General features: G+C 38.0%; 5 protein-coding genes, 1 long non-coding RNA gene and 1 pseudogene across 7 annotated transcripts in view; 3 read left to right on the plus strand and 4 right to left on the minus strand.

Moving 5' to 3' along the window:
* The first annotated feature begins 8,270 nt into the window (after positions 1-8,270).
* Positions 8,271-12,300, plus strand: LOC129378323 (uncharacterized). 2 transcript variants are annotated; one of them, XR_008608042.1, is made up of 6 exons: positions 8,271-8,439; positions 10,195-10,275; positions 10,437-10,672; positions 10,762-10,986; positions 11,064-11,130; positions 12,230-12,300. It is a non-coding gene; the product is annotated as an uncharacterized LOC129378323 (long non-coding RNA). The 2 variants fall into 2 exon arrangements; XR_008608043.1 differs by lacking the exon at positions 8,271-8,439 and adding an exon at positions 8,661-8,840.
* Positions 12,301-13,155: 855 nt separating this feature from the next.
* LOC129378316 (protein mono-ADP-ribosyltransferase PARP15-like) lies at positions 13,156-16,699 on the plus strand. Its single transcript, XM_055058625.1, has 7 exons — positions 13,156-13,282; positions 13,385-13,443; positions 13,880-13,959; positions 14,061-14,280; positions 14,371-14,525; positions 14,601-14,778; positions 14,911-16,699. The coding sequence occupies exons 1-7, from the start codon at positions 13,182-13,184 to the stop codon at positions 15,189-15,191; spliced, it is 1,074 nt and encodes a 357-aa protein (XP_054914600.1). The 5' UTR covers positions 13,156-13,181; the 3' UTR covers positions 15,192-16,699.
* Positions 16,700-17,140: 441 nt separating this feature from the next.
* LOC129378327 (protein mono-ADP-ribosyltransferase PARP14-like) lies at positions 17,141-27,311 on the plus strand (annotated as a pseudogene).
* Positions 27,312-27,570: 259 nt separating this feature from the next.
* LOC129378326 (complement C1q-like protein 2) lies at positions 27,571-29,571 on the minus strand. The gene is made up of 3 exons (XM_055058630.1): positions 29,174-29,571; positions 28,545-28,673; positions 27,571-27,851 (listed from the first exon to the last, which is right to left on the minus strand). Exons 1-3 carry the CDS (start codon positions 29,190-29,192, stop codon positions 27,571-27,573), a joined length of 429 nt encoding a protein of 142 aa, XP_054914605.1. The 5' UTR covers positions 29,193-29,571.
* Positions 29,572-31,443: 1,872 nt separating this feature from the next.
* Positions 31,444-39,264, minus strand: LOC129378281 (macrophage mannose receptor 1-like). Its single transcript, XM_055058588.1, has 8 exons — positions 39,203-39,264; positions 38,922-38,996; positions 38,499-38,750; positions 37,492-37,641; positions 36,989-37,203; positions 32,530-32,841; positions 31,971-32,187; positions 31,444-31,475 (listed from the first exon to the last, which is right to left on the minus strand). Exons 2-8 carry the CDS (start codon positions 38,953-38,955, stop codon positions 31,444-31,446), a joined length of 1,212 nt encoding a protein of 403 aa, XP_054914563.1. The 5' UTR covers positions 38,956-38,996; positions 39,203-39,264.
* Positions 39,265-42,565: 3,301 nt separating this feature from the next.
* On the minus strand, positions 42,566-51,447 carry LOC129378282 (C-type mannose receptor 2-like). Its single transcript, XM_055058589.1, has 10 exons — positions 51,356-51,447; positions 50,809-50,883; positions 50,254-50,640; positions 49,693-50,040; positions 49,079-49,422; positions 46,615-46,667; positions 44,602-44,726; positions 44,028-44,414; positions 43,597-43,944; positions 42,566-42,675 (listed from the first exon to the last, which is right to left on the minus strand). Exons 2-10 carry the CDS (start codon positions 50,840-50,842, stop codon positions 42,647-42,649), a joined length of 2,055 nt encoding a protein of 684 aa, XP_054914564.1. The 5' UTR covers positions 50,843-50,883; positions 51,356-51,447; the 3' UTR covers positions 42,566-42,646.
* Positions 51,448-53,330: 1,883 nt separating this feature from the next.
* LOC129378381 (lymphocyte antigen 75-like) overlaps positions 53,331-57,388 on the minus strand; it is a 4,095-nt gene continuing 37 nt past the window's right edge. Inside the window, exons 1-5 of the mRNA XM_055058730.1 lie at positions 55,637-57,388; positions 55,365-55,439; positions 54,869-55,249; positions 54,428-54,775; positions 53,331-54,149 (exon numbers count right to left, since the gene is read on the minus strand). The exon at positions 55,637-57,388 is cut by the window's right edge and continues 37 nt beyond it. Coding sequence (XP_054914705.1) covers positions 53,806-54,149; positions 54,428-54,775; positions 54,869-55,249; positions 55,365-55,398 — 1,107 coding nt within the window. The 5' untranslated portion in view covers positions 55,399-55,439; positions 55,637-57,388 and the 3' untranslated portion in view covers positions 53,331-53,805. The remainder of the gene's footprint in view (positions 54,150-54,427; positions 54,776-54,868; positions 55,250-55,364; positions 55,440-55,636) is intronic.

Consider the following 57,388-nt stretch of genomic DNA (forward strand, 5'->3'; position numbering starts at 1 on the left):
GACCCCTAAACCTGAGGGGTCAGGTTTTCCTCCCAGGACGCATTGGAGGGTTTATGTTTCTCCACTGGGGGAGGAAAGTCTGGGCGTCTCTGTTTTTGGATGGACGAAATGGTTGAAAACTTAAGAGAATATAAAAGTTTCATATCAGTCAATAATCAATAATTACTGCATGTTTTTCTTTGTTTTAATATTCTAAAGACTGAAAGACTGGCAAGATGACCTTTCCTGGTTTATCCTTCATTCGTTTTTTATTATAATGTATTTTATGAGGCATGTTACTCAACCGGGTGTTGCTAAATAACCAGTGAGTTAGTTGAGTGATAAAATCCTTTCCTCTGCCGACATTTCCCAGAATTCTTTGGGGTTCTGGATCTAATATTCTATCAGATGATTATTTATTGATATTGACTTTGTATGTTGCAATATATAGTGTTAATGATTTATTGTCCAGCTCTTATGAAAGGAAATTAAATCTATTAGATAAAGTTCTGTTGGATAAACTAAATCTTTAATCATACAATCAAATTTTAAAATCTTCTGTGCAGCAAAAACTCAAAAATATGATCAGTGGGATGTCAGTTTGGTGAATAACAAGATTAGTGGCAGAACAGAATCACACTGACCTTTAGACCAGATGAACTTTGTTTGACTAAAAATTGTAAAACTTTCTGGGTTTCTTCTTCCAGCTCTACATGCAAATCCTGCTGTGTGTTTCTGTCCCGTAATGATGAAGAAGTTCTCTACAGTCCCATTGATGTCACCATTCAGTGAATCATATCTGTAGTAACTCTGTAGTCGATCAGGAACAGCTTTATACCAGTAGAACCTCCATCCTGCAGACCACTGTTCAACTTCACAGCTCAGAGTCACTGAGGCTCCAGGACTCAACCATGATGGAGACACAGTCAGGAATGAATCTGGTGCTGTTGGACAAAGAAACAGTTTGTTGGTTTATATTTCATAGTAAAAACTTGTTGGAGTCACATTGTTAGCATAGAAAGACAGTGACATCTCCAAACAAGTAAAGGATGCATTTAAAATGAAACAATCAGCTTTTTTAAAATTGAAACATGCATGTTACTAATAAAAAAAACACACTAAAAGTTGTGCAATTTTATCAAGCTGATTATTAACCAGAACTCACAAGTAAAGCTACACATCATTAATTAAGATGGGAAACATGGCATCAACCTTTAATGTCAGAAAATTTAAATTAACCTACAGTTGAGAGTGATGTTGACTGCATTGCTGAACTGTCCTGATCCAGACTCACACCAGTACACTGCTCTGTGGTACTGGGGACTGATGAGGGTACATGAGGACCCAGTCATTGTTCTCCAGTAATAGCAGTGTGATAAATCTGGTTTGTAGTTTGATTGTTTAAATCTCCTCACTCTCCAGTTAGAAGAGTTTCCTTTGCAGTCCAATTGGATTTTCTCATTAGTGAAAAGTTTCTCCCTGCCAGGACTGACTGTGAGAGACGCTGCTGGATGAGAATCTGGAGAAAAAAAAACACAGATAAAAATAATCAAGAGGAAATCAACTTGAAATAAAACCTTTTCTATGTTTTTGAAGAGTTTTTTGTCTTCAGATTTCAACAAGTGCAGTTCTGGATGATCGGAGATGTATTTATGAAAGTTTAAAGGTCAAAAGTTCAATCAACCAAATCTGGTGTCAATCAACTCGTGCATGTTTGGGCTGATAAAATTTTTATTTGTGAAGCTAACATTATAAAGATAGGTTGTTAGGTACTAAGCTATGAGCTTGAGTAATTTAATTTTAACATGGATGAAATTGATTTGGAAGTAGGTCTTATTTAGAATGAACTGCTACAACTAGGCCTGTCGCGATAATCGATCAATCAATTAATCGGACGATAAGTTAAAACTATCGACCTCATTTTAATTATCGACTATATCGTGTCATCTCTTACTGTTGATGACACTAAATGAAAAAAGGCTCCACTCCGGTGCTCTCCAATGACCCTCCCTTCCTTATTTCCTTAGCGTAATGCCCAGCGCACGCTGCACCATCTTAAGTCGCATTGTCCACCCATTATCAAAACCTGAGAGACATTAGCGACAGAAATCCTCGGTATAACGGTTCGATCAAACTGAGTGGTGACCAACAATGGACACAAAATAAGTCCAGTTCACTAATTTTGAAACTATGCATTAATCAATTCCTTACTACAATCTACCTGCAATGCATGTGACTAGTGTCAGTCTGACTGAATGAAAATCATTATAACCTATTTATGTCACGTTAACGAAGTACAGCTGAAAAGTTACCGGGTTTTCTGGTAGAAATTTCGCTTCAACTCCTCCCCTAGTTATTTATATTTTATTTGCACAAAATGTTGAATAAACATTCATGTTGTTTCCGATGTCTGCTGGACTTCGGGTTGCACCTTGTCAGCTGTTCGGGATTCCCTCCTTGTTTCCCTCAGAAAGCACGAGGAGAATCCGCGCTTTCTGATTGGCTACCAGTCACATTCAACAGGCTGCGTTCAGCTCCCAGTCTGGATAAATCCTTAATTTAGATCGGAGCAGCTACAACGATCTACCGTAACACACAACACAAGTGACAATCTTTAAACAAATAACGTTCTAAGATTGTCATTTGGGGTGAAAAATCCTATAATATGAACTATTGCATCAGGCAATCAGATGTCTTCTCTATTTAAATCTAATGATTACTGAAGGGCAATATACTATACAGACTTCATAATCTGCACTCTTTTGGTTGAATGTAGTATTTATTTTCACTTTGGCTTTATGTTTCAAGTACAGTTATTATTAATGGAGACTAAGAATCTATTTTATTTTTGGCTGTTTTATTTATTTTGTGTATCAGTCCCAGTGTTAAGTGTCTTTTGAAAGTAAATTGTATCTATCCTTGGCAGGAAATCACATGTATCATTACTTAATTTCTATTAAATCAGTGTAAAAAGGTCTTCAAATAATATTATCGTTTATGACAATAATTTTTGGAGACAATCGCTCAGCAAAATCTGTCATCATGACAGGCTTAGGTACAACGCCTCACAAAACTAACTTGGTGACCCGTGTTTTAGTTTCTGATCACTAGAGGGTGCTATTAGACAAACTGTACTGTTGAAATACAAAAAGTCCGACTAGAACAAAACATGTGCTATAAATCTAGTCAGCTGTTTCCAGCTCAGCTTCATGATTGACAATCATCATTGACATTTATTTTCACTATTTCAAATCAGTTCACAAACTAGCATATAATGTTTATAAAGGTAGGGGGGCCGGTTGACCTTTTGACCGTTAACCTTTTATTAATATTTTCAAAGCAAAAATGGCACAAACAAAAATGTTTGCCGCACAAATCAGCACAAACGCATTTGAGTTGAGGCAACTTCACTCAGGTTGGAAGTTTCCAACTTTGTGTCATTAAAATGCCTGAGCAGAAGACAGAATTCAGTCAAATGATGATGTCAGCTAATATTCACAGCTCTAGTCAATAGCAATGAGAAAAGATTTTTGTTTTACCTGTAGACTTTCCACAGAAGAGGAGTAAACTGGGAACTAAAACAAAGTTTACAATTTTGTTAGTCATTAAGTAAAACAAAAACACATGTAATGAATTTTCTTCTATTTTACATACTTCAGGAGAAACAACTTTGTGTATTCAATACATTTCATAAAGAAAAGCAGAACCATTTTGATCTTATTGATTCTGATGGAGACATTGATGACCCACTTTAAGCCAGTTCTTTTGTTGGATCTTAAAGGTTTAAACATTGGGCATCTTATTGCAGAGAGGAGGATCTTGTTCCAGATGTTACAACTAAAAATGAAAGAACTGAAAACCCAAACATGAAACGTCTAAAGCAGGGGTCGGCAACTCCAGGCCTCGAGAGCCTGTCTCCTGCAACTTTTAGATGTGTTTTCTACTTCAACACACCTGAGTCAAATAATGGGGCAATTAGCAGAACTCTGGAGAACTTGACTGCATTTAGGAGGCGATTCAGCTATTTGAATCAGCTGTGTTGGACCAGGGAGACATCTAAAAGTTGCAGGAGACCGGCTGGCGAGGCCTGGAGTTGCCTACCCCTGATCTAATGAAAACCTCACAGTCTCCTCTAGCCATAGTGTTTCTGTCAGAAACACAATTAAATTTTGCAAATTTAATTGTGAAATTCATATTCCTGCAAATGATTTTAATGCTCTTTTAAATTGTCAACATGTGGTTTGATTAGTTAGTGATCAGTTTTTATAGCAATGCTCTATATATGAGGACACAAATCCTGAATGCTGTTGAATCCTTATGCCTGACAGAGCAACATCAGGTTCTTTATCTAAGGTGGGCAAAGACTCCAGATAAATAAAGATTTTTGCTATAAATTCAAAGATTTAATGTATCAATTCTCAACCAATCATAAAGAAAAATGCCACACTTGTCATGATGCAGAGATTCTGTCACTGTCCCATTGCTGGGGCTTCAAACCAGGATCTGACCTGCAGTCCTTATTCTGCATGCTACACTCTGTCTAATGGGCGTCACCCTTTAAGCTCTGATCTCCAGCAGTTGTGTTAACAAACAGCAGCTCTCAGTGATGTGTGTGCAGGATAAGAAACAACTTCCTCTATGACTATTAATCTACATTTTAGTTCAAAGTTTAAACCTACAGCAGTTAAACATAAGGAAACACATTAAACAAAAACAGTGATACAAGATCTATAATCTATAATCAATATTTATGATTTGAAATTGAATTTTTTTTCTGCACAAAATAAGTGGTATAAGTGTTTCTTCCTGTGCATAAAAAATATGCTTCATAATACATCGCAGGTTCAACTGTCTAATCAGACGCTTATGAAGAAATTCAACATGTTACAAGGGTATTAAATACAAATTGTTTGCAAGAGTGAAGACTGAAGAAAACTAAACAACCTACTAACATGAAATCTTTAACTTATCTGCACTATTCAAAGAGAAAATGTGATATACTTACAAAGTAAGCACAGCAAAGTGTTGGTCATGTTTAAATCCAGTGATAAAATTGTATTTCTTGGTTTGTGACGATTGACAAGTGTTGTCTTTACAGAGTGTCTGCGCTTACTGGTCGCTTCTTCAGAGGAAACTGAACATTTCTCTATTAGAATAGTTTAAAAAAAAAACGTCCTGTCTTGGAACTTCCTGTCAAGCCATAAGTTGTTGCTTCAATCTAATCCACACATATATATTGAAAGCGGAAGCCACAACTTCTGACTACAACTACTAATTACAACTTAAGTTGGTGAGAAATTTTTATAGAGAATTTGTTTATTAATTTAGAAAAATACAATTTAAAAAGTGTTACATGACGAATGAAGCTTTATTGTGATGATATTAGGTCACGGGTGCAGTATTATGTAAAATACATGTTTGAGCTCTACCTTATTTTATTCTGTCATCAAAAACATTCCTAGTGACTGAGTTATGCTCATCATGCTGAAGTATTGCTTCCTGGGCTACTTCTTTGTTGTCCAGGAAGTAGATTGTTCCTGGACTGAAGAATCTTGTTGATTGAAGAATCAACAAGAAAGAGCAACAATAATTGTCAATCAGGTTCAGTCCTAGGATTCCAACTCCAGGAAGTTGTTTAGCATTAAATTATTAAATTAAGATTTAAGATTTGTATACATAAAGAAGGATTAAGTTGTAAAAAAAAAATTAAGAAACAAAGCAAAACTAATTCTGAAGTATCTGAATAGATGTAAGAACTTTGATAAGCAAATGCAGGATGTTTCACAGAGGAGCCATTGCTTTTCTTCACGCTGTGATTCAGCGTGAACAAAATCTTGCTTACAGCACAGTCAAAGTTTTGTCCCCTTCCCCTGGATTTTCTACTGAAATTGTGAACAATAACTTTGATTTTCTGTTCTGTTTTAGAATTGGAGTCTGCCTTGAGCTTTAGCAATGGCAGTAGAGGGAAGTGAATGAAGCCACTCAGTCCATGTTAGCCTCGTTTCCAAATATTGAATTAACATTCCCAGATGCGTCCTTTAGATTGCCGCTTCTCTCTCGTTATCCCCACAAAGGGTCAACCTTTGAAATACGAGGCCAACTGTGTGAAATGATGTCAACTTCTGGTAAAGCCGGGGTCATGCTGGAAAATGATGTCATTTAAGTGAAGATCAAAATCATCATGTTTGTTTGTGTCACTTTACAACACGTAGTCAAGTATTTCTCAGCTAAAATCCTTCTGCTTCTAGTCGTAAAAATGAGTTTCAGTTGTTTGTGTCCATTCCCTAAGAAAGAATACAACCTGATTCATATCTGAAAACTCTCTCGAGCTCTGCTTCGTTTATGTTCCTTCCGCTTGCAGCTTCCTGTGTTATCAAACATCTGACAGCGATCATCTCCCTACACTAAGTTATTCTGCCTCTTAACTGCAAAAGTAAAAGTTTCATAAAAAATAGCTTCATCACGTAAGCTCAGGATTGTTGTTTTTTGTCATAAATGTGTTGGCATCATTTCAGTGATTCTATATGAGCTCAGAGAGGACTTCACCAATACAATGTTTGGACATTGTGAGTATTTGAAAATGTGCAGAAAAAAGCTAAATATGAATGGGTAAATTAGCAAATAATTCCCTTGACTGATTAAATGCTGGTGAAACGGTGTTTAACCCTAGCCTATAACTAAACTAGTTAATGTAACTTTGATAATCATACAGTCAACCTACGTCTCTCTCTGAAAAGCTGAGTTGCAAATTGATGACCCTCTTTCTCTCTTCTTTGTTTTTTGAAAACCTAATTTTATTATTTTTTTATAGGCAGCATAATTATTATCGTAGTTATTTTTTTTCTTCTATTGAGTTCTGCTAAACACACCGTTGACCTCACTACGCTAAAGCAGGAACAGGCTATTTCATGCACACATTGGGGTTGGTTAAATATGGATGTTTGCTTTGTGGTCTGGCAGAGGAAACATAAAAACAAAAATAAAAATAAAAACTGCCAGAAAGCCTATTTATTTATTTGCAGGGTCTTTGGACAGCTTGGTTCTGGTTTCAAAGGCAAAATTGCTACCCATAAAAAAATGTGCTTAAACACAGTGCAGTCTGGTTTTTACATGCAGATGAATATATAAAGATACATTTCCAAGCACAAGTTTGTCTGATAACATTCCATTCTGTTTCAAAGAAAAACAACTCTCGATTTTAAATATTCAAACTATACATGCATGATACATTGATATAAAGGTTATGTGCAGTGAAATTATTTTGACTGAGAAAAGTTTTCACGAGAAAGAATAAGCCATTGACAAAAACATATCCGATGTAAGTTTCAGCTGCCTGTCTACCCTAGGTTTTTTTTTTTTTAACCTTTGTAGATGTTTTAGTTCATACATCATGCTGAAACATGTATTTATGTCTGTGATTAATAAATATAGAGTTGAGTTTTTCTCTGTTTCTCTGTCTATCTTGGTCTCTCTGCTCTCTCAGCATGGTTTCTCTGTCCAGTGGAGGAGAGCTGCAGCTTTTCAGTGTTTCAATATTCTTCATCCAACAGAGACAAACTGCTGGAGGAAAATAATTCATCTCTTATCCAGACTCCCTGGTTTCTGACACATTAAAGACTAGATTTAGCAACCTACCTGGTTTGATTACAGATGCTTGATTTGATTATAGTTTAATAAAACACACTTGATGAGATTATATTAAGAGTTCTAATTACAGTAGTATATTTTATGTTCTCAGGTCAGTGTTGTTTCATGGACTGGTTAATACTTCGAGACCTTTCTTCTATTATGACGGTGAGAAAATGGAATTAGTTCAGCACACTGTACTTTTTGGATGCTGTCTAGAACTACCAAAGCCCAGGACCCAAGGCGGAGTGCAGAAAGGCGACTCCCGCAGGTAAAATTAATAAAACAGCAATATAAACTGCACAGAAATAAATGTATTTATTTAACAGAACCAAAATCCCTAGAAGATATAAAAAAAACATAATAATAATAATAATAGCAGTTCAAAGTTTCCTTAGAGTCTTTTGAGGGTATTTATTAATTTCTTCATTTATTGATATTGAGGCGCTATAATTACCATCCAAACAGTTGTAACAAGTCATCATTAAGACATCACTAAACCATGCCATTACATTGCAATTATGATAACGATATCTATTATAGTTTCATTGCCGTTTTGCAAACAGGTGTGGCTTGCATGCTTCACCTGACCAACAGGCGGCGCAAACGAGCAAACTCGACCTGAACATTTCCGGCTCTGGACGTCACAACTCCACTGCTGTCTTGATTCATGTAAATGTAAGTCTTCTTCCGTCTGAACCGCGGTTCAGAAAGAGGCTCAATGCTTCCTCGTTTGATGTAGTTGAACGACAAGGGTTTCCGGTGGAGAGTCATACAGTTGGGGAGGGGTGGAAAGTTTCACTGCTTTGCTTTTAAGGAGAGAGAGAGAGAGAGGTAAGAAACAAAAATAAATCCCCTAAAGTTTCTTATCCTGTCGTGGAATCATTACTGGCTGTCACGGTTTTTTTTGTTCGTTTGTTGTTGTTTTTTACTTGACTTGCCTCTTTTATTATTTTTGTTTTTTTATTTTTATTTTTGCTAACTGTCTGTTGTTATGTTTGTGGTCATCAATGTCTTAAAGTCAGGCGCTCTGCCAGGTTTCACTTGCGCTTTCTCGCTGAGCTCACATGCGGAGGAAGTTTACTGCCGTCACATAACCCGCATTCCAGAGACCCGAACCTGTCAGAACACGAAAAGAAGCCGAGAAAAGCCGAGTGTCGGTGTGTAAATGTGTCCTTCAAGAACAGTGTGTAAAGTGCAAACCAAAGTATCTGATGTCTCTTCAAATCTTTAAGGTGGGAAATGTGATTGATGAAACATTAAATGTGATTAATGAATAAATAAATTGTATTTATCCCATCTACAATAACAAAATAATAGATGACAACATAAAAATGAAATACACACGATGTAAAATAGTCATACAATTCTCGCTTTATGTTTTGTTTTTTGCTTTTTTTTTCCATATAGAATGAGATTTCATAATAGATAAGTGAACTATGTTTGGATTTTCAGAAATGTTGGAAAACATGCAACTGCTTTTCCAGAGAACTTCATAAAGAGATGGACAGGGGAAACTTTGTATTTGTATTTCCGGTGATTGAAAAATTGGCAAGGAAAAAAACAGCTCAACTGTACACACTAATAGCAATCTCCTCAGACAAGTTTCCATAGCGGGATAGCCGTTGTTGCACTAGATAATATCAAGGTGTTGGCCTTTTTGAGAAAGTTCATAGTAATCGCATCAGGACGTCTGGTTTGCTTTTTTGATAATGCGTTATGAAAGCAGAAGCAGGCAAGAAAACCAACCCCCCCAAAAAATCCCAGAATCTGTCACGTTTTTCGAAAAGCAGGATGTGGTGGTGCTTCTGCCAGCAGAAAATGCACAGCGTCTATGTGTTTTAAGGAAAAAAATATTACAGGAGCTCGTTGAAGCATAGAGCGTTCTCTTTTGGCAAGCAACTTTGTGTGTCAAATAATTTTTTCTTGTTCCACTGCCAAATATCTCAGAAACATATCTCTACTTTCCTAAAATATAATAATTTAAAATGCATTTCTACCAACACAAATCAAGCAGTTTTAAATGCTCCAAGGCTGAATCTAAGAGTCACTACTAGAAAACATGTTGGCCTTGAAAAATATCATAAAATAAAAAAACTCAGTAATGAAAAATACTGGGGTGTGCGTGGCTCTTTGAGACTTTTCTTTAGGATGATTTTGCACAGAATGGATAATGATTGTGGAAGATGTTCTGTGAATCATTACCTATTTATACATTGGTGTATGGATTCAGTGGGCCGGGTTGATGGTGGTGATGATGATGGAGTTTGAGTCATTCCGACCACTCGCCGCACCTTTACACTACGTCACATTCCCCCAGCTTGCCTTGGTACACAGTAAACTTGGAATTTAGTACCTGGACCTGAGGCACATTGATGTAGCTGGAAAGATGGAGTCAAACTGACAACTTTTTGACTGCAGATTACTCTTGGCTTCACAGCTACTCGGCTCGGAGCTCGGAGACTATTGTACTTGTCGTAGGAGTCGGGGTAGATGACGTGAGCAAAGTTATACTGATGGGCTGAGAGGAGCAAGTAAGCATGTGACGGGCATCCTCAGGCAATAACTACCAAGTGTTTGGCGTTTCAGATGTATTTTCCGGGTCACCAACCCACTCCTGGAACTGGTTACCAAGTGGAGGTGGTTCAAGGAGCCATTGAGGATCAGCAGGTAAGTAACTGTGCATCCCATGTCAGAATTGCATCAATAAACCCCTGGATACTTTATTGAGGATGGTTAAGAAGTTGAAGTGGATTGTGTTAAACTCTAGATTAAACACACACATATTTACTGGTGTTTAGCGTGTTGAAATGTATTTTTTCCTCCTCTAGGATGATGCCATCGTATGTCCTATGATTGGCCATGATCTCTCTCTATTCGCATTGGAAAGACTTTGAGCAATATAATCGGAGAACAGCTGGAAGAAAAGTTTAACAAGGAAACAGGAAAGGCAACTCTGCCAAGTGAAACAGTTGTAGTTGAGGGCCTACCTGGCCTTAAATGTAAAGCAGTCGTCTTCCTCAACCTACTCTGCTGGGATAATAACGAACATGGAACTGCAGTCCAGGTGACGAACTTGTGTGAAAATTCTGCTCCAAATTTTGCCATTCCCGTGTCTTTTTCAAAACCACAACACGCATTGCTTTTGCTTTCCAGGCGCTACGACAGGGAATCAAACGGATTCTGGCTACCTGTGAAATCAGATGCTACCGTTCAGTAGCTCTGCCGGTTCTTGGGACTGGCGCTCTCTTACGCTTTCCACACAAAACTGCTTCCACAATCCTTCTGGAGGAGATTGGTGTATATGGACAAAACCGGACCAAGAAGTCACCCTTCCTAGTTCGAATCATTATTTACCCAAAGGACAAAGAATCGAGCCAGGTTCGAGAAATTTACCACTTTAGTTTTAAAATTGAAAGTTTGACACATTTTTAAAACACTTTTTATTTCTTTTACAGGCTTTTAAGTGCTCCCAGGGTGTGTTGCTTGAAAACGGATACATAAGCCATGTTGATTTAGCTGAAGGTTATATAACTTTTTTCATAATTCTGTGAATTGTATCTAAATGATTGTCACATATTATTATTATCTCCTCTGCATTTGATCAGCGTTCTGACTCACTGGCCTCTGGCCAGATGTTTAATATTTGAACTTCTTTTTCACTTCAAGCAGCTTCCTAATGCTAAGCTAAGCTACCTAATGTATGCAGTGCAACTGTTTTGGTTGAGGTTTTATTTTTGCGACTTCCGCAAAAATATACTTTGTGGGATACATACTGAAGTGGCAACCTTTCAGAAGTTACGGCGATAAATCATTACCCTTCAACTTGTTACCTCATGTTTCCACTGGTAACTTTTGGCCTTCTGCCTTTTTTTTGGTCCTTTAGTGTTGAACCCCTGGCTTGCAATCCAATTCGACAACAAGAAATATTAAATGAGGACTTTACTTTAAAATATATAGTTTACAAGAAAGTATTCAGTGTATCAGTTTAAATTTTACAGATGACCAAAATCATTAAAGGTAGCAAAATCTATAAAGATTGTCATGAAAGCAGGACTTTTTACCCTTTTATGAAACCTCATAAAAAATGAGCAATAACCACTTCGCCATAGTCATATTATATACAAACCTATTCAGTAACTTATAATATGATTGGCTTGTTGCTTGATTCTTTGTTTACAGTGAATGAAAACACAGCATTTAAGATTCGATTATTACATCAATGTCAATGTCAAATTTATTATATATCACTTTAAAACAAGTATAAAACTGCACCAAAGTGCTGCACAGGAACAACAGTAGCACAAATAGACCAATAAAAGACATTTAAGGGTCATGAAAACTATCTTAATTGTACTTCCACACATTGTATGTTGGTACAATGGCAATAAAAGGTAATCACATCTATAATAACCGCCTAAAACTTTTGATGGGACTGAACATTTTAGATTTGTGTCCACTTACACTTCAGAACTCGACCTTTGAACATATTGTTGGAATTTACAGACGTTATATTCTTAGAACAGGAAAGCACACTGAAGCAGTTTGATTTATAGAATATGAGACGAAAATGAAAAACATAAGGAAGAAAAAACATGTTTTGTTTTTGTTGCCACCTCTTCAGGTTCCTTTTACCAGTGTGTGTCTGTCACTGATGACGAGGTCACAGCCATGATCGGCAAAGTCAAACTTCAGATCGTCGCGGTGACATCGTAAACGCAGGAACTGATGTTATTGTCACAACTTTACTAATCTATGGTTTGGTAATATTTGAGTGTTTCCTCTTTAATAAACATAGAAAAGAACAAATGGGTTTTACTGATTTTCTGATATAGCATTTCAGTTGGCTTTCATTTTTACTGATATGTGTATATTATACATTTCAAAGGTGTCTCCAAAGCCATTCTGCAAGCAGCAGGCCATGCTGTCCACGCTGAGTTGGTCCAAGGTAAACCTCATTGACAAATAATAATAATAATAATGTTTTTATGTTCATTAGCCATCCATCATTGAATCACTTTAGACCAAATCAAAAGTGAGTAAAAGTAGTCTTTGGGTCAACTTTCATATTAATTTCTAATACTCCGGATGCCCTCAAATGAAAGCTATTATCTAACTGCAATTGGAATGTGCTTTTGTTTGCTTTTAGTGGGCACTCCAGAAGACCTCATTTGCTCAACATCAGCTGGACAGCTTAAATGCAAACAAATTATCCATGCCAGTTCAAGGGAAGCACCCAGAGGATCCGCAGCACTTGCAAAAAAAATCCTGCAGCTCTGTGAGAGCAATAATTATGGCTCAGTGGCCTTCCCAGCCATTAATACAGGTCTGTACAAACTTTTAGGTGTGTTTTTAAATACCTACTTGCTTACAACAGGTAATCTGTTCGGTGATAAGAAGGAAAACATAAAAATTTTAGTGTTACAATTCATAATAAGTTTGGAATTGGTGCTTAGAAAATGTAGGCATGCTAACCATGTAAACAGAAACACAGCTGATAATAACATGTCAACTTAAAGCAATTGTTCACCCTTACAGGACAGGCCGGTATGCTCTATAGTGAATCTTGTAAAGCAATGCTGGACGGCATGGCTGCGGCTATCAAGGAGATGAATCCAGATATTGTATCTCTGATCCGTATCGTCATCCTGGAAAAACTGGTCTTTCAGGCTTTCAGGTCAGATGGTGAACTCAGAGCAGCCAAACTTTGTTTTTTTTTTCTTTTTCTTTAGGTCGTGATCCACTGTTTTAATATTGTAATGTTGTAATGTTCCAACAGATCAGAGCTGGATAATCGCTGTCAGCAGGATGACGTTCAGAACTGGTTCAGCTTTCTAGGTTTTATTTACGTTTCCTTTAGTGAACCATTTTGACAACCCACTCACATAAATAATACAGCAAACTTAGTCAGAATGAGTTAGTTTTTTTTTGTATTGCATCATTTGTATCAAAAGGTAGTTCTTCTTCATCTGCCTTTTAGATAAGGGGAAGTTACTATTTGTGGGCACAGTTACCACATTAAGAACATGAATTATGGGCCATTCATGCTACATATAAAAGTCCAGTTCAAACAAACATTCGAGAGGCAGTTCTACAAATCACACTTCTTCAGGTCACTTTGTCATTGTTGATGCCTTGTGATCTTTTGGGACAACATGGATCGAAGCAAGTAGCGTAACTATACACATAACAGCAGGACCTGTTATCTGTACTTAACCAGGTTGCACCTGTGAGGAAAGAACAGTTCTTTAAAGACGTATATTTCCTGTTTTAGGCTTCTCTAAACAACCAAGAAAGAAAATACTGGACATGTATTTAGGAAGCTCATCGTCTACATCACCTCGAGACCAAACGGTAATGCTGCCAACACCTGGACCAGTGGAGTCCAAGAAATCTACTGTGGCTTTGATGTCGTCAATATCATGAAATATTTTGGGGGGGGGGGGGTCTTGCAGGATGAGCTTCCAGAGGGAGCAAAGTGGGCGATTGAAGATGAAAGTGGAGAATTGCTGGAACTCTGCCTGCTTGACAAGGAAGCAGACACAAAGAAAGAATTGTCTTTGGATATGTCGACAAAGGATGGGAAACGCTTCACAGTAAACCTAAAAACCAGAGAAGCAACAGAGTGTTTGACAGGCAAATCGTACAAAATGAAAAACATGGCAACCGAGTCTGGTATGCTGCATGTTATAGTTATTTATGTTCCCATTACTCAATATCTAACTGAACAAAACAGCATTTAAAATCTCTAAATTATTTGATTAGACGGTGTGTCTTCTCCTTTGTCGCTGGAGTTACCGCCACACTGGGAACCTATGATTGGGCAGCACTTTAAAAAGGTAGAGTTAGACCCTAAATCGCCTGAGTATCAGGAAGTGGCCAACAATTTCCATAAAACTACTTCCTACAACATTCACAAGGTAAGTTTGCTTACACAGAAACATCATCAAATTATCCCAGCAAAAACAAAATGTGACTAATTCTTTGGAACGCAGATTGAGCGAGTGCAGAACGTCTACCTGTGGCACGCCTTCAGCATCTGCCGGCGCCGTATACTTTCCAAGAACGGCGAAGCAGACCTGGGTGAAAGGTTTCTCTACCACGGCACATCTGCAAAATCATGCAAAACCATCGAAAGAGACCGATTCGACAGGAATTACGCAGGACAGCATGGTAAGCCTTGATTAAAAAAAAAAAAAAAACGTTCCTAGAATATAACGACTAATGCAAAACGACAAACACAATAAATCCAAAAATGTTCATCATTGCGTTAAGTGGATTTGTTTTCATGTGACTTTCTTACAGCTGCAGCATACGGAAAGGGGGTGTACTTCGCTGTCCATGCAAATTACTCAGCTACCAGCTTTTCCTTAGCAGACGAGTCGGGCCTAAAGCGACTGTACTATGCGCGTGTTATTACTGGCCGCTACACAGTTGGTAATTCCACCATGAAAGCCCCCCCTCCTCGAGGTGCAGACCCTACCGACTGCTTCGACAGCTTGGTAAACCATCAGGTGCAGCCTGTCATCTTTGTTATCTTCCACGACGACCAGGCCTACCCAGAATACCTCATCACCTTCAGCTGAGCAAAACCAAGGACACTCGGAAACGTTCACACCTTGCAATTCACAATCACTGGATACTCATTGTGATATTCCTCTTCTCTGTGCCTGCGATTTGATTTTAAAATCCCACAATTTGGGCTTCTCCACCTCTACCTCTCATGCACTGTTCACCAAACATTTTACCAACCGGATCTGGATGATTGACTATTGCATGGGAGAGAGGAAAAAAAAAAGCAATTCTTTGACAAGATACTCACTTTTTGTCAGGCACAACCGATCACTTTTTCTACTGATGGCCAAATTTTGCTGTCGGTATAGTGCTACTTCTAAAACCAGTGGAGCGTGACATCCAAAAATGTACAATAAGTTACAAAAAGTTATGTGAACAGATTTTATCCTGCCTGTGTTTTGAAATCTTGTTTTACAGATTTGCAGCAAACTAGACAAGTTTCAACTTGCTGTATCTGTTAAGTGCTTTACTGACTATTACAAAGAAAAGGGGGCTTTCCAAAGCTCTCTGAGGTTTTCTTGGTTACTGGATTACTTTATTATTATTATTATTATTATTATTATTATTATTATTATTATTATTATTATTATTATTATTTCTGTGTCACTTAGTCCTGACTAATGAATTTCGATTCGCCAGTCATGACCGCAATGATGCTCACTGGAATATTCAAAAATTTACAAAACCTCCCTTTGTCTTCAATGTAGTTAGTATTGTTTTTTGGTGGTTTTAAGATTCTAAAGGTCTAAAGAGAAATGTTTAAGGTAATCACTTTCAGCTAAGTTAGTTGATTTTAATTTGACTGTTACAAGGAGGATTGCTTTCTAGATCAGAGCAATCCTCCACATCTTGTCAGTTGTTAGACACTTTTCCCCATTATCCTTCCACTGCAGTACACATAATCTCTTTTTAATTGGTTTGGCCTAGTTTTTCAGACCTGATTGTGTCGTGTGGTTGGATTGTGACCCCCAGCTCGAATGGGAAGTGGCGTTGCCAGAAAGGAGAGACGTCACACCCAGGATTGTTTGTTTCTATTAACAGCCAATTAGTTAATAAACCATTTAGCTTATTAACTAAGAGTTTGACAGAAAGATCATACAACCATGAATGGACTGCTTTATTTTAACACTTTTGTGTTTGAAATATATGGACTCAGCTTATTGGCTTTGTCTGGGCTGCTTATGATAGTCTTACATTACTGGTGATTTATTACTGTACTTTTTACTATGTTTTACAAAGCTATTGTGGTCAATAATTTTTTTTTTTATTATTATTTTATTTTTTGTACCAGACACAGAAGCGGTTTAAAGTATTCGTGAAATTTTTCAAATGTGAAAATACAAATGTCTAAATTCAACATTTTATTTAGAGCACGTTTTGCTGAACAGATCATGTAAAGTGATGTACGTTAGTGGATTCAGAGGGCTGAAAACGCCCTTCCAATGTGTAACACACACTGAGCACATATTGGTCAGACGTTTGTCTATAGGACAAAAAAATAAAAAATATTTACAAACTAGGATTTTTTTTTTCTAATCGATGCATGGATAAACACAGTGCATTTCTTCATACCACTGGCAAATTTAGGATGGGGTTGATTTTTTTATTTCTTCATTTATTCACTTATTTTACCTTGACTTTCCATAACTTTATTCCTGTTGCAGTAATGGGGGGAAAACACCAAACTTCTCATACATTAAAATCTCAAATGATGTCATCATCTCTTTATGTAAAATAAAATGGGGAAGGTTGCATCTTATCTTCGCATCTATTTGAGGTTGCGGCGCGGCGCTCATAAATCGCAGAACCTTGTCAGGCAGCGTGCTGACGTCAGCTCACCTCAACAACAGGAAGCGCGTGTCGCTGACATCCGAACAGCCTGAGCCGTAGCCGCGTTCAGGTGCGGCTGGGAATAAACTTCCCGAGTTTATCCGCCCGTCTCATTCAATTGTCGCTCACCATGGACGCTGCGTACAAGTTCCCCGTCTTCTTCGACTGCCACCGTTTGAACGACGAGCAAAAGAAGAAGATGGAGAACCATCCCGGCGCAAGTCGGGCGGCGGAGAGAGCGGCGCGTTGACTGAAGTCGGCGGAAAAGTTTACAGCATCGCTTTTAAAGACCAACAAGGTGAGACAGCGGGCTCGTTGGGCGTCCAGTTCAGCTGTCTTTACTGAGAATGAGTCGAAAGCGAAAGGAAAGTTTAACACGACATTTTGCAGCGTGCATACAAATTATATATAGGCTATCTATATTTTATTAGTTTAGGAAGGTGTTTTAGGAGACATAAAGAATGTTTTGTTAATATGTTATTTGTTTTTTTTCTGCTAGCCCACGTATGTCCCTTTCTGTTTTTAGACATATCACATTTCATACTTTCACTTTTACATTTGAGTGTTCAGCAGTCAAATGCAGTGGTTTGTCCCTGTTACATAATTTAACTTTAAAATAGCTGGAATAATGGGGAGTGTGTTTTAGTTAGCATGATGGCTACAATATTGTTAAAACTCCTACAAGACCTACACACTGAAAATATACATATCATTATTTAGTGGGTTGACCAAATCAGTTAACAAACATTGATATTCTGTCAAATCATGGGTAGAAAATTAGATTAAAAAAAAAAAACCTTTAAGGCAACTTTATTATATAAATGCTGTTAACAAAAAATGTTTGAGGTTTTTCTCAGACTCAATATTTGGAGAAAAAACATGTTTTTATGTCCTACACCTTAAATCCAATTGGCCAAAATGAATAAATCGGTAACCATGGACTCCTATGTGTCTGGAATAAAAATATGATCAATTGATTCATTGATTTTTTTTGTGTGTGCTGTCTTAATTATACAACTTTTTATTTTAAATAAGTGAATGTGTTAAATAGATGTTCCAAGTTAAGGTTACAACATTTCCGGCACCACATGTGACAGTCAAATGAAAGTGGTGAGTTGGAGCCAATTTATCAGAAACACTCTGAAGTCTTTCACAACAATGAAAGTAGAGTGCCACACCTTTTCCATAATTTTGTTTACTCACGTGGTTTCGATAATACTTCTCAAATGCGTGTTACCGCAACAAACATATATTTGATAAAAATCTATTAAAGAGATACTCATGCTTTTGGGATATTTGTTTTCATTTCTCCACCCTGTAGCTCAACAAAGAGTCCTGCAGAAATCTAAGCATGTTGTGGATTTAGCTGGCGTTACCGTAGAGCTGATTGTGCGAGACAATCCAGGACCCGCCGTCTCCTCTGGTGACACCTCGCCGTCTTCAGACGGTTCAGGTTCAGCCAACCCGAACCTGAATGTATCGAGCACATCTCCGGTAAGTCTTTGAAAATCGAAGAAAAGTAAAATAAAGTTGGAAAGTTTTCTGTTTTTCTTCATAGTTTTATGACAGATTGTTTCATTGCAAAATTTGCTTCTCGCTCCATTTCTTAAAAGTCAGAGTGCATTTTGGTGGAGGAAAACATGTACATGACCACAAGCATTTTCCCATATGGATACCACTGAAATCAGTTCACCATTTCAAAGATTATTTGTGCCTGCAGCCAGCAGAAACAATTTTAAGAGTTGAGATATTGTGGTGTAACTTGACTTCTCTTAATCCTTCATCCCATGTCTAAAGATTGAACTCAAAGTTTGTTTCCTAAGCTGCTCACACAGGCCAGGAAGTAAAGACTGGGTGTAGCCCAGGAGGCAGTAGAGCACACATTGTGCTGAACTGGATTCCTGCCGAGACTGAGGGTTTTTCCTCCTCAGCTTTGCTTGTAGAGAAATTTGCAGGTCTTTGTAACTCCAAAATGCATTTGAATTATACTCTGAGCTGTCTAATTTGAAAATTAAAACCTAATTAAAAAATGTAGCTAAAATCTTGAAAGAAAAAAAATGTCACCAAAATCCATAAATTTTTTTTTAAAATAATCATGTTGTTGAACCTTAAATTTTTGTCATTTCTCATAAAAACTCAGTCGCTTCTCTATGAGCCACTTTAGAAATGCTGTAATTGAACAGAATTAAACGTTTGGCAGGAAATGTAAACCTTGTCTTGATTTAAACCTCTGTGAAAGCAAAATATACATGAAAGACTGATCCTGGTACAGTATAGGAAATCATTACTGTTATTGACATATTTTTTTAAAATTATTTTTATTTTATTTTGTATGTCAGTAGATATTGCAGATATTCCTATTGAAGCGTTTTCTGGATTGTCCCCGACATGATCCGGAAATGTCAGAGTTACAGAATAAGCTCCAATGTTTGAGTCTCGGGATATTTTACAGTACTGAAAAGTAGCTTCTAGAAGAATCTGTAATGCGCTGGAAAGCTAACCTGATGCATGTTTTTTTTTTTTTTTCTGGCAACAAACACAGCTGTCCGGTATTCCTCCAAACTGGCACCAAGTACTGAAGAACATGAGGTAAAGCTCGACTCGTATCTTCTCCGCTACCTGATGGAATCTCCAAAAGTCAAAGGAGATCTAGACAGTCAGCTGGCCTTACTTTCCTGCACCGCTGAGCTCCAACCACAGGAGGAGAGTTTTAGTCAGGCGAGTTGCTCAGCCAGGTGCCGTAGCTGAACCTAACGACTGGAAATCTGAGGTGACCCAACTGTTTGATGGCTACGCGTGCCACTATGAGATGAACGCCCCCACAAAGTCAAAGCTTTGCTGCAGTCCTACAGCTCTCGCCAGCCTGCAGATGAGGTGAAGGTGTACAGTGACATTGGAATGACTGTGGTTGTGGGAGAACGAAGCCAAGTGGAAGCAAAGTTAAGAGATTTAGAGTCTCTCCATCAAAAATAAAGGATCTCGTCCAAGTGACATACAAACCACTGTTCGTCGAATCGGTGAGGCGAAACTGCGTCTCTTGTGGAAGGAGATTGAAAGCAGTCTAGGGCAAGACTTTCCAGCATTGAAGGTCACACAGCATGATGAAAAAATATCTCTAATGGGGTCTGTGGAAGAATTCTCAAGGCCGGTGAGGTAATTAGTGAAAGGAGAAACTAGTGTTAGAGAAGACGATTACTGACAAAAGCCTACAATTTTTGGCATTCTTAAAAAACGTCTATGGTGGCCCTGGGATGCTTTGCGAGTTTTTGGGAGTGGCTAAGACGGTCGAAGCAGAAATACGAGACACATCGATACACTTCTTCTCTTTCAGTGCTGACGATTTAGACGAGTCTGTGAAAATGTTCCAAGAAAACTTTATGGAGGTTACGTATGATATTCCTAACTACCCTGTTTTGCCGTCAGAGCTTTGTGAAGCGCTTAAATCCAAGGCAAACGAGATTAACCAAACGCAGTGCAGAGCTAAAGTTGGGTTTGGTGCAGGTGGCACTGTGTGTTTGTCGGGCCACTCAGCAGAGGTTGACGAGCTGAGTGAAATTGTATCTCAGTTTATCTTGGACCAAGTAAGCGTTGAGGGAAAAGTCATTCTCCCCTTCCCAGAATTACGCCCTCTTTTAACCGAATTTCTGCAGAGACTGAGATTTGACTTTTCAGGTGTTGCCTTCACTCCTGTTGCATCATCTTCTAGCCCCATGGTGTTGCTTGTAGGTCCATCCATCAAAGTGACAGAGGTGAGGAATAGACTGGGTCCAATTCTTCAATCTGTTGTGCAGAACAAAGTGACCATTGACCTGCCAGGGGCAGCAAGATATTTTAGTGGTCACTCTGGCAGAGATATGCTCTTGAAGGTTGCAGAATCTCAGAAGTGTCTCATACAGCTCGAGGAACAGCCTCACTTGAGTAGACAGATGACTCGTCTTGCTAAATACAATCTTCAGCATGGGCTGCAGGTGATGGTTTATCAGGGTGACATCACAAAACAGAATGCAGATGGCATTGTAAATGCTGCCAATGAAAGTCTAAACCACATCAGTGGTGTTGCTGCTGCTCTGAGTAAAGCAGGTGGTCCTGAGGTGCAGAAAGAAAGCAAAGCTCTTGTGAAAGGGACTGGAAAGGTTGCTGTCGGTGAGGTAGTGGTAACTACAGGGGGCAACCTGAAATGCAAGAGCCTCCTCCATGCTGTTGGACCTGAAAGTGGAAAAGCTAGTGGCAGGGAGAGGAGCTTACTGGAGAAAACTGTTAGCAACGCTCTGAAATTAGCTGAACTGATGGAGTTCAAGTCTATAGCTTTGCCGTGCATCAGCTCAGGCATTTATGGCGTTCCCATCAAAGTTTGCTCTGAGGCCATCGTAACGGCCATCAAGGAGTTTGGTAGTCAGGACGGGCGAAGTCTTAGCAAAATCATTCTGATCGATAAAAGGGAAGAGGTGGTGAGGGCCATGCAGGAAGCATGTGACCGCCTTCTGCCAGGGAAAGATCTTGGATTCAAGACGGACATAGCTGACCAAGAAGGCGCAACCGGCACCACCACTGAAGCTCCTCTACAAGTTGAGATTGTTAAAGGAGCAATTGAGAATCAGCAGGTAAGAAGTTTTGCATCTAAGTCAAGCTGAATAAAAAAGGATTTTCATATGATTATGTTAAACTACTGATCATTAACTAGGCATGAAAATAAGGTTGTGTTAACCTAGACTAAATCAAATTACTCTGTCCTAGGCGGATGCCATTGTGTCTCCTATGATTGACCACAACCCAGTGTCTACACGCATAGGAAATATTTTAGAAAAAAACGTTGGACCACAGCTGAAAACAATGTTTCACCAGGAAGCAGGAGGGGCAACAATGCCAAGTGATATAGTTGTAGTTGAAAGGGTACCTCGTGTCAAATGTAAAGCAGTCATCTTTCTCAACCTGCAGTGTTGGGATAACAAACAAGATGGACCTGCAGTTGGGGTAACATAAGTACTTATAATTCCTTCATAAATTGCTTGTTTTTGTTTGTTTGATTTTTACAACAATCACCATTTGAACCTCCCAGGCACTGCGGCAGGGAATCAGAAATATACTGAATGCTTGTAACGACAGAGGCTACAGTTCAGTTGCTCTTCCAGTGCTGGGAACTGGAGCTCTCCTGAATTTTCCACACAATGTGGCGTCGAGGATTCTTCTGGAGGAAGTTGGTGCCTTTGAACAAAAGCGAACCAGCAGTTCACCTTTTCTTATCAGAATTGTTGTCTATACTTCAGACAAAGAATCAAGCAAGGTTAGAAAAATGCTACATTTATTTATTTATTTATTTATTTTTTTTGTACTAGATTGGACTCAAGTGTATTTACTTTTTTACTGCAGGCACTCCAGTCTGCCCAGGGAGAGTTGCATCTGAGAGGATTTACAAATGATGTTGATCCAACTCAAGGTTGGTTTCATTTGTATGTTTCTAAGATGCTTTGGTTTCTTTTCTGATAAAGTTTTACTTTTTCAATGTTTTCAAAATGTGACTGGCACTGAAATAAAATTCTGTGCTACTAAAGTGAAAACTTTGAAGTTTTTTTGATTGCAAGAAAGCTAGCCATTTTACTTTCTGTTTGTTCTGCAGAAAGTTCTCTTTCCTAGGGGATCAGCCTTGTGGATTAAAAGCTAATTGTCATTTTCACTTAAATGTTTCAATTTATACTTGTATTGTTACTTTGTTCCTGTGGATAATCTCATGATGAGTCTCTTTAATGCCTTGACCTCAGAAACTGACATACCACTGAATGTAGCACCCTTATTATCTCTGCAGTTTGCCTTTGATGACATTTTTTGAGAATTAGAGCATCAGTTGTTTAATATTTTAAAGTTTACTAGAATATCAGAGACAGAACAAAAGATCAACAATGTCTTACAAAGTGAAACAGCATGCTAAAGCAACATTTATAGGGTTAAATGGACCCTAAATAGTGTACTTCACAAAAAAAATAAAATAAATAAAAAATATTTTGATATCAAAATAACATCGTGACATTGTTCCAAATGTTGCTGAAACCTCCCATTCCTGCGCACTTAGCAAGCTTAATATCAACAGAATATATAATTTAACAAAAATATTAAATCAGATTTATATGTTGTTTTATTATTGCTTTTTTTTAAGCTTCCTTTTACCGACATGTCTCCATGAGTAAGGATGAGGCCACGGCCATGATGGGCGCAGTCAAGTTACAGATCATCCACGGTGACATTGTAGCCGCAGGGACTGATGTGATCGTCAACACAACTGACTTCAGTCATTATCAGTCTGGTATGATGTGAATGTCGGCCTGGATATTTAGAAAGAAAACCAAGTTTTTGTCTTAAATTTATACTGCCATTACTATAATTTTCCCAACAGGGGTCTGTCATGCCATTTTGGCAGCAGCAGGACCGGCAGTCCTTGGAGAATTAACAAAAGGTAAAACCTTTGTGAACATGATGAATATGTCTCGGGTTTTAGGTTTGAATGAAAGAAATCAATGTTTGAGAGAATAAGATGATTTAAAACTACAATTTTTTTTATTGCCGGACTTGCCAAACTTAAATTGAATGTTCTTTTTGTGTTTTCAGTGGGCATTCCTCAAGACCTCTTCTGCACAACACAACCTGGACTTCTTGGGTGTAAGGAAATCGTCCATGCTGACTTCAAATCAGACTCTGATGTGATCCGCAAGAACTGCAAGAAGATCCTGAAGCTCTGCGAGAGCAAAGGATTCAGCTCAGTGGCATTTCCAGCCGTTAATACTGGTTTGTGCTTCATTAAATTATTAAATAATGTATAGCATCAGATGAAAATGTTAGATTTATATGAACAAAATAATAGCTTCAACCAACAAGCCTTTCACTGCAAGCAAATAAACAGAAAAATGCCTAATAACTACATGTTTGTCTACAGTTGAACTGTCTCTTTACCCTTGTAGGACAGGGTAAAATGAGTCCTAAAGATACTGCTACAGCGATGCTGGACAGCTTGGCCTCAACCATCAGGGACATGAATCCTACCTCTCTGTCAGTCATCCGCATCGTCATCCTGCAACAACAGGTTTTCCAGGATTTCAGGTGAGAGGTGGACTCTGATGTCATCGCTGTGTTTTGTTCTCTTAGTCAGAACGTTTGTTTCAGCTTCTTGTCAATGTTCTTCCAGATCAGAGCTGGAGAGTCGCTTTGGACGGATTGTTCGGAGCAACCTCAGCCTCAAAGGTTTGCTTGCATCGATGACTTGTTTCATTTGAACAATAATTTACCTGTTGTCCTTCAACGGAGTTCATCTGATTAATGAGACTGAATGCATTTACTCGATTGAATTTGCAATATGTTACACCACGAGATTGGGATTTTAAAACAAGTGGTGAAAGATGAAATATATTCCGTGATGTGCCAAGACGCAGACATAATCAATTTGCATAAAGACAAAAGAGCCCTTCAAAATAGGCAAAACTATTGCCCAAAATGGAACATGCTTTGTTTATATCATAGACCGATTGATTACAATACGTTTAAAAGAAGGCTAACGCTCTGCTTTTCCTGACTGCAGACAAAGCCAGAGAAACACTAAAAAAGTTCCAGGGAAAGTGTTCTAGACTGACAACATTCCCGTCCAAACAAGCCCAAACCATCTCTTCGAAGCCCGAGTCAACGATTTTGCGAGTAATCAGCTGTGGTTCAGACGTTGCCAAGATCGTCAAGAAAGAGTTGGAGTTGATCGTGCAGAAAGAGCTCGTGGAGAGAACAGTGCCTGTGCATAGTGTCGCTAAGCTAGACCCTATGGAACTGAACGCAGTGCAGGCGAAAGTCAAACTGACGGGAATAAGCGTAGAGCTCAAAACAGTAGATACTGGTGGACCCAAAGAAAGAAAAGAAGAGTATGTCCTGAAAGGTTTAAAGGAAGATGTCTTGAGTGTCTCCGAGTTAATAAACAAAGCAGTTCAGAAAGTACTTGAGGAAGACCTCAAAGACAAGGAAGAGGCAATGTTGGCTCTTACCATCCAGTGGGCAATGAAAGATGACAATGGAGAATGGCAGGAGCTGAGCCTTAGTGGAAACTACATGCTGGAGGAAGCTCTCTTACAGAATAAAGTCTGTGTGGCCCTGGAGATGCCTGAAGGCAAGGCTCTCAAAGTAAACATGAAGACACAAGACGCCACAGACTGGATGACTGGCAGAACATACAAACTGAAAAGGACAGAGTCTGGAAGTACGATATGAAAGCTTTTATAGATTCTGTCTTCTTTTTTATTTTTTTTGGACACAATATGCTTAACACTTTTTAATTATGCATAAATTAAACATTGTTTTGTGTGACTTGTGCTTTAGCCTTGGAGTTACCTTCGCATTGGGAACCTATGCAAGACGAAATCTTTAAAAAAGTGGAGTTGTCGCCAAACTCCAATGAATACCAAAAGGTAGCAAATGGCTTCCTCCAAACGGCCAAGTACAGGATTCATAAGGTAAGCATGCTAATATTACTACTCAGAACAACAAAAATCTAAACTTTATAGAAAAACAATCATAAATGGGGCTTTTTTTGTGGTCTTAGATTGAACGTGTGCAGAACCTGTACCTGTGGAACGCGTACAGCGTGTGTCGGCAACGTATACTGGTCAAGAATGGCCAAGCAGAACTCGGTGAAAAGATTCTGTACCATGGCACATCTGCGGAGTCATGCAACTGTATTGAAAAAGACCGCTTTGACAGGAGTTATGCTGGAGCACATGGTCAGCCATGATTAACTACTAAACCTCCACCAAAATCCAGTGCCTGAAAGGCAACTCAAGCAATGTTTCTAAATTATTCAAATTTTTTTTCATTGTCATTTTTCCTACAGCTGCGGCATACGGAAGAGGAGTTTACTTTGCAGTTAATGCTGAATACTCAGCCAAGGGTTATTCTCCACCAGACCAATCAGGAATGAAGCGACTGTATGTTGCTCGTGTTGTCACCGGCCGTTACACACTGGGCAAATCCTCCATGAAAGCTCCCCCTCCCCGAGGTGCAGACCCCACTGACTGCTTCGACAGTTTGGTGAACAACCAGCAGCAGCCAACAATGTTTATAGTCTTCCACGATGACCAGGCCTACCCAGAATACCTCATCACCTTCAGCTGAGCAGGAACGTGTAGTTCCTTTGGTACCCCTTTACCTGTAAAGCTCCTTTATCATTTGGTTAATGTTCTCTTGGTTGCTTGCTTTTCTTGTGTCTTATGGAGGATTGTGTTCAGATCTATGCAAATCAATAAGAATGCTTTGTAGGACTTGTGAGCATGTAAGAATTCTAGACATTTGCCAAAAATGTAAACAACTTCTATAGAATCTTATTAGGGTACAAAATCGCTGACTACTGAGCAGCGCCGTCAGCTGTAGTTGGAGGTAAATATTGATTTCTTTTTTAATTAAAGTATCAATCTGTATTGATAGTTACTTTAATTACACCAACAGAAAAAATGTTCCTCTTAAAAAGATGAATTTCACATTTCAATGAAGTAAATGTTGAATAATCTTCAGTTTTTTATAGTCATTAATTTGTCACTAATGTTTTTAATTGACAAATTGCAGGAAATGTCATTAGCTAAAGCTGAATGCTTCCGTCACAGAGAAAAGCCAGCTCATTTCTTTTTATTTTTTTTAACCCTCTAATTTTTCTGATGATATTTTCTAAGTTCGGTATTGAAATGTCCTCTGTATTTTAGGACATAACTACTGAAAGAACTACTGATGTATTACAGTTCTAATTGTTATTATATATTGGCAGCAGATAATCAAAACATGCATGGATTTTTCTTTCTCATTAGTTTTCTTGTCATATCAGTGCTTTTACTTCAAAGTACTTACAAGAAAAGTTAGTAAATGGTAAAAGTTTAAGCAACACTTTATGTGTTCACACTGTCTTTAATTGAGATTCATGTATATGTCGAACACGATCTTTGGTTTTGATGTCATTGCAAAGTCAATGTAACACAATCAAAGTGTTGGAAATTGGGAAATACAAAAGTTTATCTGGTTACTACATTTAGGCTATGCATGTCTAGCACTGGAATTTTAATCATTTTGAACCAAGTCTGTATTTGACTACATTGACCTAAAAGCAAAACTTTATATACAGAATTTTATTAACTGTTTATCACTATAATGTACAGTGAAATTCTCACTTTTCCATACCAGTTAAACCAACATTCAAACCTCAATGTATTTGCAGGTTTGAACACACATATTCTGTTTAAAGTGACAGGAAGAAAAAACAACAGTTGTCTTGCAAATGTTCTTTATTTATAGAGAATGTTATGGGACATGGAGAACATTGTGTGATTAAAAGTTTCACCATCTTGAAACCGGACAATTAATGCAAAATTCAGTTTCAAATTTTAGTTTCAAACGATGAATGTACATTTAATTGGATAATAACACATGTCTTACAAAGGTGTGTTGTCACCTATCCAACATATAAGGACATGACATTAATCCAAAATTGTCTGAAAGTGACAGTAGAAAAAATATTTACAATTTCCACACAAATAGCAGTTTCTGTTTTCTAAATGTTTACATTGGTGACAGTAAAAATCCACTGAATGTGGAGTACTTGTTTCCATTATCACTTATTTTACTCTTGTCCCAGAGGCGGACGTTGACCATGTCTCCTACTTGCAGCAGCAAGATGGCGCTGTTAGAGCCAGAAATGGGGTGATTTTTACTGTAACCGTACCATGACACAACTTGGTTTTCGTTTCGGTAAAGACTTCCTCCAGATGTTCCATCACCCCCCCAACAAAATGAAGAAAAAGAAAAGTAATAAATTCCTCTCACTGGTGCCGTAAAGTATCCTGCAGAGAATAGCAATAAGAAAAGCGATCAGATATTTCTGCTGCAAGAAGAAACCGTCATCTTTTAAGATAATGGAAGAAAACCTGTTGAAAGGATATCTCTTGGATTTTAAAACAATGGCTTTCTATTCAAGGATGTTATTTATTTACTTATTTTTATTTATTTCTAACATAATAGAAGTATAAAAAATAACACATGAACAGGGAATGCAAAAAACACAAAACAATGAAAATGAAAGGGAGTAGGAAGAAGTAAGAAACTTATGAACTCCTATCCCATAAACTAATATTTTTTTCATTATTAAATAATAAAAGATAAGAGATAAAAAGACATAGGTTAATTAATTTTATCTGGGTTTAATTATGTCTGAATATATACATCCACAACCTCTCATAACACACTCGTATGCGTTAGCCTCAACTTACATTCACCATTAGTCCAAACTCCCAGCCATATTTTTACATCTTGTCAAAATGATCTCCTTATATTTCCCTTTAAATTGTATTAAATCTTTTCTTTGTTTTAACTCATCATTTAACTTCTTTCATAATTTAAATTGAAAAACAAAAGCTTTCTTGTTGTTCAGACAAACTGCAAACTATAAATCCTTACGTTATAATCCCTTCACTGGCACAAACATGTTTTGTGTATGTACACATAGCAACAGATGACACAGAGAGACCAACACTGACCTGTCACTGGGCTGTAATGGCCTCCGATGTTGGACAGAACGTGTTTGTATACCAGAGAGTAAAGAACATTCACGGGACCTGTAATGTCTGTTGTTGGCATCGCCGCAGAAAATGCAACCTGGCGTTGTTCTGAAGTTTAAACACAGTGAAGAAAACAGAAAAGTAAGTCAGAAAACATCTTTGCAATTTAGAGAGTGAATGCAGCAGATTAACAGGGATTCTCTCTCAAAGTGTAATTAACTGTTCAACACCAGTAATACTACTGAAGAAAATTAGATATTTTTTTTAACATAAACATAAATGACCCTTTTATAATCATGTATTTATTTTGAAGTATTGAAACAGAAGCAGGATATTATTGATCTAAAGCATGTGCACAACTCACATTGTCTTATAACAAAAGACTAGAGTCTGTAAAGACAAAATAGCTCTAATAATTTATTGTCTTTATATCTATGAGCAACAATAATATTTCAGTGCACATTTAGAGGATAAGATAAATGGGCCATTGAAATTTGCTGTTATGTCAACAAACAATAGAACGAAACAGCTGGAAGCCGCCCTGTTTTTGGCAATATGTAGCAAACAAATTTCTAAAGTGATTTAAAATGAATGTCGTCTTCCGTTACCTTCGTAAGTTCTCCTCATCTCTGTCAGAGTGCTGTTAAGGTCGGCGATCTTCTTTCTCGCTGGCTTCCAGCTTCCTGTTGGTTTCGTCCAGGGCCCTCGCAGTGGCTTTCTGCCTCTCTTGCAGAACTCCAAGCTCCTTCATTACCAAGTAGAAGTTTGGCTCACATGCTTTCTCTGGGGATCCCGAGTTGGATGCTCGACTGTGACTGTCTGAAGATCTTGATCGGGGGTTTTTTGTCCTCTGTGACCGTCTCTGTCAGGGGATTCTCCTGCTCGTCCCCTGTGGTCTCAGGGACCTGAATCTGATTGTCCTCACCTTCTGCCCGGCAGGTGGACAGCCCAACAGCCAGACACATGAGAAGCATCACTGATGGAAACGCCATTCTTCTTTGATATATGTGCGTCTTCTTCAGGAACACTGTTGAAGGCCTGTGAAAAGCGACCTATTTATACACGTTTTTAGTTAATTATTAGATTGTGTTACAATATTAAAGCTTCTTGAATAATAAAAACTGCTTTTACAGAATAAACTTTATACTCTTCCTTATGGCTCTCAGATTTTTTTTCTTCAGACGTTTTATGACTTAATTCAAAGTTCAGAGTCTGCTACTTAATTATACCATATAATATAGTCTAGATATTGAGCACGTGAGCTTCCTGTGTTTATTACTGTGTTTTGCCCAAGGACACAAACAACAAGGGTGGACCAAGCAGGAATAGAACCGATGACCCACCAATTGCAGAGCGAGCACCTGCCACCGAAAGATAAAAACTTTGATTATAGAACAAACGTGAACACCGTATCTGACGGTGTGTCCATGAAAATATTCAATGCAACTTTTAGCGCAACTTTGCATTAAAAGAGTCGTTATTTACCGAGTGACACTTTAAGACAACAGTCACAGACGTTCATAAAGACTCCTTCGTGTTCATGACAGGTGTCATGTCAGTCTTAAGCACACCCCGTCAAATAAAGCGTGACCGCACAAACATCGCGCTTTTCCTAACGGCTCTCCCGGAAGCGTTTTGTTTTTCGTGCATTGATTGACACAGGTCAAGGGGGGAGTGACTGATGGGAGCCACAAACAGGGAAGAATAGATTAGATAAAAGATAAAACAGGCCACAAGTGACCGGAGGAGATAAAGTTCAAAAAATCTGATACATGTTTATAGGCGATAAGAACTAGATAAACAGCTGAAAGTTGAAGTTCACATGGGAAAAGCACACAAGACCCGCTATTCCTCCTGACTTGTGTAAGCGTATGGAGGACCAGAACTGACATGGTAAAAAATAAAAGCATAAACGCATGTCTAAGGACAAGGAAAAACAAGATGTATACTTATGCTCTTATTTCTTATTATGTCAGCTTTGGTCCTCCATATAAGTGAGGCAAGATTGTAGATATTTGGTGAAATGCAGCAGTTCCTCCTACAGTCAAATAGCCCCACAACATGACACAGCCACTGCCGTGCTACTAACTAAGGTTAAACATTTTGAAATGCAACATAGAACAAAAGACATAATTATACCAGGTTGAAGAAGAAGAAGGAAAAAAAAAGGTAGAAGAGCATTTAACTTCCAGAGCTCAGAAATAAACTCAGGTTGATGTATAAATAAACTGTAATGAAGTGAAGTGAGTGTTGCTAGGGTGATGTTTTCCAGCAGGGACATAGCAGCTGGTCAAAGGTCATAGAAAAAAACAATCCGGAGGAAAACGTATGGGAGCCTGGAAGGCCAAATTAGCATGACTATATTTCAACATGTTCCATTAGGTTTTATTGTCTTTTACTTCACTTTTATTTTTTCATTTATTTGTTCTTTTTGCTTATTATTCTAGTGTTTCTTCTTCATATTATTATTATTATTATTATTATTATTATTATTATTATTATTATTATTATTATTATTATTATTATTATTATTATTATTATTACCAGCCTACCGTGGGACTATAGAAAGTAGAAGTTTGGCTGTGATCTTATGTGTTTACATGCACATGTCTAATTTGCATTGTGCCTTTGTTTAAAGTAAACTGAATCATTTCTACCTTAGACTATATCACAGGTCTTGCCTGGTGTGATAAGAAGGAAGAAGCTACGTCTTGTTTTTTCACAGAACAGCCATTTTATTGTTTGGTTTCGGTCCTTCAGCAGAGGAGGGAACCGGGTGAAACCATCCACACATCAACACCACAACACATTTTTTAGAAGGTTTTATTTTCTATTGGAGGAATAGGAATTACTCTGACTGATCGGATGCCTGTCTCGATCAACGACAGGTGGAGATAGACACCAGCTCCCCTGGATGAATGGAGCAAACGTTAATCCAACACAGTGAAAGGTTGTTTTATTTTACTTATTCATCTAATTTTTTCTCGCGTGTAACAACAACATGTTGAAACACAGGAGATGAGACGGCGGCGTGGTGCAGCATTTTTATTCATTAAAATCACATAAATTGAACAAAAACATGATTTACGTCATCAAGTAAGTTAGTTTTTTATGTAATGTTACATTACCTGGTCATAATAGGAGAGGCTATGCAGAAGAAACGAAATCTTAACATCTTCAGAGAGCTACCTGAAGTTTGGTCTAAAAAGACAATTTATACTCCAAGTGATTGTTTGACATAAATGAAAATAAAAATAATTTAACGATTGGAGGACAGAGGGAAAAAGCAGTGCTTAATCCTTAGTACAAAGAAAATTAAACTCTTCAAGGTCATTTTTCTTCCTCCACTGATGATCTCCTCCCGTCCCATGGCACCAGACATGTCACAGTCGTCCATCGGTTCACCTTTGGCCCAGTTCTCATAGATGACCACCTCATCACTGACCCAGAACCAGAAATCCAGAGTGCAGGTGTAGCGCAGACCCATCCAGACATAACCAGTCGATGCCTCCTTGACTTTCTCCTGGATCCATTTCTGTTGATCCATGTTGGTGATGGTGACCAGGTCATGGTGGTGATCTCTGCAGTAGTACAAGGCGTCCTCCCAGTTCTTCTCTCTTGACTAGAATCACGTTATCCTCTGCAAACAAGACTTTAAACACAAAACGTCCCTTCAGCATCAGCATCATTCTGAACCAGATGTAGCGCATGCAAGATTCTAAAAAATAAAGTAAGTGCTTGTGTCTGATTTGAGAAGTCTATGAATTATTAATGCAGCTTTAACATCTCAACAGTGTAAATGCGAGATCAATATTTTAAACAGATTTGCCAAGTGTTGAAGAAAAAGTTTTTTGTTATAAACACTATAAAATAATAAAGACAGGGGTTTGTTTTAGTTTTTTTTTTAGAATTAAAGGGAGATTGAAAGGTATTAAGTAACAGCAGATCTTTCATAAAAACTCACCATCATAACAGATGAAAGGTTTAGTCTCTTCACAGGAGTCAGTCTTCCATCTGTCTCCATATGAAGCCCAGTCATGGCACATCGACCACTGTTGGGTTGATGATCATTAATCTCTAGATTCCAGTGTCTGAAAGAGAAACTGCTTCCATCTGACCACCTCCAGGTGTCTCTGAATAGACCAATGTATGGTTTATAATTTGGGCTCATCACTTCCTTTAGTTCTTCATCCTGTAGTTGCTTCGTTCCACTGATCAGGTCTGTGTGTTTCTCTCTGCAGTAACTCTGAGCTTCCAGCCAGGTCTTTCTCCTCTTCTATCAAGTGATATTTATAGGTCTTATTGGTTTCTAGGAGGTTAACAGAAGAATATTTGCCACCATTCAGATTTTGTTTAGACCAGCATAATATAAGGTAATTGTCAGAGATGCTAATTAATGTGTCTATAAGGTTGAGTTGGATGTTTTTGTTCCACTCTGCCAAATTTGCAAGAAATATTTTTATCAAAATGTAAAAAAAAAAAACAATAACATTTAATCCAGACCCGTTTTATTAGATCACTTACAGATATTACATTCTGGGTTTTATTAGTACTCACCATCATGGCAGAGGAAAGCTCTTTTGTATTGCATCGAAACTTTAATGCCATTGCATCGAATAACTTCCCATTTTATGCCATTCAGAATCCCACAGTTCTCAGATGTATCATTTCCTCGATCAGTCGATTTTCCTTCATCCCAGTTTGTCTCACTTTCATCAAACTCTACTCCAGGCAGAGACCAGTACCATGTTCTGGTACCATGTGTTTGATCATACAGACCAATCCAAGCTTCTCTCTTATCTCTATCTGAGATGTTGATGAGTCTCTTCATGTCCTTCATGTTAGTCACTGTGACCAGGTCAGTGTGTTTCTCTCTGCAGTACTGCTGAGCTTCAGTCCAGGTCTTTTCATTTTTTATGTAATGATACTGATAGAGCTGACAGGTGATGAAACAACACTGACCTACAAAAGCAAAACATAATAGTGTTTTAAATATAAAATAATAACAAAATGGGTAATATCTACCTTATAACATCTCTGCTGAATCTAGCTGAGTCAATAATTTGACAGAAACCAGAGAGTCTAGTTGTGTTTCAGATCAACTTACCCATCAGGAAGAGCAGAATCAGACTCCACTGCATCTTTGCTGTCAGATGAATTATTTTCCTCCAGCAGTTTGTCTCTGTTGGATGAAGAACATTGAAACTGAAAAGCTGCAGCTCTCCCTCCACTGGACAGAGAAACCATGAGAGACCAAGACAGACAGGAGACACTCAACTCAACTTTTTAGTTCATCAACATAGAAATGAAAGAAATAAACTTCTTCAGAGGATTTGGACGTTTCTGAAACTTACATCTGAATCCTTGTTTCCTCAGTTTGTGGGATATCGTCTCTCGAGGTTCAGTTGTGAAAAGCTTCCTCAGTCTGCACTGATGTGTTTCTATAACAGCTCTTGAAACAGCAGATACATTTGAATATGTGAATATTCAAACCAGGTGACGGTCATTTTTATTACAACTGTTCATTAACCAGGCGGAGAAAGAAAAAAATAATAGAGCACAAAAGGACCTGTGTATCTGGAGAAGGATGTAATATGTGCTGTTCTTATAGGGCAGCACGTCTTTTTAACGTCTATTGAAATATTCCCCCATGTTGGACAGTTAGTCCCAGTAAGCTTTTCATCTGAGAACTTTGTGAAAATTCTTGAATTTTTTATCCTGATCTGACTTAGAAACAAACCATATGAATCCTGCAGAAATTTACCACAAAATGAGTTTGTGGTTCCTCAAGCGATGAAGAAAATATGAAAAGACGAAGCAAATCTGACCTTGCATCATCCTTCGCCTCTCCAGTTCTAAAAGACTCTATACTTGGATTTCAGGACAGAGACAGTGTTGTAATTTCCAGCATAAACATTTATGATTCCTGAGAAAGGACCTGAGAATGCAAATCATCCTGAGTAAACAGCAGCAGGCGGGGAACTGTGTTCAGCTGCATAGGAACATGTATTAAGCAAATGAGCTTTGTTCACACAGACCCCACGAAGGCTGCAGAGCAGCTTTTCTGTTCAGAACAAGTCCCACCACTAATCTTGGATGAGACCATTGGTTGTTGTAATGAACTAGTAAATCAATCTCCTCTGTCTCTACTGCTGCTTCCTTGTAAATATATCTGACTGTTTTGTTTTTTTTAAGCTGGGCAGAAAGATGTTGGACTTGGGGAAATGATTCTTGCCCATTACAAAATAATGGAAGAACTTTCACCTTTCCTCTGCTGTGTTTCCCCAAACTCTCATGAAATTTATGATTGTTGTACAGGTGGCAGTAGTTCACTATTTTAACTTTTGAGATGATGATTATCGTCTCCCACTAGTAAAAATAACACCGTTTTGCCGTGGATACGCATCACGGGGAACTGTGCTGTCTCCCTTTCTATTCACCACCTACTTTAAGTACTGCTCCAAAAGGAAAATATGCATTTAAATATGCAATTATTATTGTTGTTATTGTGTGCAGTGCTTTGACAAACCACATTTACTCCCTTTAGGGGATCAAGAAAGTATTATTATTATTATAATAACTGTCGATATTGGTAATTATTGATTAGTCTTTTGTTTTAATTATCCAAAATACAAACAAACTGCTGGTGTGAATTGTCCTATTTTATCCAGCTTTCTCTCCACGTGGTTTTGTTTTTTTTTTATTATTATTATTTTGAACAAGTTATGAGGCAAAGCGGCAAAACAAGAAATTGCTGCTGCGCAACTTCCTCAACTGGTCGTTCCTAGGTAACCAAAGAATGCCTGAGTTGCTAGGTAACCAAAGAATGCCTGAGTTGCTAGGTAACCAAAGAATGCCTGAGTTGCTAGGTAACCAAAGAGAGCAAAGTGGAAGTGCCAAAATGTCTCCTCTGTTTGCATCTCCCAGAATGCTGTTCTGAGTTCACATCCAGAAGCGTCTGTTGTTTTTTTGTGACTCACACTTTTTCCATATCTAGATGTGACTGTGCGGTGAAGCTAAGAATCAAACCAAAAATGAGTGTAACAGACCTATTTTCCTTCATCTTTGGAATGTGATACTGTTTGCTACACTGTCTCTGTTGGTGTACAAGCAGTTTATGTGGATCTTTTTTTTGGGGGGTGGGGGGGGCAATATTTACATAAAATGTGTCTGAATTTAGATTGCAAAAGTATTCACACCCTCACACTCATAAAAACCTGAAAATGATGATTTTCCCTTATAATCATTGTTTGAATATGTAGCGTCTCTGCTGGCTGTCTGTCTGTTTGGGGACTGTTTTGGCCTCCTCTGTGATTTTGCACATTCATATTTGCTTCCAAATGTTTTTCTGTTGGCATTTCGTTAAACCCCTCAAGAGGCTCCGCAGCACAAACACTCAGCGATGATTGAGATCAGCGAGAGAGCTTACGCCGATCAATCAGTCTTTCAATCACTGGCAGACCACCTCCATGGGCTGTGTGTCATCCACCGTCACCGACCGGGTTCTTTGGGTTGTTCAGGTTCTCTGTAGGCATCAGCTGGACTTTTTACTTCTACACTGCTCTTTTTGCCACCATCCATCGGATCCTTTTAAATTCTTCTTCTGGTTAGGTTAGAATTACATTTTGGTTAAAGTTGGTGTTAGGAAAACACTAGTAATGGTGAGGGTTTGTGAAAATGTCTGGGTTAGATATAAATGTAGATACTAAACTTCTAAAAGTAAAAGTCTTACGTTTTTGTAGAAATACAAAAAGGTTTGTGCGTGTGTGTGTGTGTGTGCGTGTGTGCGTGTGTGTGCGTGTGTGTGTGTGTGTGTGTGTGTGTGTGTGTGTGTGTGTGGGTGTGTATCTTTGGTGTTAGAGGTGGTTTTGATGGACCAACCAGAAGAAGTACAGCTCACCAGAAATGTAACTTATGAGTTCAATTAAAGGATACAAATCTACAAATATCTGACAATTCTAAGTGGGAAAGACGAATCCGGTGAATTTGGAAATGTAATAATGAAATTGAATGAAAGGTTTTCTTAACAATACTAGTTTGGACAAAATTATTGGCCTCTTTTTATTCCATCTCCATCTTCCCAATATCTTTCAGTTTAATTTTACAGAATAAAATGTCTCAACATGTGGAAAAATTTTCAAATGATTTATTGAGATCTTATTGTTTTAAATCACAGCAAAGTTTTATGCAAATAATATACAATCTAAATGCAATCTGAAATTCTGCTTAACAGATCATTCCTTGGCAAAATTGAAATAACAACTGAAATGATGCAGAAAGAGAAAAAGCTGATAATAAAAAGAAGAGGAAGAATTATTAATTAGTACAGAAGAAGTTAAATCTCTCGCTGCCGTTTCTTTGGAACCACCGATGCTCTCCTCCTGCCTGCATGGCTCCAAACATGTTGCACTCATCACTCTGACCGTCCCAGACCCAGTTATCACAAACCCAGAACCAAACATCCTGCAGTTGAAACGCAGTCCAATCCAGACAAAAGGAGTCGATGCCTTCTTGGTTTTTTCCTGGGCCTGTTTCTGTTCATCCATGTTGGTGATGGTGACCAGGTCACTGTGGTTCTGTCTGCAGTAGGTCAAGGCCTCATGCCAAGTTTTATTTTCCTTGATCAGGATCAATTTATCTGGCATGAAAGTACATAAAATAAAGAATAAAACTATAAGTCTTCAATCAGAATTAATGCAACAAAAAGAAGTTTCAAAGTATCAAGGACCTTTATTTCACTAAATTTATGTAATAATATAATTAGTTAAACCACCATGATAAGATTCACCATAAGCTTACCAATAATGTAACCTAAAGGTTACATTATTAAAAAATATACGTTTTCTCTAGTAATAAAGTTTATTTTCCTAAATGATGTTTCATTAAGAATGTAGAGTTTTACTACATTACTGCAGCAAAAACTCACCATCATAACAGATGAAGGGTTTTCTTTCAGTGCAGTTCTCATTCTTCCATCTGCCTCCATCATCAAACACAGTCATGACACATTGACCACTATTGATTATCTCATTATTAAACTGTAGATTCCAGTGTCTGAAGGAGGAATTACTGCCATCTGACCACCTCCAGGTGTCTCTGAACAGACCAATGTACATATATTTGTAATACATATATATATATTCATCTAGTGACATGTTGTATAAAGTCATATTCAATGCAGCCTGTAGTTGCTTCGTTCCACTGATCAGGTCTGTGTGTTTCTCTCTGCAGTAACTCTGAGCTTCCCGCCAGGTCTTAAACTCTTCAATCAGGTGATATTTATGGGTTTTATTAGTTTCTGTGGAGTGAACAGATCTGATTATCTTTACATGACTTTTGAGAAGTATTCTCAGAAAAAACATTTAATAAAGAAGCTTTATAGTTTTTCTTTATTTTTTGTAAATATTAATTTGATATGATTGATTCGGTTTTGTTAGTTTTGTGATATGAGTTCTGATTTAAAACTTGAAACGTCTATGACATGTTAAAAAAAGAAATTCTACACAAAACATGATATTTCTTGGATGTGTCAAGTTATGTGGGGCTATTAGAAAACATGGAAAATTACATTCATTAATGGAGGTCTTATAATAAAAATATTTATATTGGATTACAACATTTTTTCCATGAATGTGAAACATTTACCAGGTTTATTATCAAAGATAAATGAAATTTTGATAATAAAAATGTTAAGTTTGTTCTCCATTCAGATGTGTGTGCATTTGTAGATTTAAAAAAAAAGATGTTTTATACTCTACATATATTTTAAAAGATAAATGATATTTCAAACAAAAGACTTCAATCTTACCATCGTAGCAGAGAAAGAATAAGGATATCTACAGTAAACATTTAACCATCTGGTATTCAGCCCCAACATTCCACAGTTGAAATACCAGTCATCCAGTGGTGCTCCTGGTTTCCAGTTTGTCTCACTTTCATTGAACTCCAGTCCAGGCAGAGACCAGTACCATGTTCTGGTACCATTTGTTTGATTATACAGACCAATCCAAGCTTCTCTCTTATCTCCATCTGAGATGTTGATGAGTCTCTTCATGTCCTTCATGTTAGTCACTGTGACCAGGTCAGTGTGTTTCTCTCTGCAGTACTGCTGAGCTTCAGTCCAGTTCTTACTCTCATTAATGTAGTGAAACTCATAGAGCTGACAGTCAATGAAGCAACACTGACCTGTAAACAAAAACATATTTCTGTATTTAGTCCTAACATTTGTTTTGCAAAACCAAAACAAATGTTCTGATTTTAATTTCTGTGTGAAAGGTCGTCCAGATCTCCTCAGGATTTAACTATCAATAAAATAACAGAAACCAGAGAGTCTAGTTGTGTTTCAGATCAATTTACCCATCAGGAAGAGCAGAATCAGACTCCACTGCATCTTTGCTGTCAGATGAATTATTTTCCTCCAGCAGTTTGTCTCTGTTGGATGAAGAACATTGAAACACTGAAAAGCTGCAGCTCTCCCTCCACTGGACAGAGAAACCATGAGAGACCAAGACAGACTGGAGACACACTGCTCAGCCCCTTTCTTTACCCAGAAATACATGACAAAACATGAGTAAAGATGTGAAATGTATCATTTATCCAGTAGAAAAGTTCAGACACAGACTGAACTTGTAACTTACATTCTCTCCGTCTTCAAGCTGTCAGTTAATTATATGTCTTTCCTTCGTAGCAGCCAGAGCTCCACTAGCACAACTCGCTTATTGAATTTAATTTTAAACTTACATCTGAATCCTTGTTTCCTCAGTTTGTGGGATGTCATCTCTCGAGGTTCAGCCATAAAAAGGTTCCTCAGTCTGCACTGATGTGTTTCTATAACAGCTCTTGAAACAGCAGATACATTTGAATATGTGAATATTCAAACCAGGTGACGGGCATTTTCATTACAATAAAAGTATCAAAGATATGTCAAAGGATGTCTTCGTATCATCTTTTTATACTAAGACAGGTCAATTCAGAAAGAGGGAAAAAAATGATTAAATGTAAACACTTCACTGCACAATTCACAAGACAGAACACAGTTCTGTTGAAGAAAATGGACACAACACACAGAAATGAAAGAAAATCCTTAAAATTCAATCCTGCATACATTTCAATTGATCCCAGTTATCAAACAATACAGTAAGGTCAATTTATTATTTATATTGACTCTCAGGATTATATCACTTTCTAACTTTCATCACTCTGAGAATGAGTTTACGTCTATAACTATCATATGATCTTTCTACATCAGGTAAAGAAACTATTTCCAAGATCTTTACAGATGATCACATCATAAGAAATATGACTTTTTAACTCCTTTACTGTCAGTAAAAAAATAAAAATAAAAAAATCCACATTTCACAATATTTTGATCATCATGGAGTTGAAGTTTATGTCATCTGCATTCAGTTTATCGACCGTCTTTTTAACGTCTATTGAAATATTCCCCCATGTTGGACAGTTAGTCCCAGTAAGCTTTTCATCTGAGAACTTAGTGAAAATTCTTGAACTTCTTATCATAATCTGACTTAGAAACAAACCACATGAATCCTGCAGAAATTTACCACAAAATAAGTTTTGTGGTTCCTCAAGCGACTGAAAAAAATATGAAAAGAATTAAACAAACCTGACTTTGTCTCATCCTTCGCCTCTGCAGTTCTAAAAGACTTTATACTTGGATTTCAGGACAGAGACGGTGTTGTAATTTCCAACATAAACATTTATGATTCCTGAGAAAGGACCTGAGAATGCAAATCATCCTGAGTAAACAGCAGCAGGAGGGGAACTGTGTTCAGCTGCATAGGAACATGTATTAAGCAAATGAGCTTGATGCACACAGACCCCACGAAGGCTGCAGAGCAGCTTTTCTGTTCAGAACAAGTCCAACATGCCTCCAGGATAAATCTCTTATGCTGCTGTAAGAGCAATGCAAATAAATCAACAACACAAATGTGTACAAACTTCTGTGAAAACAGTTTTCCCAACCCCTTTTTTTTTTTTTTTTTTTGCCAGTGATTAAGAATTAATCTCTGATTCTAACACATGGTGGAGCTTAAAAAGTCATGTAAACACATCTCAATCAAAACGTTGTTTACTGCTGGTTCTGGAACCGAGACGACCAAACCGCACTGACAGAAGAGCGCCGCAGTTATAGGTGCTTGAAAAAAAAAATACTGTTTTGCTTACCGAGTTAAAATAACAGGATGTGAACACAGTAAGCAAACGCCAGGCGTTCATTTTCATTCTGACTGTCAGATGGTAAATAACCCCACATTAAGCTCCTTATCTGTTGTTGCCTTTATTTCGTTAGCTGACTTCCAGTTTTTGAACTCAATGCTTTTATTTTAGTGGGAGGACTTTTGCCGTTTATGTGTCTATAAGGAAGATATGGATCTGTGGCGATTGTAAATAGCTGAGTGAGTTTAGCTTGATCTGGATGAGAGAAGACTGAGACAGGGACAGCAAGCAAAGCAGCATGGAAAGAATAGATCTCAGAAGAACAAAGCTGAAAACCGGCATGTTTACGTATATGATGAAACATTCAAGTGTGAGGAGAGATACATGTGAAAGTGTCGACCTTATTAAATGTGACTTTAGCGTAAGCTGCTTTGTGTCATCTTTGTGTGGATGCAAATAACTTGCTGCTTTTCTTTCCCAGGTGTTTTTTTTTTTTTTTTCACAACGCTTGTTTCTTCACAGCTTCCCTGATTTGTTTGATTCCAGGAAGCAGAATATGTAACAGTGCAGGTTTCAGGAAATACAAACTATAACCAGGCCTCATTCATAGGTGGCTTGTGTCCAGACGTCGTGCTAGATTTTCTGGATGTTTTATATATATATATATGTGTGTGTGTGTGTTGCTTTCATTATAAAGATATAGATATTTTTTTTCAAAAGAAAAGAAAAAGCTTACAGAGGTCAACAGAGGTCAACCCAGAGTCACATTTACAAAGTCTAATAAATCTGAATGTCAATCAACTCAGGTCCGTTTGTGCAGCAATAATTTTTGTTTTTGCTCCTTCTACTATTGAAGACAGTGACAATGACCTCTGACGACCTCTGGAAACTTTTTTACCAACACCTGTAACAATGATAGCGCCACAAACGAAAACCTTGTCAGCACAAATGTGGCACGCTCATTTGACACCAACTTCCTAAGATTTTGAAGAAGGTGGGAGGGCCAACGTCTCTCTGATCAGCTGAGTTCTCCAAGCCAAACTGAACTCAGTGGAGCACAGAGGCACCTCTACAAATGCATGTGTGTGTGTGTGTGTGTGTGTGTGTGTGTGTGTTCTGTTACTTTATTTCTTGTTGGTTATGAGTCACTTTGTCTACTTTGGTGACTTTAGATTTGGTGTTTATAAGTTTTGTTGCTGTGTTGAATTATGCTAAAGTTGTTGCTGGTTTCTGGTTTTTGATTGGTTCTTTGGACAAATTACACACAGATTAAATACAAACACACTAAGGTCTTCACACATTATTTACTGTGAATTATAATGGCACTCCACTTACAGCCAGAATAACCAAAACAATTAAGATAAGAACATTACATCAGACCAATAAAGGAAAAACATTTTTAACGCAAGGTGTGGTCTTAATGTTTTGTTTTGAAAGATATCAAGAAAATCTGTTTTCCAAGCAAAACTCACATAAAACGTAACATTTAGGCTTATAGTTTGTTGTAAATGATTATATACAAATTTGGATTGTTTAATGCCTTAATTCAACTGAAGCATGTAGCAAAAGGCAAAATTGAAATAAAAGATTTTAATTTTTAGAACAGAAGAAATTAAACGTCTCAGTATCATTTTTCTTCCTCCACTGATGTTTCCCTCCCGTCTCCATGGCTCCAGACATGTCGCAGTCGTCCATTGGTCCATCTGGGGCCCAGTTCTTATAGCTGACCACCTCGTCACTGACCCAGAACCAGAAATCCAGAGTGCAGGTGTAGTGCAGACCCAACCAGACAAAAGGAGTCGATGCATTCTTAACTTTCTCCTGGATCCATCTCTGATCGTCCATGTTGGTGATGGTGACCAGGTCATGGTGGTGATCTCTGCAGTAGTACAAGGCGTCCTCCCAGTTCATCTTTTGTTGATCAAGATCAATTTATCTGTCATAGAAAAGATCAACACAGACATGCTGTAGCTTTCAAAATAATGGCCATGAACTAATTTCACAAGAACAACATTCATGTCTTTGGTCCTAAATCAGAGGTGGTAGAAAAAACTGAAATTGTCCTCAGCAAGAGTAGCACTACTTTAAAACATATTCCTCATGTGAAGTAAAAGGAAAGAAATTCCTCAAAAAGTGTAAAAATCTGATATAAAAGGTGCAAAGCGGCATCTGATATTTATATATATCTATAATGTCTTCAGGCAAAAACATTCAGGTAGGTATAAAACTGTGGTGTTTTAAAGATAAAAAATCATATGAAGAATTTATATTCATAACATAATATTAAAATAATTTTAGGCAAAAACCAAAACAAAACAAAAAGAACCTCAAAAACATTTCAAGTCAGATTTTCTTAACATAAAACTTTTGAATCAAATACTATAACAGTAGTTAAAATATACACATTATATTAAAACAGGCAAAACATATTTCCAGGGACATAATACAGCTTGGGAAAAAAATAAGTAACCTCTGCAAAATGATCAGTTTCTCTGATTTTACTCTTTATAGGTTTATGTTTGAGTAAAATGAACTTTGGTCTTTTATTCTATGAACTCCTGACAACATGTCACTGAAACTCCAAGCAAAACTTTAGTATTATTCAGAGATTAAGTAATGCAAATAAAACAAGTTCATGATCATTTATTAACAACAAAACTGATGTTTTAACTCAAGGATAGTCCAGAAATCAACATTTGGTGGAATAACCAGGAGGTTTTACTGGGGTTCATTAAATCACCTCTGGTAAAAATAAACATTTTGGAGTTTTTCTCAATGCACAGAAATTATCTATGAAATAACTGAATTAACACGTAAAATTAGAAATTGCACAGTTCAGTTTTTAACATCAACTCACCATCATAACAGATGAAGGGTTTTTTCTCATCACATTTCTCATTCCTCCATCTGCCTCCATCATCAAACACAGTCAAGGCACATTGACCACTATTGATTATCTGATTGTAAAACTGTAGATTCCAGTGTCTGAAAGAGAAACTGCTTCCATCTGACCACCTCCAGGTGTCTCTGAACAGACCAATAAATGATTTACTCCATGTAGTCTTCATCACTTCCTTTAGTTCTTCATCCTGTAGTTGCTTCGTTCCACTGATCAGGTCTGTGTGTTTCTCTCTGCAGTAACTCTGAGCTTCCAGCCAAGACTTCTCCTCTCTAATCAAATGATATTTATGGGTTGTGTTGGTTTCTGTGGAGTAATCAAACACATTTATATTCATCTTATTCGGACAGAATGCACATAAAAATAATTGATTAATAGATTAATCTCACCATTGTAGCAGAGGAAATTATATTTATGTTGGCACAGGATGTCAATCCATTTGATATCTTTATTCACAATCACACAGTTCTCAGATCCTTGGTGTCCTCCATCATTTGGTTCTTCTGGTGCCCAGTTTGTTTCATTTTCATTTAACTCCAGTCCAGGCAGAGACCAGTACCATGTTCTGGTACCATGTGTTTGATTATACAGACCAATCCAAGCTTCTTTCTTATTTCCATCTGCGATTCTGATGAGTCTCTTCATGTCCTTCATGTTAGTCACTGTGACCAGGTCAGTGTGTTTCTCTCTGCAGTACTGCTGAGCTTCAGTCCAGTTCTTTGCCTCTTTAATGTAGTGAAACTCATAGAGCTGACAGTCAATGAAGCAACACTGAGCTGAAAACAAAAAAATATGTTTTTGTATTTAGTCCTAAAAAAGATTAAAAAATTTTGTCTTTGCAAAACCAAAATAAATGTTCTAATTCTATTTTCTGTGTGAAAGGTCGTCCAGATCTCCTCAGGATTTAACTATCAGTAACTTAACAGAGACCAGAGAGTCTGGTTGTGTTTCAGATCAACTTACCCATCAGGAAGAGCAGAATCAGACTCCACTGCATCTTTGCTGTCAGATGAATTATTTTCCTCCAGCAGTTTGTCTCTGTTGGATGAAGAACATTGAAATACTGAAAAGCTGCAGCTCTCCCTCCACTGGACAGAGAAACCATGAGAGACCAAGACAGACAGGAGACACTCTGCTCAGCCCCTTTCTTTACCCAGAAATACATGACAAAACATGAGTAAAGATGTGAAATGTATCATTTATCCAGTAGAAAAGTTCAGACACAGACTGAACTTGTAACTTACATTCTCTCCGTCTTCAAGCTGTCAGTTAATTATATGTCTTTCCTTCGTAGCAGCCAGAGCTCCACTAGCACAACTCGCTTATTGAATTTAATTTAACCATTTCATCATTTGGATATTTAAACTTCGCGTGCAGCAGGGTGTGGCTCGTGGCATTCTGCTCATGAAAGAAGTCTTTCCTGCTCTGCTCTGATGCTGCTGGGCTTCCGGCCATGAAGGACGGGTTGGTGATCCCACAATGCATTGCTCCAGCATATGTTTTTGTTTCAAGGGGAAAAGTTTCGCAGCGTGGAAAGCGACGGCACGTAACAAAATGGAGACCCCAAACCCGTCCACCAAACTCTGCCATGACATTATAAATTATACTGACCGTTCTTTCTTTCTAGTTCTAATTCCTCTGTTTTCATCCACAGATGCAACCCAGACCAAGGGATATGATTATTTGCTTCACAATCTTATCAAATAAATTCTCACCTTTTCTCAGTTTTGTCTCCTTTACTGTCTGTGGCTCAGAACGTGACGAGATGTTTGATCTTTCTTCTCTCCATCAGCCTCTTTCAGCCGAGGCACTTTTAGCTTCTGTGGAAAACTGGATGCTTGACGTAGTTTGAGATCTGCTGGGAACTGGACGTGTAACATCACCCAGATGCAAATAATGATAGCAAAGCCTTCTGTTCTCAAGCAGGAAGTTGTTTTTTTTTCTCAATGCAAAACTATCAGATCAGGGAAAGGCTGGGAACTTTTTTTTTCCCTTTGGTATTAATTTCATATTCAAATTTTAAGTCTCATAGTGTTTAGTGAGTCTCAGCATCATTTATTCCTCTTAAACGTCCCTATTTTACGCCAAAATTCAAGTCAACGTGACATGATTTTATTCAGCTTGTATTTCAGAACAGGCTGAAGGTGATTTTGTGCCAGTTTGGACATTCGGACGCAGAAGACATCAAAAGAGTCCGGTTTGGAGACAACGTAGTCATGACTGGTCGTCTGCTGTCCGGGTTGATTTGTAAAGCGGGTTTTAACTTTGACCAAATGACGCCACTGAAAGAAGCTTTTCCTCACTGCAGACTCAGCTGGATTTTCAGTGTCAAATCCCAGCCAAAGTTTAAATGTTTTTCTTTATATTAAACTCAACGCACCAACATCTGTGGTAGTCTTCCTGCCAAATATTCAGCCGCCTGTTAGCTTAGAAATGAAAAAACCTTCTGGCCCAAACACAGTTCGACAGCTCTAATGCAATCCAGTACTCAACAGAGCGCATTGGCAGCCAGGCCACAGAGTCAACTGGTGCTGAGTTGGAGTTGCTCAACATGGCAACATATAAGTTTAAAACAACATTGGTTTTATTTTCTTTAATCAAGGTCATGCTGTCTGTCATTGAAGTAAAGAAGAAAAAATATCGAGGATTCACACCTTAATTCATGTAGAGTAAAGTGCTTTGGAGTCCTCTGGACTAGATGAAGCTCCATATGAACACAAGCAAATCACCATGTACCATTTTTTAAACGGATGAAATTCAGTTCCTCTGTGTCATTCCTCTGGAACCGCCTGTGTTGTCCTTTCGCCTTCATGGCTCCAGACACGTCACAGACACTCATCTGTCCGTCTGAGGTCCGGCTTTATTTGTGCTGGTGTTCGGAAGTTATGGCTCCTGACTTTTCTTTGAACAAATCTCCATTCATCCATCTAATGTTTTTTCACCAGACTCAACAGAGAGGCCCAGAGTTCCCTCTACCCAGCCACTTGGACAAGCTCCTCTGGGGGAATCCCAAGGTCCACTGGGTAATACTGCGTTCACGTGTCAAAAACACATCCGATGCTTTGAGTCGGACAAGCGCATCAAAATTGTGCCAGACGTGCATTCGCACGGACTGTTGTTTTTTGTTGACAGAGAGGCACCGAGTTGTCGAAGGTTTTTCGCAAACACGACGGGTGTTCAGACGTCTGTGCTGAACATTGTTCAGTTTCTATCGAGCAAACAATTGCCCCCAGCTGACAACAGCACGACGCACATTGCCTTTGTTCTTCTCCCGATGACTGAACAACGGCAGACGAAATATTGAGAGAGTGTCTTGGCTTTACGTACTGAAAGCAGCAGAATGCAGCTGTCAGCCCGTGTTTGAATTTACCAGATGACTCAGAGGTGTCGGGAGTTTGCCGAGTTCACTCCCTTCCCTCGCTGGTCGCTGACGAGGGTCGCTAGCGCTGTTTTCCTCTCGCCCAGTTTGACGACCTCTTGACCTGCTTCTGCGCCTTTATCTCCTGGTAGAACAGCAGCTGCAAGTCACTGCGTCACATCGCAAAAAAAATGTTCCAATTTTGCTTTTCAGCATGAGTCACGCCTGAATGTTCAAAACGATCAAAACTCTCTAAACACTTCAGCAGCACAGAGTCGGACGCATGAAACGTAGCGTGACATGCCCAAGACATGAAACTGGATAGACTTTGAATATCAACCAGATGCCACTGATGCTCAGATTGGTCTAAATGCAGCTTAGCAATTCCAACAGTGTGACCTTGACCTTTTAAACTCTTCATATCAGGGTTTGAAAATGCTCAGGAGAGCCAAACACACCAGACAAGGAAAAAATAGTAAAAAAAAAAAAAAAATCTATAAATCTCATTAAGACAAAAAAAAAAAAACTAAGCGAAGAAAACTTATATGTATTTCCATTTCTCCACAACAAATTAGATTTTTTTTATACTTTTCCCTCAGAGTTTTCCGTCAAATGGCTCGTTTAACAAAGAGATTTTGTCACTGCGGAGCAGCTGAAATAGAATTTTCCATTGATTTGAATATTCAAATCGGGGAGTTCTGAGTTTTAGAAAAACACATTTCTGTAAAAAAAAAAAAGCAAAAAATAATTTCATAATGTTGAGCCAAACTTTTGACTGAGAAAACTTTGATGTTGCTTTATTGAAACCTTGTTAGAGCAAAAACCTGACGACTTTGAGAGAGAAGTCAGTCATTTCTGCCGTCAGTCGATGCACAATGGATCCAGTGATGAAGTTCGAACATTTCCAGGAAGTGAAAACATGCTATGTGAACCGGTTTGACTCCAAGCAGGAAGTTGTTTTTATTTCATTTTAGTACTGGTAAAAAAAAATAATTAAAAACTTGTGACACATTAAAAAGGTTTTTAATTTATCTTCATATTTTTGTTATTATTGACATAAAGAAAAGCCATATTTATTTTCAACACTTTTAAGGTAATTTTTTTTTTACGTCATCATATCTCTGGTACTGATCTGATGAATGGGGCGGAGCAAAAACGAACGTTTGGTCGTGGCAACATGATGGACAGAGCGTCCCAGATGGACGACATGTCTGCTCACATCATGTCGCTTTCATGAGACGTTTGACCAGCTTTCAGCTTTAGGCTTCATCTAAATTATATTTACATGAAAAGTTTAGTGAACAAGAATAAATTCCTGACACATCCAAATGTTTTAGCGGGGAGTCGACTCCAGGATTCCTGGACTCCTGGACTTGTTAAAAGCGGTCAGTTCAACCTAAACCAGTCTAACTTTAAGCTTCATCACAAAGGATGCTGATGATGTTTGACTCACAGACTAAAACCAGCATAGATAAGAAGAAAAGACAAAGAAAACGTCTTCAAACTCAACAGCTTTTATTGTTTTATAACAACGTTATAGTAAAGCATTAGTGTGACTGTAAATCCATTTAAAACAGTGATAATAAACTGAACAGCATTTTTCATACTTAACAACTAAAACAAGATTACACAACCTGTCAGGATTTATATAAAGAATAAAGAAGTTCTAGTTAACCCACCACACACTTACTGATTACTGAATGTAATATAATAATATAATAACTCAAAGTGAATGAAATACAAACTATGTTCTGTTAGTTTAGATAAGAATAGATGTTGAATTAAAAGAATAAATCACCCTATAGAATAATTATAGTTGCTGTGGTTTGGTAGCACTATTAGCTTTATAATATCAATAAATCAGTTGTATTTTCTATATAATCCTAAATACGTTTGTAAAAATGTAAAAGTGACTTGCAGCCAAACAGCACTTTGAAAAACAAAAAAGAACTTAAAGATAGATTTAATCCTTCAAACAAATAACCCAGTAATATTTACTTCACAGGAACCAAAGTATGTTTTTTGAAATTTTACATGTAACTTTGGGCACAAAACACTCAAAAGCTAAAGGCTTCCGTCTCAATATTTAGAACAGATGAAATTAAGCTTCTCGTCATCATTTCTTCTGAACCACTTATGTCCTCCTCTCGTCTCCATGGCTCCAGACACGTCACAGTCGTCCATCGGTTCAGATTCGGCCCAGTTCTCGTAGCTGACCTCCTCGTCACTGACCCAGATCCAGAATTGTAGGGTCCAAGCGTAGTGCAGACCCATCCAGACATAATCAGTCGATGCGTTCTTGACTTTCTCCTGGATCCATCTCTGATCGTCCATGTTGGTGATGGTGACCAGGTCATCATGATGATCTCTGCAGTAGGTCAAGGCCTCATGCCAGGTTTTATTTTCTTTGATCAGGATCACTTTATCTGGCATGGTGTTGACAGGAAAACAGTTCACATCATTTATTCATGTTACTTCACAGAAAAAGGTGATGAAAAATATATCTTTGGTTCCAGGGCAACATTTTCATATTCTAAAACAATTTTTTTCATTAGACGTGTGGATGCAGGTGATTTGAGTTACACACAAATACATTGACAAAAGCCAATGTAGAAAATATGTTAATAGACCCAAATCTGATTTCTTACATGACTTTTGACAGTAACCACCTTAAATGGGACAAAAGCATTACTCACCATCATAACAGATGAAGGGTTTTCTTTCATCACAGTTCTCATTCCTCCATCTGCTTCCATCATCAAACACAGTCATGGCACATTGACCACTGTTGGATTCTGAATTGTTAAAGTCTTTTTTCCAGTGTCTGAAATAGAAACTGCTTCCATCTGACCACCTCCAGTTGTCTCTGAACAGACCAAAGTATGCTTTATTATCTGAAGAGTTCATCAATTTCTTCACTTCTTCATCCTGTAGTTGCTTCATTCCACTGATCAGGTCTGTGTGATTCTCTCTGCAGTAACTCTGAGCTTCTGTCCAGGTCTTCTTGTCTTTAATTAAGAGGTATTTGTTGGTTGTGTTAGTTTCTGTGGAGTGAACAGAAAACATACATTTTTATAAATATTTTGAAGATAAACACAAAATCAGGTTCACTGGCAGACACATTGAAAATAACCATTCCTATTTTTTGTGAGTGAAATTGATACTTTAATTTATTTTTTTTTACAAAACATTTTATCCAGATTGTTTTTTGAGACAATCTATAGATTTTAGATTCAGTGTTCTTTTGTACTACTCACCATCGTAGCAGAGGAAATATTCTGGCCACTTGCAACCCTGATCGAGCCATTTAAGATTTTGATATACAATCCCACAGTTCTCAGATCCTTGGTTTCCTTTATCAGTCGGTTCATTTGGTGCCCAGTTTGTCTCACTTTCATTGAACTCCAGTCCAGGCAGAGACCAGTACCATGTTCTGGTACCATTTGTTTGATTATACACACCAATCCAAGCTCCCTTTATATCTCCATCTGAGATGTTGATGAGTCTCTTCATGTCCTTCATGTTAGTCACTGTGACCAGGTCAGTGTGTTTCTCTCTGCAGTACTGCTGAGCTTCAGTCCAGGTTTTATTCTCATTAATGTAGTGAAACTCATAGAGCTGACAGTCAATGAAGCAACACTGAGCTGTGAACATAAACAATGGTGGTATTAAATTAGGAGGATTTAATCAATAGATAATATTGGCTAAAAGTTTCAATACAATATGTTTAGAATTTTTATTGACGTTTCTGCTTGATTCTAAAGAAGTAACTTTATTTCCTCGTAGTCTAGTTGTGTTTCAGACCAACTTACCCATCAGGAAGAGCAGAATCAGACTCCACTGCATCTTTGCTGTCAGATGAATTATTTTCCTCCAGCAGTTTGTCTCTGTTGGATGAAGAACATTGAAACAGTGAAAAGCTGCAGCTCTCCCTCCACTGGACAGAGAAACCATGAGAGACCAAGACAGGAAACAAAACCCAAAACATTTCTCCATGCAAACATAAAACTCCAACATAACAATTTAACTAAGAAAAAAAAAATGCAATAATAGGACTAAAATCTAAGCATACAGAGTGAACAAAATCCTACATGTAGTTCCTTCACTTCACAATAAATTGCATGAGATTTTCATCTTTATTCCAAAGTCCTTTGTCACATGGTGATGTGAACCACCCCTAACTTCACAACCAGTACGATAAACCTAGTTCAATTATACTGATTGTTAATTTTCTTTTCTTTTTTTTTTTTGGTTTGTTCTAACTACTTTGCTTTCCAACACAGATGCAACACAGACCAAGGAATGCTTATTACTGAAAATGATCATGATTGATAACAATCTTATCAAAAAAATTCTTACCTTTTCTGAGTTTTGCCTCCTTTACTCTCTGTGGGTCAAACGTGATGAGATGTACGATCCTTCTTCTCTAAATCGACCTCCGTCAGCCAAGTCACTTTTAGTCTCTGTGGAAAACTGCGTGTGTTCGACGTGTTTTCAGAGCTTTCCCGATAACAGGAAATCTCAACGCAGATGCAAATAATTGTAGCAGATCCCTCTGTTCTCAACCAGGAAGTTGTTTTTTTCCCAGATGCAAAAGTTCAAGGGACAGTCCAGACGCTTTTCCCCTTTCTATTAATTTAGTTTTCTATTTTTAAGTTTCACAGTGTACGATGTGTTTGTGAATATTAAATTTGATGGGATGCTGTGGTGACCCTTACGGTCAATAATCAGTACAGCAGTCCTCAGTAAGTGGGTATTGAGGTCTTAGTCCTCTTGGCGGGGGTCGCAGGTTCAATTCCCGTCTGCCAACATTGTCCGCATGTCGTCCCCTCTCTCTGTCATTAATCTGTTTCCTGTCAAACTACTTTCAAACAAAGGCCACTCGAGTCAACAAAACCTTTAAAACATTAAACTTGATGGGTGTATTCTTTCAAGACAAAAACAACATGGCCATACTTTACTGAAAATTCATTTTGAGCATCAGAAGTTACATTGTATTCTCTTTGAAATGTCCTCGTGAAAGGACAGTTTCAGAATAAATGACTCGATGCTGTTCCGCAAAACGTACATTTGGTGTCTGTTGTTTAAGATATTTCGATATGAATTGATTGTCGGGATTAATTACATGTAACAGTTCGAATAAGCGCGGTGTCATGTGATGTCGTTAATAGAGAGGCGTCACAGCCAATCAGAACGCCGGAGCAGAAGCAGCTTCTGTGAGAAGACGAAAGCGTTAAATTGATATTTGCAATGACAGAAATCGTGCAAATTGGAGAGCAGTAGGAGAAAAAAGTGAGAAAAAAGCGTTCAGTTCAACCTAAGCCAGTCTAACTTTAGGCTTCATCACAAAGGAAAGTTGAAGCCTGATGCTGGTGATGTTTGACTCACAGACTAAAACCAGCATAGATAAGAAGAAAAGACAAAGAAAACGTCTTCAAACTCAACAGCTTTTATTGTTTTATAACAACGTTATAGTAAAGAATTAGTGTGACTGTAAATCCATTTAAAACAGTGATAATAAACTGAACAGCATTTTTCATACTTAACAGCTAAAACAAGATTACACAACCTGTCAGGATTTATATAAAGAATAAACAAGTTCTAGTTAACCCACCACACACTTACTGATTAATGAATGTGATATAATAATATAATAACTCAAAGTGAATGAAATACAAACTATGTTCAAGAACAATAGAATCACCCTATAGAATGATTATAGTTTGTGAAACTTGGTAGAAATATTAGATTATATAAGAGTTGTGGGTTTTTTATATAATCCTAAATATGTTTGTGAAAGTTTAAAAATAACTTGCTGCAAAACAGCACTTTGAAAAACAATAATAAAAAATAAAATTTAAAGCAAATTTAATCCCTCAAACAAATGACCCCAAAATATTTAATTTGCATAATTCGACATACACACTCTGAAAAAACGAAGAGCCACTTAACCCTCCTCTTGTCTCGGGGTCATTTTGACCCAAGACAAGAGGAGGTTGTTCTTATTTTTTTCGTCAAGTTCACATTGAATTGCTGCAGCAGAAAATTCCATCTGAGTTGTGAACACTGTAGGTCTGATTCAGGACTGTTAGATTTTCAAGTTCTGTATGCAGTTGTAATTAAAAAAATGTTTTACAAGGGCTTGTCCTCGGGTCATGTCAACCCGGGGGCAACAGGAGGGGGGGGAAATTTGAAAATATCAGTTTTACGGAGATCAGTGATGCCATTCCATACTGTTTGCCTGTCCAGCTGTGATTTCCTTAGTCTTCCGGTCAGTCTGACCTGAGGCCTGGGTTTGGTTATCTTTATTTCTTTTGTAAAGTTCACATTTGGATTGCTTGAGCCTAAACTTCCCCCTGAGTTGTGCACACCATAGTTCTGATGCAGGACTGTTAGATTAAAGTTTCTGTATGCAGCTGCAATTGAAAAACATATTTTTTAAGGGCTTGTCCTCGGTCGACATAAGCCGAGGACAACAGGAGGGTTAAAAGGACCAGATTCTCTGATGTTACTATATGTTTGAGTAAAATGAACATTGTTCTTTCTATTCTACAAACTACTGACAACATGTCTCTGAAACTCCAAGTGAAAATTTCGTGCTTATCTGCAGAAAATGAAAAAAAGGTCAAAAATAATGAAAAAGATGCAGAGATTTCAGACCTCAAATGATACAAAGGAAACGAGTTCATGTTCATTTAGAAACAACAAATCAAATATTTTAACTCAGGAAGAAATTCGAGATCAATATTTGGTGGAGCTTTTCGATGGGGTTCAGTGCAGTGGACTCTTCATTCTTTCCAGTCGTCTCATTATTTAGAGCAGACGAAATTAAATGTCTCACTGTCTTTTTTTTCCAGCCACCTATGTCCTCTTCTGGTCTCCATGGCTCCAGACACGTCACAGTCGTTTCCCTGGGGACATGAGGCCCAGTTCTCGAAGCTGACCTCCTCGTCACTGACCCAGACCCAGAAATGTAGGGTCCAGGTGTAGTGCAGACCCAACCAGACGAAAGGAGTCGATGCGTTCTTGACTTTCTGCTGGATCCATCTCTGATCATCCATGTTGGTGATGGTGACCAGGTCATGGTGGTTCTGTCTGCAGTAGTTCAAGGCGTCCTCCCAGGATTTATTTTCTTTGATCAGGATCACTTTATCTGTCACGGTATTGAGGGGAAAATAACTAATTAATTCATTCATTTATTTATTTATTAAACAGAAAAAGATGGGAAAAAAGTATCTTTTGTTCCAGATGAACATTTCCAACTCCATCTTTTAAATAGACATGTGGATATATACACTTGTATATCATAAATTAATGAATATTTTCCACACACATTGACAAAACTGTACATAGAAAATATGTTAATATATTCAAATCTGATTTCTTACATTTGACGTGAATATTCTGTTATGAATAAAAAGAACAACTCACCAGAATAACAGATGAAGGGTTTTTTCTCATCACAGTTCTCATTCTTCCATCTGCCTCCGTCCTCAAACACAGTTGTGGCACATTGACCACTGTTGGGTTGATTATTGTTAAAATCATTATTCCAGTTTCTGAAAGAGAAACTGCTTCCATCTGACCACCTCCAGGTGTCTCTGAACAGACCGAAGAATGGTTTTCTGTGTGTGGACTTCATCACTTCCTCCAGTTCTCCATCCAGCAGTTGGTTCATTCCACTCATCAGGTCTGTGTGTTTCTCTCTGCAGTAACTCTGAGCTTCCTGCCAGGTCTTCAACTCTTCAATCAGGTGATATTTATGGGTTGTGTTGGTTTCTGTGGAGCATTTTATCATGACATATGTATTTTTTGGGGGGATTTGCTTTATTTAGAAAGAAGAACAAACTTTCACAGTGTGTGAATTCTCACCATTGTAGCAGAGGAAATATCTTTGGATGGAGCAACTCGCATATCCCCTTGTAGAAGTATTTACCAACAACCCACAATTCTCCTGTTTTCCACAATCATATGTTCCTCCTGGGTTCAAGTTTGAGTCGTCGTCACTGAACTCCTCTCCAGGCAGAGACCAGAACCCAGTTCTGGTACCATGTGTTTGATCATACAGACCAATCCAAGCTTCTGTCTGATATCCAACTGAGATGTTGATGAGTCTCTCCATGTCTGTCATGTTAGTCACTGTGGCCAGGTCAGTGTGTTTCTCTCTGCAGTACTGCTGAGCTTCAGTCCAGGTTTTATTCTCATTAATGTAGTGAAACTCATAGAGCTGACAGTCAATGAAGCAACACTGAGCTGTAAAGATAAAATGTAATTCTGCACGTTTTACTCATCAATAACATATCCACCAGTGTTTGTAGAAAAACTCTTTGTGATGAATTTGAATCCGTTGTGTTTCAGATCAACTTACCCATCAGGAAGAGCAGAATCAGACTCCACTGCATCTTTGCTGTCAGATGAATTATTTTCCTCCAGCAGTTTGTCTCTGTTGGATGAAGAACATTGAAACAGTGAAAAGCTGCAGCTCTCCCTCCACTGGACAGAGAAACCATGAGAGACCAAGACAGACAGGAAACAGGGAAAAAAGACTATTCTCAAATGGGAGCATGCTGACATCATGTTCAAAATAAAAACATAATCTCGAAGAATTAGCAACATTAATTTCAGGGACCTGAAACTTACATCTGTTTCCTTTTTGTCCCTCAGTGAGTTGATGCTCTTCTCTTGATCCTCTGCTGAAAACTGCCTGAGGTGAGCCGCGTGCATCATTTCTGAAGGGAAGCTGACTTTTCCCGTTTCATAATTTAAATATTCAAGCACGACAGGGACAATTTTGACAAGCAAGCCATTCATAAGGAGAAGAATAAACAAGTAGACGAACCGAAAACACGCAACACTTTTATGTAAGATATGCAAACACACTCCTAAAAAAAACAGATCTCTGTTCAGTATTGCATGTCAAAGCTGCACCGATGGTGTTCTATTACCCAGCTGATTTTGTTTTTGCCATGGTAGTTATTTGCCTTTTAAATAACCTCCATGTTTTTTTTTGTTTTGTTTTTTTCAAATAAAAATTCCTCGCAGAGCAAACTAGTCGCATGCTACAAAAGGTAAAGCGTAAAAAATAGTATTAACGAAAAATACACACACAACTTAAATTACAGGAAGACTCGTCACTGAAATGTTTTAAGCATCTTATTTATGACCTTTTCTCATGTTTGATTTGTAGCTACAGTCTGATGGAAGTGAGGTCGCTTTATTTGCACCGTCATCCCTGATTGCCCAAGGACGCAACAAGCGGGAATCGAACCGGTGACGGACCGCCTGCCACTGTCGCTACCGATGTCAGACTGTTTGTTGTCTCTGTCAGAATAATGAACATTTTTAATTGCGTTCATCCTCCAGTCACCAGGTGGCAGCAGTGTTCGGACTGGTCAACAGCGCAGTGGAAGACGTCCTCGGTGTGCACCGGTGTACAGACTGGAGACGAGATGGAGGAGACTGTGACGGTCAAAAGAAACATGGCGGAGGCTGGCTGGGCTTCACACTCGTGTACACGCTGCTACCCCTGCTAATGAGGTAGAAATAATTTACCGTTGCGGGGAAATGTGCTCAAGCTAGGTGGCCACGCTAGCTGGCTTGAGCATCCCAGTGGCAGGACGTTAAGCAGAAGCTAAAAAGAGGAGAAGCTGCAAAATGCAAACTCAAACAGTGACCTAAAACCAAAAGCAGGAAATTTCTAATTAAAATATCACGTCGCGTGTGATTCAGCCTCGGACTCCTAATCCGAGGCTGATTAAAAAGTCAATCGATCGTGTTGGATCTGGGTCAGACTCATTATCTGTCAAATTATCAAAACTCAAGCACAGATTTTCCCCTCCAGATGCAGGAAGTTGTGAGGCTGCGGCGTTCACAGCTGGGGAAGCGCTCATAATTTAGGGAGATAAAATTATCATTCATAACTACATATTATTACAAAAAATATTATTGCAAGTAATAATATGCAGTTATTAGTTGGGTCACACTTTTTTGTCCCTGTAGAGAAAATGTGTTCATGTGTTGACGAATATTAATCAACCCGAATAAAATTTAATGCAACTTAATAGTCTGTTAATGTCAATATTATTATTCACAAATTGATGGGTAAAAATATGATGTGACGGAAAATCTTCAGTCAAAATGACAAAAAACAATAAGAGTTAATTGCGACCTCACGCTAAGACCCTCTTCTCTGCTTTGATTGGTTGGTTCTGACACAGTGGATTACAATTTTGGATTACAGTGTGATAAAATAAATTGGCATTGGATGCATTTAAATCACCTATGCACGTTACATTCAGGGTCATCATGTAATTTATAGTCCAAAATGTGTTTGTAAGAATTCAAAAGTAGCGTGCAGCAAGAAAGCGCTTTGCGTTACAAGAAACAAGCTGT

The sequence above is a fragment of the Poeciliopsis prolifica genome, unplaced genomic scaffold, assembly GCF_027474105.1.
Source record: "Poeciliopsis prolifica strain line A6 unplaced genomic scaffold, Auburn_PproV2 SCAFFOLD051, whole genome shotgun sequence".
Taxonomy (NCBI): Eukaryota; Metazoa; Chordata; class Actinopteri; order Cyprinodontiformes; family Poeciliidae; genus Poeciliopsis; species Poeciliopsis prolifica.

Bases quoted from the DNA above. Each gene is read 5' to 3' on its own strand.
- LOC129378281 (XM_055058588.1), bottom strand. From the start codon at position 38,955: ATGCAGTGGAGTCTGATTCTGCTCTTCCTGATGG. The intron at 32,842-36,988 runs GTCAGAGTGATG...ATCACTTGATAG, and splicing joins TGATAACTGGGTCTGGGACG to AAGAGGAGAAAGACCTGGCT. The intron at 32,188-32,529 runs GTGAGTTTTTAT...ACGTGATTCTAG, and splicing joins ACCTTTCATCTGTTATGATG to TCAAGAGAGAAGAACTGGGA.
- LOC129378316 (XM_055058625.1), top strand. From the start codon at position 13,182: ATGCTGGACGGCATGGCTGCGGCTATCAAGGAGATGAATCCAGATATT. The intron at 13,283-13,384 runs GTCAGATGGTGA...ATGTTCCAACAG, and splicing joins CTGGTCTTTCAGGCTTTCAG to ATCAGAGCTGGATAATCGCT. The intron at 14,281-14,370 runs GTATGCTGCATG...TTATTTGATTAG, and splicing joins AAACATGGCAACCGAGTCTG to ACGGTGTGTCTTCTCCTTTG.
- LOC129378282 (XM_055058589.1), bottom strand. From the start codon at position 50,842: ATGCAGTGGAGTCTGATTCTGCTCTTCCTGATGG. The intron at 49,423-49,692 runs GTGAGTAATGCT...ACACCATGCCAG, and splicing joins ACCCTTCATCTGTTATGATG to ATAAAGTGATCCTGATCAAA. The intron at 46,668-49,078 runs TGAGACGGAAGC...ACGTGAACGCAG, and splicing joins ATTTCATCTGTTCTAAATAT to TATTACCCAGTGGACCTTGG.
- LOC129378326 (XM_055058630.1), bottom strand. The intron at 27,852-28,544 runs GTCAGTGTTGGT...TATTCTCTGCAG, and splicing joins CCATTACAGCCCAGTGACAG to GATACTTTACGGCACCAGTG.